General features: G+C 42.6%; 1 protein-coding gene across 2 annotated transcripts; it reads left to right on the top strand.

Moving 5' to 3' along the window:
- The first annotated feature begins 35,257 nt into the window (after positions 1-35,257).
- On the top strand, positions 35,258-71,534 carry acvr2aa (activin A receptor type 2Aa). Of its 2 annotated transcripts, XM_076264400.1 has the most exons (12): positions 35,258-36,565; positions 47,593-47,803; positions 49,696-49,799; positions 53,750-53,904; positions 57,745-57,768; positions 61,251-61,394; positions 61,809-61,952; positions 63,515-63,660; positions 64,484-64,598; positions 64,875-65,013; positions 67,197-67,327; positions 67,926-71,534. In XM_076264400.1, exons 1-12 carry the CDS (start codon positions 36,511-36,513, stop codon positions 68,118-68,120), a joined length of 1,563 nt encoding a protein of 520 aa, XP_076120515.1. In that variant the 5' UTR covers positions 35,258-36,510; the 3' UTR covers positions 68,121-71,534. The 2 variants fall into 2 exon arrangements, with proteins under 2 accessions (XP_076120515.1, XP_076120516.1); XM_076264401.1 differs by lacking the exon at positions 57,745-57,768.
- Positions 71,535-72,089: the final 555 nt, after the last annotated feature.

Below are 72,089 nucleotides of genomic sequence, written 5' to 3'. Positions count from 1 at the left end.
TTTGATGATCAAATGTTTTAGAGCGCATGTTTAGAGATGTATCCAGGGCAGGGCTGTACCTACACATATTTGTTGCACGTGCTACAAAAATCATTCTTTGCGATGGATGATTTAGTACCAACGTTACACCGGTCCGATACAGTTTTGCCTATGGCTACCGTGAGACTGAGATGCTTTTTGTTTGTTCGAAGTGCGTGTTTAGGGTGTGAGAGGGGAGTCGATGTGCTTTGATTCCAGCTTGGTAGTTGTAGGCTAGTCTATGCGATTAAAAAACACGTGTGTGTGAAGTATCCAAACAATGATAACGCTTTCATTATGGCTGCTTTAGCCACAGACCTTGAGCTACTGTACAGTGGGTTGGGTTCCATTTAGAAGTGTCCACTTCATTCGCGCTTTCCGTGATTAACACAGCTGCGTGAAATGTATTACTACTGATAAGCAAAACTATTAACTTTTCGCCAAGAGGTGGCAGCTTAAGTCCGCTTGATACTGTAAGCCATTGGTTCCCAAAGGAGATTTTATTTGGGTCGCCAACATAGCCTAGTGACCATTTATGTTGTGTAATAGGCCTAGCATGGGCCTACCTTATATAGTTTGTTAACAGTCACGGTTTTGTCATAACTCCTCTATGCATTTTTGCATTTAGAATAGCTCTGAAACCAGGGGGCGAACACTTCGCAGGGGGGGCAATCGCAAAATTAAACAATATTTCTATCAGGTGCCTACCATGGACTATAGGCTGGGTGAACTCAGCCTGATCTGCCGGCTATTTCTTTTTCGATTTCTTAAAAGATTGGTCTTGGTCTGGACCTCATAGTTGCAAAATGCAAGGGAACATGAATCAGCCTATTATTTGCACGAACAATAACGGACGGTAGCTCTTCAACTTGGCCCGTTAAAATGTGTATGAACAGTCTAGCAACGCATTTCATGAAGGCCCTTTTGGACATGTCAGTTATTTGCACCACTGGGTAAAACTACATTTTGTTTTAGACTACTGGTATTTAATTTGTGCATTGACAATTAAGCTGAATATCATATGAACTAGATGACTAAACTTATGCATATGTAGAAGAAGAAACATTCACAAAAATCCATGACATGACCTCTCTTCTTGATAGCTGTTGAAAACTGCATGGAACTGACAGGGATTGTTTTGTTTAATAATAAATAAATAAATAAATACATTATGCTGCTACCTTCTGCTTTTCCCAAATACAATGTAGCCTACAGGTGTACCTTTCATCAGTCCAGTTGCAATGGATGGACTGTGATGAACTGCGCTACTTGTGATTGTTTAGAGATTTTAAAAGTTTTATAACAATGCTACAAATTTTTTGGCAAGTGCTACAAATCTATTCACTTTGCAGCGCCAGTAGGCGACTTTGTGTGCGGCCCGCACACACACATTTCAAACAAGCATACACAAAAGTTTCAAGAGTGGGGGATGGAGTAAAAGATGGAGAGACAAATTCATTAATATGATTTATTTTCGCGGAATGGATGTACAGGACTGAGCGGCGGTCATATTTTGTACCGCTATGCGGTACATCTAGTTTATCATCATTTTCATAAGTACCAACAATTCTGTCCGGGCCATTTAGAATATCAACATAAAATAAACAAAAAAGATTATCTCTTTTAAAATGTCAAAGGCTTTATTTGTATAGGCATTTGTAAAGGCATGCAGCTGTACATGAGTTACAGTAATCACAAAGCTTAATCACTTATGAAGATGAGATGAAGCATTCTTTCAATACTCTGTCGGGGTGCCAACAAAGTCAGCACAAGTGCGTGTGCCCATATCTCTGATTTGTTTTGACAAGAACAACAAAGATAGAGGAGTGAAGAGCACAGACATGTGAATGTGAATTCCGGAGCTGCACTTGGCTCGCCTGCTTTAATGGCTCACCGTGTGTTTAGGAGCTGCTAATTACCTGTGGTTTGTGGATGTGTGTGTGTGTGTGTGTGTGTGTGTGTGTGTGTGTGTGTGTGTGTGTGTGTGTGTGTGTGGATGTGTGTGTGTGTGTGTGTGTGTGTGTGTGTGTGTGTGTGTGTGAGTGTGTGTGAGTGTGTGTGTGTGTGTGTGTGTGATTGAATGTGATGCCAAGGCCCTCGCCATGCCTCTACACTCTCTCCCATATTGGGCCATACAGAGCCACTGGCCCAATGCCGGCCACCGCTGAAATCTTACTGGTCGCAAACACTTCCAGCACAGACACTTTTCAGCAGAGGCCAGTAGATCAGACTGTTTCACTTAAATATTCAGTTGCTCAAGATGCATGTGCAGATTTGGAAGGAAGAAATAATAAAAACAATTTATGGAAAATGCTTAATAATTCACTGCTTTATGATTCACTGAAAGAGAATGTATTTCAAAGTTTTTCTTCCATATTTTGATGTATGCAATTTTTTCTTACATTTCTACTGATATTGAAGTCATAAACAACTGGTACATGTGCCTTTTTTTAGTGTGTGTATGACAGCTCGCAAGACAATCCATATGAACAGACGTTTACAATCACGTACATTATATCAATCCATATGAACAGACGTCTACAATCACGTACATTATATCAATCCATATGAACAGACGTTTACAATCACGTACATTATATCAATCCATATGAACAGACGTTTACAATCACGTACATTATATCAATCCATATGAACAGACGTTTACAATCACGTACATTATATCAATCCATATAAACAGACGTCTACAATCACGTACATTATATCAATCCATATGAACAGACGTCTACAATCACGTACATTATATCAATCCATATGAACAGAAGTTTACAATCACGTACATTATATCAATCCCTGCCATTCTGGAGGGTCACAAGGAGTATTTTGAGGCAAAACAGACAAACAAACAATGGCAGCTGGAGGAGAGAGAAAGGTGCTCCAGTACGTACACAATTACATTGCAGCTCTCTCCACATGCATGGAGCGCTGATTACAGCATCCTCCCACCATCTCCAGAGTGAGCTTTAGAGTTTTATGCCTTGGAGACGTTTTTCATCGCAACCTCCAGGCTGTGCACACACATTGCAAGCACTTCTCGTGCTTAGGCTCTTTGTGCCGTGCAAGCCCCCCCACCCCTCTACCCCTCCCCACACGTTTCCAGTTATTTATAGTCCTAAAAAGTGCCTGTGTTGATGGTAGGTAAACCTGCTCTCTTTCCTTCCACTGCAGTTTCCTTCTTTTAGTGACTCTTGTGCTAACGTGTTCGAAACCTTTGACACACGCACACACACACACACACACACACCACCCCCATACTCTGTCGCCTGCTGTCTCCTCACCAGTCTCTGGTAACCTGAAACATTGCCTGCATGCTGTGCTGGGAACGAAGCCCCATCAATCTCAAAGCAATGCAGTCGTGACCACCTCACCCCATTCGACCTCAGCACACTGCTCCGGGTATATGCTGAGGGAGGAAGCTGCAACTCTGACCCATTTGGTGGGTCTGAAAAGAGAGGGAATTTGGCTCCAGCCCTGGGCTGGAGAGGAGGAGAGGTATCTTACTGTTTGAACCCTCTGATCCATAAACCATGCGCTATCTACTCCCAACCCCGGGGTGGGTTAGGACTAGAGAGATTACAGCAACTGTCAACAGCTACAGGCCTTAACAGGGAAGCTACACCAGGCACGCAACTGAAGCATTCCGTTCGCAACGTGTAAAATCCATTTTAGAAGAATGGTCTATTTTTTTTTTTTCGAACGTGCGCGCCGCTATCACATCTGGTGTAGCTACTTCCACTGATTACAGTAGAAGCTAATTGTTGCAGCAGATGCAACGTGAACGGAGCGCTTCAGTTACGCACCTGGTGTAGCTTCCCACTAAGGATGAAATAAGATGAGACACTTGTTGAAGGTTTGTTGGACAATAGTGGGTACAGAACAGATAATGTTGATTTTTTCCTAATAAAAATAGAAATGTTCTAATAAAACCAATGTGCAAATCAGGTTGATGACTATAAAGTCTATGTATTTACTGCATATGTTATGGATTGTATTTTTACACTGTGTAGACAGGATGCACTCATTTGCCAGTATGGACTCAAATGTTGAGTGTTGTTTTGATTAGTTCAATGGTAATGTATAACATATAAATGTAAAGGTTATACTTTGATGGAATTATATTACTTCTTATTTTTATCAGGTGACTAGCCATCTGTAACCTATGTCCCAACCCTGTGTGCCAACACAGGACTCTCCTTTTGTATCCTATGAAATCCATCCAGCAAGTGAAAACATTTTCCTGTTGTGAAATGACAAAGTGAGAGTCATTTCACAAGCAAAATCTTATTTCCTCTTTTTAATAGCAAACCAAAGTCTCGTCAGCGTTTGATGCAGGAGAGATGATGTGCCTAACTGATAGGGACATCACTGCTGATTTCCATATGGGCCCAGCACATGTGCTGAGGGAGTCTTTAGGACTGGGGGATAAATTCAGCCCCCTTGGACCTGAAGTCTGCAAACTGCTACACTGCAGTATTCTCTTCTTGCAAATTATCAGCTAATCGGCTAATTAAAGTTAATCCATGCATAAATTGCCTTTTAATTACAACCTGCTTACAATGAGAAAGCTCGGGGGGAGGTTCCCCAGTTTGGGGAGGATTGTTTTTGGGTGGGGTGGGGGGTGTAAATTATTTTGTGGAATCAAATTACACACTTTGAGCACACTGAGTCTTTTGGTGGCTATGAGCCTGGTGAACAGTTGGCAGTTAGCAGCAAGGACTTGCCATGTGTGCCTGTGTGTATGTGAGTGTTTATGTGAATATGTGTGTGTGTGTGTGTGTGTGTGTGTGAACAACATTATCGCAAATGCATCGCAACATTAAACACTATATCTCATTGTCAAGCTGTACAAATATGTTTGTGCCTTGGATCAAAAGGCCTGGCGCTGGATGAGAGCTGTATAGAGGTACAGATGATCTCACAATTTCTTTTGGTCTTTCTTCACTGATGATACAGTAGGCTTCATTTATGGCAGGTGTGTTTGGGGCATAACTGAGTGCAGGCCACACATTACAGTAGCAGGTGTGTTTGGGGCATAACTGAGTGCATTACAGTAACAGGTGTGTTTGGGGCATAACTGAGTGCAGTAACAGGTGTGTTTGGGGCATAACTGAGTGCATTACAGTAACAGGTGTGTTTGGGGCATAACTGAGTGCATTACAGTAACAGGTGTGTTTGGGGCATAACTGAGTGCATTACAGTAACAGGTGTGTTTGGGGCATAACTGAGTACAGTAACAGGTGTGTTTGGGGCATAACTGAGTGCAGTAACAGGTGTGTTTGGGGCATAACTGAGTGCATTACAGTAACAGGTGTGTTTGGGGCATAACTGAGTGCAGTAACAGGTGTGTTTAGGGCATAACTGAGTACAGTAGCAGGTGTGTTTGGGGCATAACTGAGCGCATTACAGTAACAGGTGTGTTTGGGGCATAACTGAGCGCATTACAGTAACAGGTGTGTTTGGGGCATAACTGAGCGCATTACAGTAACAGGTGTGTTTGGGGCATAACTGAGTGCATTACAGTAGCAGGTGTGTTTGGGGCATAACTGAGTGCAGTAACAGGTGTGTTTGGGGCATAACTGAGTGCAGTAACAGGTGTGTTTGGGGCATAACTGAGTGCATTACAGTAGCAGGTGTGTTTGGGGCATAACTGAGTGCATTACAGTAGGACTAACATATAGCCTTGGAGTGTTTTTGTCCGTATACTTCCATGAAATTATCGATTTACAGGGATTACCATGACTAACTTATCTCCATTTAGCTAGTACTGTATTTGAATAAGTGGAACAGAATGCAAATAGTTGTAACTGCTTTCAGTGCAGCTGTCTGATTTTCTGATGCAATAAGTACCTTGGTATGGTTGGGTGTAACTGTAGCCTAGGCTATGCAAAACACCAAGAGTGGGAATCTGTCTTATAAATGTCACATGTGGTGTGGCAATGATTACATGATTTTAGAAAGAATGTCTGCTGGTGGTTCATCAGATTCTCCGTCCCTAGACAAACTGTAAGTTGTTTTAATTACCACCGAAACTTAATGAAAAATGAAATTCACAACCAGAACACATTTCTCTGCCCTGGTCGCAGTGAAGTATTTATGCCACTTTGTGTATGTGTGTGTGTGTTTGTGTGTGTGTGTGTTTGTGTGTGTGTAGTAAAGTGGCTCGTGGAGAGCAGAAGAGCACCTGTGCTGAAAGAGAAAGTGAACAGAACAGCTTGTCCTGGAAAGCCCCTCAGGTGTGACCAGAGGAATCCATTTTTATTAACGGCTGCCAGATCGTTACATAATGCGTACAGCGGCTTCACAGGATCCATTTCTGTTCTGACAGCAAAGACAAAGACAACTCCTGGCAGCTTGGCAATTTTGGATTACGACCCAACTTGTTATGTACTCTTGTTCCCATTGCTTAAACAGGACCATTACCGTTTAGTATTTCCATGAGTCCCATGCTGCCTTTAAGTGCTGCACTTGGACTGCTGAAATATACAGCACTGAGGTGGATAATTACCATCATCTCAACAACACATGGAATTTGTTTCTGCGGTGGTTTTGAGCCGATGCCAGTAAACATCATTAACCTGGGAGGCCCCTCGCATCCATCACTTGCAGCTCCGCGGCAGCAGTGATGGGCCAGTGATGTGTCTCTTCTCTCTTGCGTTGGCTGGCGCGCGATCATCCAGCTGCTTTCATCAGCTACTCAGTTATTAGTACTCTTATTTTGCTCCGACAATTGGGCACTCCAGCAAACCATGTGGCTTTAAAGCCAGTATCGTTCATGTAGGTTGTAGGCAGGGATTTTGCCTGTGAAAGTGAAACATCAAAATTGAACATCTTGTTTGCTATCAGGTGTTTCCCTGGAAATATTGGTATTTTCAAGGAGTAATGTTACTTGGCGAGTAACAGCATTTACCATTGGTTTATGACCTTGTCAGTGCAGTGTTTTGAGTGCAGTGATCACGGGTCGTGTTACAGTAATGGGGACTATAAAATACAATGATGCTACTTGTGCACATGCCATGTTGGGTGTTATCAGGAACTCATGTGAGTGCATCTTATTAGATATTCTGACTGTCGTGTGTTTGTGTGTGTGTGTGTGTGTTTGTGTGTGTGTTTGTTTGTTAGTGCGTGCGTACGTTTGCATGTGTGTGTTTGTTTGTGTGCGTGTGTTTGTGTGTGTTTGTTTGTGCGCATGTGTGTATGTGTGCCCGTGCGTGTGTGTGTGTTCACCAACTGAGATTTGAGATGCATGATAATACTCACAAATGTCTCTCCAATGCTCTCCACTTGTCGTCTCATTATCAAGCTGTGGTTTTAGAGGCAGTGGAGTTTCCATAAGCTGACATTTGCTCTACCTTTTGGGCACCCTGCTGAGGCCTCATACTCTGAAACTTTGCTTTACCACATTAAAAAGCGTTTTGAATCTTTTCCCCCTGATTAAGTCATGCATTCCCACAGGTTTGACATAAATCAATACCACGGCTATTGTGGTTTGAATCATGAACCAAGTCTGTTTTTTTTTTTGTACACACTCTTTCCTCTTGACTTTTTACTCGACCTCGAGGGCTAGAAATGATTTCTCAGGTTTACTTTCACAAATTATATTTACAAAGGTGACCCATTTATGCTCAGAGTTTTTCTTTTTACTCTGTACATTTTGCACCTTGAAATTGAACATTGTGTTTCTGCCAAGTCATGGAAGTTGAAGAAGACGTTTTTGCTTCGTTTGTTTTTCCTGTTTGACTGGCTTTGCACTAGAAGTGGATCTCTACATCTGGGAAATTTGAGCTTTTGAACAATGTGCTCATATATCATAAGAACAAATCTGAGAGCTGCATGCTGAAGGAAGCACTTGAAAGGGCCGTAACATCTCAATTATATTCCATGCGGTGCCTCTCCGTCTGTAAAAATATTTTTCTTTCACGAAGACTGGTCAGGTCACTTTACTGACACCACTTATCAGGAATAGGATCACTAACAAGCCACAATGCCAGTCCACAGGGGCCCCATGAGAGAAGCGTCTCCGTTTCTTCAGCCAGTAAGAGCAGAAGGGTAGATCTGAACATGTACTTAATGGTGGGTGAAAAGGGAAAAGGCCTGCTTTTGGGAGATCCTTTTCTCAGCAGGTTAAGCAAAATAAGAATAACATTGCTGTGGTGACACCATTCTGTCCAGTGCAGAGGAAACATGTCTGACTATCTCCAGCATTAGTTGGAAATGCTAAACTAAGTCATATCTACACAACATTGAGAAAAACAACGAACCCATTATTATTCCATGTAAGGGTCCAATTTTCCATGCCGCTGTAGAGTGGATTTATAGACCCTTTAAAGGGAGTTCCATTATCAGCATCATAGTTGGCCCCACAAGGCTTCTGTTTTAACATTCCATATGTTATCTTAATGCAGAGGAAGTAGATTGGGAACCAAATAGAACGTTCAAGCATTGTTTTCATGCCGCTGTAGAGTGGATTTACCTCATGAATATTTTTCATTTCAGTTTTTATGGATTTTAATAATCATACTGTTGGTAGCTTGCTGTCAAAGGCAAAATGTTAAAATGTTGTCCGTTCAGAACATTTTCAGATTCATACTTTAAGCAAAGATGTATACACAATATAACATAACAGACTTGCACCATATCTTTGTTGACTAATCAGTGTCAGCATGAATACATATTTTGTAGTTGTGTGAGGTTGCGTAAACCTTACAACCTCACCCTGAGCAGGTAAAGACTAGTCCATCGATTTATAGGCTTTAGTGACTACACTCTTAAAAAAAATGTGTTGAAGACAACACAACTTGCGTTGTTTTAACACATCTCTGTGTCCAGATAGGGACCACACAAGTTTGTGTTGTTTCCTTTTTAAATTTGTTGCACAAAATGTGTTGAAAATAGCACAACTTGTATTGAATGAACACAACTTGCGTTGTCTTTTTAACACATTCCTTTTAAGAGTGTAGGTTTGTGTGGTCTTTTTTGTAATGTTTTGGAACTTTTTTCCAATCCAAAAGGTGTCTGTGTTTTCTTGGTTTGTGGTCTCTTGATACGGTTTCTCATTATGTGTGAAGGCTAATCCCATACAGGGAGGGAGGGCAGCTCTCCGTAGTGTCTTTGTCTCTTTTGTTCACTGCAACTGGAATTCATTCCAGTCACTGGCAGAGTTGGTTGTTTTGCGTGCATTCTTTTTTTATTATGGATCTATCTCTTGTACATTGTCTGTCAGTGTATGTTATGTGCTTCAGTTTGAAAACTGTTGCCCAAGAGAAGCACTCAGGCAGTTTTATCAGAATTTCTTTATTTGAAAAAAGCTGCAAATTTCATCATCAAAAGACTCAAAATATACCCTAGAAATCCAGAGTTCTCGCGAGAGCACAATGGAATTGTCTCTGCGAGACATTCTGGCAAAGAGCAATGATGCACGTTACTTTTACCCCAACATTCCGGGGAACCAGCTAAACTGATGAAGACAGCGCTGCAACGTTGGAGGACAGTACACATTGGTCGTAGTGTTATCCGATTGCGTCGAAGTCCGAAATCATTCAGAGTAAACATGGTCTAGTGTTATCCAATTGCGTGCAGTGAGATTTTTAAATGCATGCTTGTTGCCGCCCCTCGAGTTGGGCCATTACATTGTTCTTGGCCAGACCCTTAATCTTTCTAGATTATCAGGGTCTGGATTTTACAGGCTACTCAAAATCAGCATTCACATGGTCTTCTTCCTGTTTCTCAGCAAGGCAATATTGAAGTGGTGTGATGAGATATGAGCAGATAACTAAAGTGGGCTTCGATGCACATGATTTACTTAAATGCATGTCAAACATACTGCATACCTGACAGACAGAGAAAGTATCTGGGTGTGTATGCTGATTAGATGTCTCACTTGATCTGTCGACTACACACAGATATTACACCTTTACACTGTCTGTGGGCGGATAAGTCATGTTTAATCTTGTGATAATTTAACTTTTTACCCAGGTATTGACTAACAGAAAACTTGTTTAGAGTTAGTCAGTTTTTACCAGGACGCTAAGAGCTATAACAACATACAGAAGTTATATCTAAAAATGTTTTTACTTAACTATGATTTCTGTGTAAACAAGCAAACCATACCAATTCCCGCCACTCCGTTTCAGATGAGCAACGCTTCCCCTTTCTAATCCCAGTAATAGTGTTAACTCTGTGTGCTTCCCTCAAAGAGGCAACGGTTTGAGACAAAAGCGATGCGAGTGGTTGCCGGAGTGCGTATGAAGCCAAAGGCCCGGGTTAACAGTGGCCGTCTCGCACGCTTATTATCACTGGCCACTAAAAACCGAGTGGGGCCATGGCAGGGCCTCGGCTTAGTGTAAGAGAGAGGCCTTTGGCCCAGCGGACTGAAAGAGGTTCCCAGGGATACAGGACAAAGCATCCTGTCCATCAATGGGGCCCTGGCTGCACCGCCTCAAAGCACCAGGGCAGCTGTAAAATCCTCTCTGTCTCCAAAGACAACATGTTTGAATAGCGTGCAGTCAGGCAGACCGTAGAATCTGAATTTTTGAATATTCAAAGAAGGCTTTAATGGGTGGTTGAAGAATACCTCAGAGTGAAATGCTGTCATAAGGAGGGGGGGATAAGACAGATGAGAGCTAATGCAAATAACTCTAATTTTCTTATTTGAGCATTCATCAGATATTCATAACTTCTGTTTAAAAAATATGATCTTTTTACCTGCAATGCAAAATATTGGCATGTGGTGAAATATGAACTAACTGGAAAAGAGGAATGAATTCTTAGTTCCCCATCGATCGGGTAAAAGTGTTTTTGAATAAATTCACATCTTCCTCTCTGCTGCTCCAGGGAAGCGTATACACACTTGAAATATTCATCTGGTGTAATCGTAACACATGCTCGCTTTTGCTATTTATAAAAAAACAGCCTCACGGCCGTAGGTGGTATAAGAAGCACTGCTTGCATGGATGCTGAGCCTTGGGGTGTCAGAAACCCTGGAACCAGTTTTGAGTTTCACATGTTCATTTACATTTTCTGATGATCTAATCGGCAACAAATTTGCAGACGCCACCCGTCTCCTAAACAGACCCAGTTGATCTGAACCCGATAGGGGCCCTCGTAAAACTGACAGGCATCATGGTGGTGTGGGTGTTTACTCAAGACATGAATAGCTGTTAGTGTGCAGTCCACCATGTCGTTCATTGGAGTGGGGTTCAAACTCCCCTCCACCCCCACCTCTGCAGACCAACTAGCGGGGGCTTTGAGGACTTCATTTTACGTCCTGATATGTGCTGTGTTTCATTGGCGTCTGACTAGTCTGGGCTGATAATGAAGATGACACTCATTGCTGTCAGGATTTTGTCCTTTGTGGAAGGTGTCTGTGCTCCCCATACACGGAGGGCTGGCAAGAGTAGAACGAATATGTTTCACTAGTTCACATTCCGTAATTGGCAAACAGATATAATAGCATAATAGAAAATCATGTTTGGCGAAGTCTCTGGCCAGGGTCCTGAAGTGATTTGCGGGATCGTGCAGGAGTCAACTGCGCAGGCAGGAGTCGTGCAGGATTCCGCAATACACCCCAAAAAATGCGTTAAAGATGAGGGACCCTATAGCCAGGACCACGCGAACAAATTCGACGGGAGAGCGCGAGGTGCGCTAATTCCCTCAGATCAGAGAGACTTGATCTGATATGAGTGATAGGCGTCGGAGGACCACGGGCGAGAGTTTTGAGCGCTTGATCGGACAGGCCGTTATTTGCCGCGTTGGTGGCTGCACCATAAAATATGTAATGGCCTGCTGGGATTCCGATTTGCGTTAGAACAACGTTGAGCTGCGTTTGAAAGCGAGTAACGGAGTGTCCGTAGTCTGGAGGGGGGATCTTTCCATGCGATGGAAAATTAATTAGCCAAATTGTATAGGGCTGCAGGAGAGAGTAGATGTTGAAAATGACAGCCCAAACACGCACGGTTGTGAAGTTCAACATCTAATGCACCCGAATGTTTAGAAGGCTAGTAAGGCCTAAGCACTTAAAATAGGCTGCTGTAGCTAACTGCGGTAGCTATAACGGCAAGCAGGGGCAGTTCTAGGGGCGGGGCCACAGGGGCCTGGGCCTCATCTGAAATCTCATTGGCCCCTGACTGGCCCCTGCACTGTCAATCATCATGCAATTCCATTCCCAAACAACTGGTGGCAGTAATGCACCTATGAAGCTTGAAAGCTAAAGCAAACAGTGAACTGTAAAAGAAACAATACATTTGGGCTAACCAGAAATGTCTCTGCTAATGTGAAGAACCGATACATTTGGCTCACGGAAGTATCAGCTAATGTGAAGAACCGATACATTTGGCTAACGAAAGTATCAGCTAGAATTCTAACATGAAGAACCGATGGCAGCGTTTCATCTTCCACAGAAGTTTCTTGGTGAGTCACAAATCTCTATGTTGGTTATCATCAGTGACAGACTGGGATTAAAAAACGGCCCTGGCATTTTCACCAACCAGCGGCCCACACGGGGACGCGCATGCACGCGCGTGCATGTGCCCGCAACACACAGATATAACTTCACATGCACGGACATAACACGTTTGTAGCCCCATTGGTGATGAACTCTAACTTTAATATGCATAAAGACTGAACCAAGAACATGGATATATCAACGCACAACTCCAAAAAAATGAATGCAATATGAAATATGAAATATGAAAATGAAAAAAGAATAGCCTAGAATACATGCATTTCTATGCAACGTCACGAAAACATGCGTGCGCAAGAGGCAGAAAGCACCATAGAACAGCATAGAGCAGTGCTCTCCATGCAAAGAACAAAACCAATTTGCACCAAGCACCAATTCGAAATCACGATGGTTAGAGAATGTTAAATTTGTTCAATATCCCTAAAGAAATGCATGTCTTCGCCAAAAATGACAAAATACGATGTTAATGCAAATGAACGGCAAACTCTGAAATATAGCCTGAAATGAGATGTTATTATCATTGAGACAACAGGGGACCAGGGGTATATAAAAAATTCCGATTGTAGCTTACAGCAGCCAACTATTTAAGTCAAGTGTATAACGTTGTGGCACCAAGCGTCTTCTGCCCCACGGCTGCGCGCGAATGTAGTTTTGTTGGTAAACGGGAAACCCATCAGAGCAGCCGCTCCACAAACGTGTCTTAATTAACGTCATGCAGGTTATATCTGAAAGCGCTTGCAGTGAAAAAGGTGCGAAGGAGCTTGCTCTTCTTCTCCGCAACCCTGTCTATCACGTCATCAGCATCCAAGTTCATTGTAGGACCTCTTTCTCTGTCGCCATCAGCATAAAGGCCTCCAAATTATCCTGTGACAATCGTGTCCTTAGGCGATTCTTGATTAATTTAAGAGTGGAAAAACTCCGTTTGCATGCCACTTGAGTACATGACAGTGTTAGTAGGAATTCATTTGCTAACCATATATAGTTATAGGCACAGGTAAAGAGGTTTAACTGCTGGAGAAGGAAATAGCAACAGATTGCACAATTCTTGCAGGTAGCACATTTCTTGCTCACCGGGTTTATTTCTGTATCTTCCTATATCTCCGCGGCATCATCAAAGTCCGACGCTTTGACTGTAGGCCTACTCGTTTAGAGGAGACTTTTTCAGGCTGCCCCAGTGCGTGGCGAGATGTGTCAATTCCGACTGTAGATTTTCAACCGTAGCACCTTCACTGAATTTAAGCAGACATTCTCTTATGTTTCGAAGTGCATTTGGGGGCAGTTTATTAGCTTTTATAAGGGGAAAATTCCGAGGATCAAGGCATGCTAGATCGGCAATTCCCCATGCTGAAGGAATAGACGCATTCTGTTTTGAAATTCCCAGAAGTCATTGCTTCATGTAGCCTAACTTTTGTAAACCAATAATAAAATAAAAGATACAGGCAGCATATTTATTGTATTCCAATTTCAAACAATGCACTTTTAAATCATTTGATTGAATAAGGTTACAAAAGAATGTAGACTGATGTAAGTATTGAGGGTCACCATGACTGTAGTGTAGAGACTCATGTCTGGTATAAATACTGATCAGTTTCCTACTATGAAGGAATGAAAGGGAGTTGGAGATAAATGGCGTATTCGAAGCCATGTAACACTATTGATCCTTGATAGTGGGCCGAGAGATATTGTAGAACCGTCTTTACGATAAATGGGCCGCGCTAACCCGACAAGCATGCCGGCCCACGAGGGGCATCTGCCCAAATGCCAGACCGTCCAGTCCGTCACTGGTTATCATCATTATGTGAAAGGGACGTTTATTTGTTGCTGTCACAATATGTTAAGTTTGTCAATTAAATTACGAAGCAGCAGCAAGCTTGCAGTGAACTGTTTACTGACTTTGAATTAAATTAACGTTAGGTTACTTGAGTGGAGGTTTGATTGTTTGTTAGCATGCTGATAGATTTCATGTATGGAAAGGTAATGTATGAAGTGTTTGAAATGGTGCTATATGAAATGCAGAGAAATGGACATCCTGTTTGTTTGGGGTCCGAAATTAATAATATTACATGCGCTAGTGCGCCTTACCAAATGTAAATAACGTTCGATTTTTTTTTGCTTGAGGAAAAAGTTTGGCAGCTGCTAACATGAACATGAGAATACATGCCTAATAGCTAACGCTAAGTTTTTGTAGTTAATATGAGCTATCATTGCAAAGTTATTAACCACTATTCTGAGTTTATTTGATTCATGGGCTTCGCATGAATTCTGTCTGTGTTAGGACAAGGAGAGTTTCATCGAGATAAATTGGTTAAATGTTCCACTCACTCAAGCTTTATATGATTTAAAAAAAGAATAACTGGTTTTACAGTTGCCAGACGACATGCTGAATACAAGCATGGATTTTGTGAAACACGCATTTGTGTTTCACCTACAGACTGGGATGGCGCAGGAGCTGGTGACTTCAACCCACAGTCTTCAGAACCGGTCAGTCACCAAGCATAGCTGCTCCTAATGGTATGATGCTATTTCCTATTGCCACTACAGTGAGCATATTTTGTCATTCATTTTAGAAACGCCAGGTTGACAGTGGGTTATGAAAGTTAAGAACAATTATGTTACTCAAACTTGTTTCATTTTCTTCTCTCCAGACATTTCCCATTCTAGAGCAGATGGTTCTGTGCAACCAGGCTTAAAATAGGCTATACACGTTCCGCATTCTGTGCATGACACCGTTGCCTCTGTATGGGTTGTAGCCTACCATGTGAGGGAGTTCTCCCCTCCCAAGAAGAGTTGGTTGGGGCCATATCGCCCGTCTTTTCCAAAAAGTTTTCTCAGATAGCCTACGGATAGCCGGGCCGGCCCTACAGTAGCCAGCGTCAGGAAGGATGGATGTAGAAAGAGGCCAGGAGGGATATGAAACGGCCAGGTAGAATGCTGCTAAATGTGCCAAGCTTCCAGATTACAGACAAAAGTGGCAACTGGTAAAGAGAGATAGCCTATAGGCAATGATTAGCCTATTGACAATGTAATTATTGGGCTAATATTGTACGTTGTAGCGTTGTCAAGCTATTCGCAAGCAACATATTAAATGACTTAAAAAATTAGCCTTTTGTATCCGATTCATAGACTTTGCAGTATGCAGATATTGATAACAAAACTGAAGCATGATCTGTGTAGGCCTATGTAGGCCTAATAAAAATTGTAGCCTCTGAGCAGCAGATCAACCAGTCGACCACTGAAAATGATGAGCCCGAAATTAGTGATGAGGAGGCCATGACTACAGGGACAAGTAGAGAGGATAATTTATAGTTATTTAATGTAAGAAAGAGCAATTATGCTACATGGTAAAACATATATGCTTTGTTTGCTCAGAAGAGGGTGTAGTAAAGGAGTAGGATAAATCACCAAACAACATTATAGCCTACCTATGCAAAAACATAGCCTAAACATTTCAATATGCCTCTTTGTGGAAGCGTGGGATAGGCTACATTTCAAAGGCTTTCTTTCTTTCTTTCTTTCTTTCTTTCTGTTTTTGTTAACTTGTGGAATAGTGGAATATGTTTTGTTAACTTCTCAGTTGAAGTGAATTATAACCTTTACACATTTGTTGAACCATGGTACTAATAAAAACTACAGGATAGTAAGAGCTGAAATGTTGCTTCATTTATCCAATTTCCACCACTATGGAAAACATGGGCCGGTCTTGGGCCTGAAACTCCCGGGCTGAAAAGTGGCCCCACTCCGGCCCTGTGTGCAACCTCTCCTAAACTGGTATTCCGCAAGATGCAGCACGGAAATAGGAAGAGGCCACTCAATGACTTCTGATACAAAGACTTCAAATGGTAGGAATATTCCATCTTTAGTGTTTGGCTACCCCTTCCGTAATTTTTTCGCTTTCAAATGACCCATCGTCAGTCTTCAAATCAGAATCAGGCTTTTCTAACTGGAAGCAAGACGGTGGCTTCAAAGACCATTCCAAATAAGACCATTGTAAAAATAGTTGTAAAAAAATTTGTGTAAATATGATGTAGTTGTTGCTCACATGCTGTGTGTGTGTGTGTTTGTTTTTATGTACGCAAACTGGCAGTGAAAGTGGTTTCTCTTATCAACAAAAGGAGAAACGGTTAAAGTAAAACTTGTTTAATTGAACGAAAAATGTGTGTATGATGATGTATGATTTCTGTTTAAAATATGAATGTATTTCCACTGAAGTGTCTATTATATTTTAGTTTTATATTGTGTTTTCAATGCACATTATAAATAAATGGGAAAATTGTTAAGAATTGTATTGGCTTTTTTGTTTTTTAGCATTTAGCATTCAAGTATTTGAACAGGGTACTGTAAGACTGGTGAAATATGCACCTTACTGCTGTGGTGTAGTCTAGTTAGCTGTAGTGGGTATACTGTGATCAACCCCAAATATTAATACATATCCTTGTCTGTTTTAAGTGGGTATACTGAGATGGTGATGCTTTTTAAGTGGGTATACCAGAGACTTTCTAATGAGGAGACACAGCACTCAAAAAATCCTCCATAGAAATGCATGGGGCTAGTTTGTATGGCCGTTGTCTACACATATCCCACCCCTTCCTCGGCAAAACGTCAACATGTGAATACATTGAGCTAATCATGTGGTGTGATGTGAATACATTGAGCCAATCATATGGTGTGTTGTGAAGACATCGTGCCAATCATGTGTTGTGAACTCGCCGCTGGAGCAAGATTGGTGTCGTGAAGCCTTGTGCATGCACATTTCTGCCGAATAGGATGCCCGATGAGTGACCAAAAAGCGTTGCAATATGGCCGTCGAGTGGAGGGACTTGCCTAAAAGGACTTTGGGTATACCGCTTATAGTCCTGCATATCACGTAGACAACGTGTCTCTGCCTTACTGAACAAGGGATTTTCTGTGTATGGATGTTGGCCGGTTCTTGGCCCCTCAGTGTATGATGTGGCCCCTTTATGGCCCCTGTCTCAGAAAAATCCTAGAACCGCCACTGACGGCAAGAGAAGTGATGAGCAGCAACACATTATTAGAGAGGATTCCGAGGAACAGGGCAGAGCTACACGCAGGTGTAGGTCTGCTTTCCTTGCGAAACGAGGGCAATCGATCCTACATCCAACTCTGCTCTAATCAAAGATATGGTCCGCGGAGTAGCTCTCCTTGCAAGCGGAGTGACGCCGATGCTGCAACTTCGGCAGATAGAGGCAGACTGCGAATAAATAACCTGTCTGATTGAAGGAGGCGTGGCACATTCCGTCATGCTCCTCCCGAACTTCCGTTTGTTACAAACGGCATATCGTTTTCACAGTATGACTGCAGAGACCAGTTCATTATGATACATGGTTTCTGGAATTAAATGCAATTAAAGGAACACGCCACCATTTTATGAAAATGGGTTATTCACCCTATTTTTTTTTTTTGCACTCTTTTACTCTCGAGATGCTATGTGGATAAATTGGATTCCATTCACTATGCTAAGCTAACCTAGCGGTGGGGCTGCCAGACTAAGACAATGCATGCACTGAGACAAAAATTATTTTGCCCACTTATCTAACTCAAGGAGAGACGCTGAATAACCCAATTTCATAAAATGGTGGCGTGTTCCTTTAAAGCTGGTTTTTCAAATAGCTAAAAACACAACTGATGAACTGTTTATTTTTGTTAAATGAAGAAATAAATCTTATAGGGTCCTCATTGCCTCAGTAGCACAATGTTAAGTCCTGAACCTTGGATGGTGTCTGTTGCTCTAAATTCCTCCTGAATGTGTATCAACCTCACTCACCAGAATACTTATCATTGGTTAAATCACTTCATCTCTTGGGGGGCAGCAGTGGCCTACTGGTTAGCACTCCAACCAGTAGGCACAGCTGAAGTGCCCTTGAGCAAGGCACCTAACCCTTCACTGCTTCCCGAGCACCACTGTTGTTGCAGGCAGCTCACTGCGCCGGGAATAGTGTGTGCTACACCTCACTGTGTGTCAGGATTCTCAAGTTTTGACCTCAGCTTGGAGTGAGATTTGGGGGGGGGGGGCACTCACTCACTAAAATGTTTCACTTGTGTGTAGAATTGAATAAAGTAAGTGCATTATTTACTAAGATGAGTGCATCATTTACTAAAATAAGTGTGAAAAACTTGCGCACTATGTAGCAAAAGGTGTGCACACATGGGCGGATTATCAGATGTGAAATGGGCCCCCCAGGCACAGATGTGCACAGATGTGAAATGGGCCCCCCTGGCACAGATGTGCACAGATGTGAAATGGGCCCCCCAGGCACAGATGTGCACAGATGTGAAATGGGCCCCCCAGGCACAGATGTGCACAGATGTGAAATGGGCCCCCTACTTCAAAAGGTTGGTAACCCAGCTTAGTTAGGTCTGGGTCTAGGGGCATGCTCCCCCAGAAGAATTTTTTTAAAAATAACCCCTTAAATAACAACTTCTGGTGAGATTTTTGGAAAGAAGCATTAACACTTTGAGACCTTGAATTTGTCATTGTATACATCCTATATCTTGTTTTTGTTTATTTTCCAGGACAGTCTGGGATTTGTACCCATCTAGCATAGCTTATGTCTCTAATGTCAGCCTTTATATCAAGGGGAAACCATTTGTGTTTTTATGTCACCAGGAAGCATGTCAGTAGAAAATTACTTTTGATATTTAGGTGGTATAGATTGGAATTTTCAAATATAATAATCTTGACGGTGGGATATTCTATGGCTCACTAATATACGAGATATATGTACTGAGTGAGACAAATATTTTATTTATTAGGCTAATTTTTTTTTTTATTGCCACTGAACCATTGGATCAAGAATGGGCATGCCGAGACCAAATTTTAATTTTTTTATAAGGACAGCAAGTTCATTATTTTGGGTTGCTATTACATTATGGTGGTTGGCAGCTCATTGTCTGCAGCAGTCCTGTATCTTTAGAAAAAAAAAAATATGTGTAGTATACTCGCTCAAATTGATAATAAGCTAATTTCATTCATTGTTAACATGGTCCATGGAGGCTCAGACGGGTGTCCCGGGACCTGATGAACACACCGCTAAAAAGCACAAACGAGTGCGAAAGTTGCAGCTGTGACGACAGGCAGCCACAAGAGTGATAGGTCGTATAAAATGAACGTTGCTGATGTCTGGGTTACACAAAGCTACAACGACACTTCATTATGTTTTCTTAATGTCTGACAGTTTAGTTTAGTTTATAAATAGGAAAATAATTTTGCCATGAAGTAAGCTAGGCCTACAGCGTTACAAGTGTTCGTAGAAAGGCCTGATTTACACACACTGTTAAAGTGCCATAAGTAGGCTGGTTTACCAAAATGACAAACAGTTTCTAAATAAAAATAATTTTGGTGCAGTTTTGACATCTTAAACGTGTAACCCTACACACATAACGTGGTTGCAGGGAGGGGATGTCCTATTTTGGAATTTTACCCAGATACAATGAACACTATTTTTTGATGGATGGTGCGCTAGTTCTGAACCTATACTTATACGTTGCAGAAACCTGTTGGACTGATTTATTACGTTATTTGAACAGTCCTGTTTTGCCATTTGTTAAAGTCTTGGTTTGCGTAGGAGAGATTTTTTGCAGTCTTGTCAGTGAAATGTTCTCTGGTGAGTCATACTCTTGCCAGATGAGGCCATCATGCTAAGTTTTTGTTTGTATCCAGTTTGTTTTTATCCTCAGTGGATATTAAAACTCAAGGTTACACTTTACTTGACAGTATCGTCATAAGAGTGACATTTGGGGCAGCCGTGGCTTACTGGTTAGCACTTTGGACTTGTAACCGGCGGGTTGCCGGTTCGAACCCTGACCAGTAGGCATGGCTGAAGTGCCCTTGAGCAAGGCACCTAACCTCTCACTGCTCCCTGAGCGCTGCTGTTGTTGCAGGCAGCTCACTGCGCCGGGATTAGTGTGTGCTTTACCTCACTGTGTGTTCACTGTGTGCTGAGTGTGTTTCACTAATTCACGGATTGGGATAAACGCAGAGACTAAATTTCCCTCACGGGATCAAAAGAGTGTATATATATATATACTTATACTTATGACACTGTCATGAACGTGTCATAAACAAGTCATAAACTTTATGACATAACGCTTCTGTTATTAAGTGACATTCGTTTTTTGTCATAACAATTTAGGGTTAGGTTTAGGGTTAGGGTTAGAGTTAGAGATTAGGATTATGGTTAGGGTTTGGGTTCATGTGTCATGCAGTGTCATGTCACTCTTATGTCGATACTGTTGTTACCAAATAAGTGTTAATAAGTGATGATACGTATTACCAAACTCAGTTGTCCTGATTTTTTTTAAAAACTTGTTTAATACTAGGCCTACTATAATATATTGCAGTGCCAGCATAACCATTATAGTATATCTGGGAGTAGCCTGGCTAACGTCAGACCTCATCTCATTGAGATGGGGTCTGGGAACTAGACATTAATTTTCTTGTATTTGAAACGTGGTTTACGAATGCCCAGAGCCGTTTATTGGGCGCTACGAATGTCTATCAAATGCGTTTGTAAATAGCTCATAACGGCTTCGGCGTGTCGTCATCGTCTTGCTGCCTTTGCTGCCTGCCCTCCCTCCCTTCGTTGAGGTGAAAACGAAGTCCATAGAATCCAGGCTGCCTTGCGCGCGTAAGGCAGCATGGGAAAACCCAGGCTAATCTGGGAGGCCAAAGTTGGTTAAAGGGACACCAGGCAAGCCTGATGCTTTTTCTCTACGAAACTCGCCCTCGCTCGGTCTGAAGCTCTTTTCCTTTTCTTTGCGTCTTCCGTCAAGGGTTTTCGCTGCTTCTTCGCCGGCTCTGCCATCCATAATATGGTATGACTTTAGAGGATCTTTGGACTGCTTCCAAAGCCAGTCCTTTCTGACGCATGTTTTCACAGAGAGCTTTTTGATATGTGGCATGTGATTTCGATCTAATCAGGTTTCCTGTCATAGCTGCCAAAACAGCTGGAATCCAATCGGCCCAGCAAGGCTTTAGGGAGGACTTGGATAGTGTTGTACAGACACAGCGAGAGGGAGAGAGAAGAAGGGAGAGAGGGAGAGGACTTGAAAAACGATACCTTCATCAACACTGAAGAGGCTGTTGATCAATGGTCCAAGATGAAAGACTTAAGATGGCAGCAATGGTTGAGAAAGATATAATGAATGTGGACGTAGAATGGGTTTCCAATGTGTGTGTGTGTATGTGTGTGTGAGAGAGAGAGAGAGAGAGAGAGACAGTGTGTGTCTTTGTGTGGTTCATGTGTATGTGTGTAGGTGAATATGCGTGCATGTGTATCTGAGTGTGTGTGTGTGTGTGTGTGTAATTTTTTTACTGGCAGATTTGGTATCGGTGGTTCAAATGAGGACACAAGCCCGTGTAAGATTGGGGGATGGGAATTTGCGGCGATGCCCAAGAGAAGAGCAGCAATTTTACTGATTTTGCTTAGATGTGCTTTGGGGGGGACTATTTCAGTGTCAGTTTGGGTGATCTGTTTAATGTTTATTCCTTCCACAGCTAGTGTCAGGTGTCTCTATTTTTTCCTTCCTGCTGAGCCTTTCTTTGTGAGCCAAAATATTTAAGCGTAGAGATTTACTGTGTCACGCAAGACCCTGAACGCTGATGGATGTGCTCTGTCAAACTTAAATAGGGCATGTTTAATCCACAACATGGTTGTACCACCAGGGCGAGTCCCAAATCCCATTTGTGGTACACATAATTGTGAGCCGTACTCTTGTCTGTTGAATTTATTGCAACTATAAATTGGGTGTTTTCAAAGGAGAGGCCCTCATTCGATGGCAGGGTCAAAGTCATGGTGAAGTTTATGCAAAAAACTAATCCCAAGTAAGATCATCCACCCATTTCTAACACAGTGAGAGCAAAAATTAAAACCCCTTGGTAAACCATAGCACAGCAGAAGGAAAGCTATGAGCTAAGCTATATGTCAGCTATGACCACAAAATTCCAGCAGGCATCCATAGTTTGCTGTGTTTCTGTGTGTGTGTGTGTGTGTGTGCTTGTGAACTTTAATGTCTCTCACAGATGATTATTCATTCAAAATCAATACTTTTTTTCACCTAGTGATACAAGTTTCAAATTCTATTCGCCGAATTTTGAAATTGCAAAACATGCATTTTCAGTTACTTGATCCTGAAAGTGTCGTCAGCACATACGTATATAATGTTAAAAAAACTGATGTGAAACTGAAGTCAGCACATTTCCCAACAAATTTCTCAACATAAGAAATCAGTGAAGGGGTTGGGGGGCTCTGTTATAATAACTGCTCCTTTATGGAGAACACACTTCAGACTATAAAATACCAGCAGATTTCCAGTGCTCTAAAGCAATCCTAAAGCAAGCTGTCATCCAGATTTCATTGAAGACCTTTCCCTCCTAAAGCCTGGTGTAAATCTTCATTAATCTGTGTGTCCTGGGGTATTTCAGAATGGGAAGCAGGCGCAGCCTTCTGGGCCAGCACTGCAGGCAGGATTCCTGTAAGGCCAAATTCAACCCCGATATCAGACACTGGGCTAAAACTGGCAGATGCCTGGCAACCACAAACCCCCCCAGATTCCAGCTCCCTTGTTCCATGTTTTGACTGTTAGGGGATATTGATATGCATTTGTGTGGAAATGCAAACACACACAGACATGCTCTGTTTATTAAGCCTTTACCAGCAACACATAGCCAAAGACTGAAAAGACCAGACTTTCTTATAGTGCAAAAAACGTTTTGCTGTTGCTGCAATTGTGCAACAGGAGATTTCATCACATTTAATGTACACATAAACTGATTCTGACCACAGACCAGAGTTGTACTGAATTCATTAGAAATCAATCGTCCCTATTCCTGAAAATGAATCATCATCACTATCATGCATTAAAAGAAAATATTCTGCATTCCCCAGTAGTGGCTCTGGGGTTTTTAATCATATTGTGTGCCCTGTTTGTACAGAAGAGATTTTCTGTCTGATAGTGCATAATGAGATTAAAGAGAGAGAGAAGCCCATGGAATGTGCCCTAATAAGTGCTTCAGTACCCAGGCCATTACTACTGTATGCATGCATCTGTCTGCGTGGGATTATTTGATTGCTATTGAAGTCATACGAAGAACATAATGTGCAGTGTTAGTGAATATTGAACTGCTCATCATGCAGGTTATGTCACGTTCAATGAAAATCTACACTGTTGGTACAGTATGACCCCACCATAATTGGGGGGTACTGCTCCTTCACTTCTTTTATTACCCCACCATAATTGGGGAGTACTGCTCCTTCACTTCTTCTATTACCCCACCATAATTGGGGGGTACTGCTCCTTCACCATCATGGTCCACTACCATATCAATTCCCACCGTGATCGGCAAGTGCAACATGTTTCGTGCAACACACATACAAGGTCTAAACATGCGACAAACTGATAATCAGTAGGCTACAGAATATCTCATTGTTACCATATATCCAAAAAAGAACTGTTTTGATCAACTCCCAAAAGTTAGAAGTTAAGTGCACTGAAATACCATTCTAATTACTATTAAAAGTAATACCTTTACAAAAAGCCTATTGCCTATTTCATGAAATATTGATTTGTTTTATTTTTAGATTTCATAAGACCTAGAGGTAAGACTAAACCCTTTCATATACTGTATAAACCAATGTTCCATTATAGTCTATGGTAGTCAGTGTCAAATCAACACAATTACTTGAAGATATGTGAAACCTGAGCAATCGTTAATGTGATTAAAGAGCACACTATGAAAAACCATAGGCTACTACCACAGAAGAACTATAGAGCAATAACAAGAGTCCAATAACCTATAGCTGGTTATCAACACTACAGTATCCTACAAATGAGTCACATACACATGCACACACAGATAGGCCTACACTTCTTCCAGACATTGTATTTATGTTATATAGCACTGTATTTCTAGACCTGTCCAAATCTGACATAAGTATGTTATGTAGGCCTATGTGTGTACAAGGTGTATATTGTATTGTAGGCCTATACGTATTATGCTTGAAGTGCATTATTGAAAACTGGTCATTCAATGTATGAAGATGTGACATGAGCTATGAAAGAACAAAACATGTTAATAAATGAAGGTTGTAAAATAACACATTTTCAACAAGCAAGACATCTGCCAGCAACTTACATTTACCCATGCACGTCAGCAGCAAACCGAATAGCCTACTGGAGGAATTTACCTAGCGTTTTGTCATTCAACGTTGACACTTGCTTGAGAAGTTGAAGTTGTTCTCTATGTCCGTTGCTTCTAGCGCCACGGTGGTTAAAAATGGTAGGCCCTACGGTCCACAGGAGTGAAAATAGGAGTTGTCTTGTATTGTAACTGTAATGATATTTTTTCACAATATCAGAAAAATGATCTAACCCCCCCAAAACTAATATTTCTGTCTCTTTGGGGGGTACTGGGTCTTCAGTACCCCCTGTAATTCGAACTATGTGTTGGTAAAATGAATGTATTGGCATGACATAAATACCAATACAATTGTACTCAACCCAAGTTACACAACCCAAGATTCCACAAATATGTGCTTTCATTCTGGCCTTCTTATGAAATGCATGTATTTATACAAATCCATGGTGTAAACGGGCAAGCTGCATGCTCCCTTTCCCCATTGACTTCAGTTGCTTCTTTTTCTTTGAGTTTCACTTTTGTCAGAGACGAGATACATGTTCTGTAAGTGTTCCTCGCCAAATACCATTTCCAGGGTAGAATATTTTTAATCAAGTTTACACACTACAATACCTCAGTAGCCTACCTGAGAGCACAGTTTGCTAATTGGCGTATTGGATCCAAAAGGACACTTTAAGGTTCACCTTCCCGGAAGAAAAAAAAAGAAGTCCATTGTGACATGTTATTACATAACTAAAATTAAATTGAATACCGGCAATAACAAGGTCATGTTGTCGATGGAAGATAACCACACTTGTGAAAGGAAACACTAATTGCCTGATTGAATTCTTCCTCCCTTTCTGAAGACTGATTTTTCACCCATGATTATGTCCATGCAAGCCATTACCTCCCCTGTTCAATGGGTGGCCTATGCCCTCAATGTATGATGTGTTTTGTCCTTTGCATCTAATCTCTTCTGGCAAGAGACAACCACATCACTGGCGAATAAATAGACATGTAAAGTGGTATACAGTAATTTCCTGTGTATTACCCGCATTGTGTATAAGCCGCAGGACAGTGTTTTATGCAAGTTAAAAGAAACAAAACCATTTCAATACCATATTAACTGCCCCCGTGTATTAACCTCATAGCTGAAGAAATTTTGCAAAATCAATGTATAAGCCGTAGCTAATAGTTGGGAAATTACAGGTACCGGTATATAACATAGGACAAACAGAATGTCGTTGGGAAGGTTGATAATTAGAAGGTCAACACTATGGATAGGGATGAGAGAGCAGCTAATGTTGGGAAGGTTGATAATTAGAAGGTCAACACTATGGATAGGGATGAGAGAGCAGCTAATGTTGGGAAGGTTGATAATTAGAAGGTCAACACTATGGATAGGGATGAGAGAGCAGCTAATGTTGGGAAGGTTGATAATTAGAAGGTCAACACTATGGATAGGGATGAGAGAGCAGCTAATGTTGGGAAGGTTGATAATTAGAAGGTCAACACTATGGATAGGGATGAGAGAGCAGCTAATGTTGGGAAGGTTGATAATTAGAAGGTCAACACTATGGATAGGGATGAGAGAGCAGCTAATGTTGGGAAGGTTGATAATTAGAAGGTCAACACTATGGATAGGGATGAGAGAGCAGCTAATGTTGGGAAGGTTGATAATTAGAAGGTCAACACTATGGATAGGGATGAGAGAGCAGCTAATGTTGGGAAGGTTGATAATTAGAAGGTCAACACTATGGATAGGGATGAGAGAGCAGCTAATGTTGGGAAGGTTGATAATTATAAGGTCAACACTATGGATAGGGATGAGAGAGCAGCTAATGTTGGGAAGGTTGATAATTATAAGGTCAACACTATGGATAGGGATGAGAGAGCAGCTAATGTTGGGAAGGTTGATAATTAGAAGGTCAACACTATGGATAGGGATGAGAGAGCAGCTAATGTTGGGAAGGTTGATAATTAGAAGGTCAACACTATGGATAGGGATGAGAGAGCAGCTAATGTTGGGAAGGTTGATAATTAAAAGGTCAACACTATGGATAGGGATGAGAGAGCAGCTAATGTTGGGAAGGTTGATAATTATAAGGTCAACACTATGGATAGGGATGAGAGAGCAGCTAATGTTGGGAAGGTTGATAATTAGAAGGTCAACACTATGGATAGGGATGAGAGAGCAGCTAATGTTGGGAAGGTTGATAATTAGAAGGTCAACACTATGGATAGGGATGAGAGAGCAGCTAATGTTGGGAAGGTTGATAATTATAAGGTCAACACTATGGATAGGGATGAGAGAGCAGCTAATGTTGGGAAGGTTGATAATTATAAGGTCAACACTATGGATAGGGATGAGAGAGCAGCTAATGTTGGGAAGGTTGATAATTAGAAGGTCAACACTATGGATAGGGATGAGAGAGCAGCTAATGTTGGGAAGGTTGATAATTAGAAGGTCAACACTATGGATAGGGATGAGAGAGCAGCTAATGTTGGGAAGGTTGATAATTAGAAGGTCAACACTATGGATAGGGATGAGAGAGCAGCTAATGTTGGGAAGGTTGATAATTAGAAGGTCAACACTATGGATAGGGATGAGAGAGCAGCTAATGTTGGGAAGGTTGATAATTAGAAGGTCAACACTATGGATAGGGATGAGAGAGCAGCTAATGTTGGGAAGGTTGATAATTAGAAGGTCAACACTATGGATAGGGATGAGAGAGCAGCTAATGTTGGGAAGGTTGATAATTAGAAGGTCAACACTATGGATAGGGATGAGAGAGCAGCTAAGGAACAAGAGACGATAGGGATATGTGAGGTGAATTATACACAAAGAGGGCAAAGACAAAATTTAGCAACAATTATAAAATCTTTCACTTTTTGTTCAAATAATTCAAATAAATAAGTCTCTCTGTTTTACTCTTTCCATCTCTCTCTTCCTGTGTGGTAATTCACAGAAAGTGTATAATGCCCTGAAAACCCATTTTCTACAAAGCCTCACAAAGCTTATTTTCTTGCGCAATCCTGCTGTGGTCCCTTGTTGTTTGTCCAGACATGAAATTGCTGGCCCAACAGCTTACCAAATACCTTGACCAGCCACAAAATTCTGTCAAAGTGGAGAACATTACATGCACAGCCATCTGTGATGTTGATTCTTGAAGGATCCGTATGCACAACTGTTCCTGGAGACACCCCTGAGTTGTCAGCTAGGTTATTGTCAAAGACAAAAAGGCAGATGATGACCACTACAAAAAACAAACAAATAAAAGAAAAAGATTTTAGTCTTTGGCATATGGGCTTGGGAAGTTAAAATGTAATCATCTAACAAAATTTACATGTCTTACTGCTGAACATGAAAATATACATAATACAAAACTCACAATACCTCCAAGTTTGAAAGTTGGGTCAATGAATCTCAGATTTATAACAAATGACAGGTACCCATGTTTTGATGGCTCTTTTTTGATATTTCACTTGATAAACATAGCGATGACAGTGGGTCGCTGATGAGCCAACACGTCTGAAGAGTTTAATACTGTTGGGTCTGCCAGGGGTCGGGAGGGCCTCAGTGCGAACGGCTGCCCAGCGTGAGCCATGCTGGCCCCCTCAAGACATGGAGAACCAGCAGGTGAAGCATAACACGGACCTGGAGGGCCCAGCCAGCATGGTGTGGTGTGGAGTGACACCACTGCAGGGGGGGACAGGTTACCTTTAAGGGCAAAGTACATCGCACAGGGCTTCCAATGGAGTCTGGCTGTCAGAGCCACTCATCGTGTACACTATGCTGCCTGTGCACGCAGCGGGGGGCCAAGGTGAAGTTTGAAGACAAAGCTCAAGCCAAAATGTCAGAGGGTTCATGGTGAACTTTCTGACTTGATGACCTGTTGATGTAACTGGTGAAAATGAGGATAAGATATTTTAAAGAAGTGACAATCACCTTCCAATTGCCAATGTCCTATTCAATTTGAAATCTAATTGTTTGTTTGCTTTTAACTTAATGTTATGGTGCAGTAAAAGTATTTCAATTATTTCATACCACAGTTGTTTCTCCACATCATAGCAGAGGTGTGAAAACGTAATATACCTTATTTATGTAACAGCAATGTGTGTGTCACTGGAAGTCTTGATAATGATAAAACAGAAACGTCCGTTGGAACATTGTGTCTGGCACAGGAACGGCCCATGGTGTGAAGAATTTATCGCTATATGGCACTAGTGGGCTTTCTCTCTGCCAAGCTTCCAGGCCTTGGCTGCTGCCCCACTTGGCATAGGCCACTGGCTCTTCGTTTCAGCCACGGACAAGGGGCTAAATCAACAGTGCTTTGTAGAACCTTCCATTACCATCATTCTTTTACATCTAAAGGGGTCTCTATTATGGACTCCACTGGACCAGATGAACTTAAATTACAAAACAAATCTGCAAATCATTTCAGACCAAAGCACAGCCATGCAGACATGTGGGGCATTATTGACTTAAAATGATGCAGTTACAGGTATAATACATTTTGGCTTACAACTGGCAGATGAAAAGAAAGCAGTGTCTTTTTAAAGGGTTAGTGAAAAAGCCAATCAACCGCTTGCATGAATCAAAAGCAATAATTAATATATCTGCGTGAGTTGTTTGGATTGTGTGAAAAGAACGGTTTTGACATTTGACCAAAAAGATCGGTCAACATTATTTATTCAGAGAGGCTGTTTTCTGTGTGAATGCTATGTGTTGACAGATTCTTTTGAAACCTATTCTTTCTAATATAATTTATGCAATAAACCTAAACGAATCCCATGATGCAACATATATGAAATCAGGCCATAAAATGCAAGCACAGTAATACCAGCTGCCTGTGCAGGCATGTAAATCCTTGCTAGCAACTGTAATCCCAGCCATGAATTTTTCGGTATGCCAAACATAATTCCCATTTAAAGGATAATTTAGATGGAAACATTAAGATTGTTTTATATTTCTACAGCTATTGTCTTTTTGTCCTATATGTCTTCATTAGCTCCAATAAAAAGTGAAGTGGAAGATCAGTTAAAACACTCTCTCCATAGACATATTTGTAGAGTATACTATATGTGCAAAAAAAAAAAAATACAAAAAACGCGCACATCCAGATCCAAACAGGTGCTGGACCCAAATATTTCAGTAATAAAAAATGACGTTAGTCCGCACACTGAAAACTCCTTATAAAAAATATTTAATCACCACATGTGACGTTTCGGGCTGAATGCCCTTCTTCAGACATCAGACATGTGTATACTATATGTGCACTCATCAGGTCTGAGGAGGTTTTCCATCTCCATGAGGGAGAGTGACATAGCCACATGCAGGGCCTGAAGACATGTAGTCTATGTCACACACACACACACACACACACACAGGGCAGGAGTCAGTAGGGGATATACTCTTGTGTTTGGGAGATTATACAGGAGCAAGTGAGTGTCACTTCTGTCTAGGTCACTCTTATAATCTCCAATCACCTCTTGGCGCAGTGACAATCACGCTCTAAAAGCCTCTGCTACAAAGTCCTATTAACTAATGGACACTGATCATGCTTTATTTTCTTATTAACATCGACTTTATTTTTGAGCTGTATGCAAACTGTGGGACATGTTTCAAAACAAAATGTATTGCCCTATCAGACCAAATGATTTGCAATCTAATGTGGATTGCCCCTTGTTGTGTAGACACTGTAAGTGTGCCATTTTCCACATTTTTCACATGATTTAATGTCATGATTTAATGTTGATATATTTTTTAAATATAGCATTCTGTGTTATACCCTTGAACCACATGAGTGGGTTCTTCAGACTCAGAGTGTCCTTGAAATAGGTGGAGTACACCAAAAACACCTGGGGTTCATATACACCTTCCATCAGGGCATGCACACATGCCCAAGACAGGCAGACTGATCTTTAGATATGCTGGTTTTACATTTCCTCTGGATTCATGCACATTTATAGGTTTCTACCACCCACTCTTCAAAATGTATAGCTCTGTACAAAAAAAAACCCTCCACACTGTCATGCATTTTTAAATGGCAATTGTATATTAACGAGGTAGGGAGAGCATATATGCCTTCAGTGGCTTGTCCCCTGACAATAATTCAAAATTAAATAGCTTTCTGCAAGGCACGAAACAGTCTCTGTTTTATTATATGCATGGTTAGGTTCACTTTACTATGGCAACCTCACGGGGGATCATATACATCTGCCAACCTTAGATTGTGCATTTTAACAAACCGTACTTCAACCGCCTCTTAGGCAACAGCATTCTGGTTACTGTAAGAACAATAAAAATAAAAAATAAAATAGAACAAGAGAGCTGGCTCTCGGTATGGAAGAAAAAGAGAAACCGTATGCTGTGAATTAGCTGTATGGACAGAGTAGAAGGAGGGAAAAAACGACTCAAAAGACAATTCCTTCCTTGGCTTACGGTGAATGAAAAGGGTATGGCTGCCGCGTGCCAAGGCTCAACATTAATGTGATTTAAGGGAACAGGATGTAATGTGATTTACTAGAGCTTAAGCTCAGTGCTTACCCAGAGAGCAGCTGACTCTGAAGCATACGTGGCCCTGATCCGGCCTGGATCCTGCGCTGCTACTGGCTAGCTTTGCTAACTCTGAACAGGAAGGAGAAATGCATGGAGCGGGAAGGTGGATTAGCACTCTCAGGCTACATGGCCATTGCAGGGGTTGTGTTTGCATTGACCTGAACTTGGCAATCATTTGAAATAGGAGACCAGTTGTGAGAGATGTTGTTTACATCGGTTTACGTTTCAATATTGTACCTTTTGTGTTTCCTTTTTTAGGACTTTGGTCGAGATACTGATGCAAGACGGTATCTTGAAAGAGATCAGTCGGGTTAAGAGAGTGAGGATCACAGGAAATGCTCATTAGCCACACAGAAGAGCCACATATTCGCTCAAGGACGATGGACTGTCAAGGATGACACGCCTCAACAGATGCAGCAGCCCTTCTACTGACATCTGCCTGACATCTCACACGCTCACTTTGAAATCCATCGGGATAATCTCCGCCACTTTTAGAACTTTGATTAAAAGTTAATGAGCTCACAGGAAGCAGAATGTCAGGCATCCGTGGAATTCTGACAACCGACCCAGTAACAAAATGTTCCGCATCGTTCGGTAGGGAACAGTAGGTGCAAGGCCTGGTGAAGGGGCTACTGGCTTCTCCTTGACAAAAGACACCATGCCCACCATGTTTATCCATTCACCCTGTCACCTGGCTCTTGCTGTGTACTTAAAATGCCATGAATTTCAAAAGGTTGAGAAAAGGTGACATCTATAGGTCAAGGCCTATTGATTTTCCCATTCCAATTGATTGGTTTTTAAGATTTAAGGTTTGAGATAGTCTTTGTCTCTCATTTGATTTGGGATTTTTGCCCAAAGTTGCCTTTCAGGTTTGTGGATGTATTGTGTGTCAGTCAGATCTGTACTTGTAATTCAGGGAAATTCCAGTGCATTTATAACTTGGAGGTGTCATGGGCCTAATTCAACAAAACACTGATGAAGGAAGGTGCCTGCTTGTTAAGCCCAGTGAAATGCATTCGAAGGCTGCTCTGTTGGTGATGTTTTTTGCCCACAAAGTTTGCTTTGTTGGTCATTTTGTTTTTGATGGAAATAATAAGCTTGGTTGTTGATTGGCGGCTGTGGAAAATCACCTACCTATAGCACTAGGAATTTAACACCCCTTTCCTTATCTGAAAGACATGCATGGGTAAAAAAATCTCTTATAATTATGCACCTATTAAAGCTCATGAACATACCAATAGAAGTTAATCCCTCTTTTAAAAAACAGTGGAACATGTTTATGACAGGATTTCACATACGTTTACATGATCTGTTGCAGTAATTCTGGTAATTTATGTTATTGTTACTCACTCAGTGTGTAAACTTCAACACATATTAAGGGGTCACATGCTACAACAAAGCATTCCAAAATGGTTCAGTAATGCCACCTCCCACATCCTTTAAACAGCAAAATCCAAGGAGATGTCTGAATACAGGGCTTTCATATTTGTGCTGAATGAAATGCTTGGCAGTCAGCATTATTAATCACTACCTCATCCATTTCTCTTGATAGCATTGTGGCTTTGACAACCATTTTGAGCCACTTCTCCTTTGATCATTCTTCCCCTACTCCAGCAGCTGCTATTCCTCTTTTATATGACCAATATACAAACCCTGCAGCACAACAGCAGCTGTGCAGTTGCAACAGGGCAAATCAGATATTTTACACATACTGAAGAATCAATTAGTGTTAATGAATAGGGTTCTATTAATGCATGAAACTAAATCTGGAAGGGTTCTTTTTTTTAGTCATATTAATCAGAATAGTATTCAAAACAATAACTATGTTTTTTTTTTCATGAACAGGGAAATATTATATAATAAATGTTTTGGACTTGGAAATTGTTTAAAATGTAGTCCATTGTATTGATATTGATTCATCTGAGTTATAAGGCATCATTAAAGACCCCCTAGCCACAGACTGTTCTCCCCACTACCCTCCGGGAGGCGTTACAGGTCTCTCCGCACCCAAACCAGCAGGTTCAGAGGAAGCTTCTTTCCTGCGGCTGTCATCTTACTGAACTCTGCATCCCGGTGACAACCAAACAACTAAGCCCCCAACTCCCGCCCCGCCCGATGCCTCCTTGCCTGTGCCTGTTGAGGTGTCCACATCATGGCAACCTTGAGGGACAACAAGGAATGATGACAACAGCAAATAGCTGCTGGTTCTCTGATGCTTTTTCTCTACGAAACTCCCCCTCGCTCGGTCTGAAGCTGTTTTCCTTTTCTTTGAATCTTCCGTCAAGGGTTTTCGCCGCTTCTTCGCCGGCTCTGCCATTATACACACGTTTGCAACAATCGCTAGTGTGTGGGGCAGCCGTGGCCTACTGGTTAGCACTTCGGACCTGTAACCGGAGGGTTGCCGGTTCGAACCCCGACCAGTAGGCACGGCTGAAGTGCCATTGAGCAAGGCACCTAACCCCTCTCTGCTCCCCGAGCGCCGCTGTTGATGCAGGCAGCTCACTGCGCCGGGATTAGTGTGTGCTGTACACTGTGTGCTGTGTGTGTTTCACTATTTCACGGATTGGGATAAATGCAGAGACCAAATTTCCCTCACGGGATCAAAAGAGTGTATATATATATACATAATATATATACTTATACTTATGACACTGTCATAAACGTGTCATAAACTTTATGACATAACGCCTCACGGGATCAAAAGAGTAGGCCTATATATACTTAGCGTTTCGTTAGCCTGCCTCTGTGCTGTGGTTGCAGGATGTAAACTGATCCTGCTTCGGTCGGCGGGTACGATACACTGAACTTGCAAGCGGTATATTCTTCCTAGGCCTACAGGCAGTAGGGGCGGGCGAGAGAGCCTTCATTCGCCCTGTAATGAGTAATTTAACCATATACCGACTTGATGAGATGAGTAATTAACACGAAAACGTTGCCTGGTGTCCCTTTAAGTCATAGCCTAGGCTAGTGTTCTAAAATTGTCAAAATACAGTGATGGCCAAATTCCCATAGAGACAGGCAGATTTTTATTTTTAAAGGCCAGTTATTTCATGGATCCAGAATACTGTGCATCCTGATAAAGTTACCTTGGCCTTTGGAATTTAAATAGCCCGACATCATCACATACCCTTCACCATACCTAGAGATTGGCATGGGTGTTATTTCAGTTAGCCTATTAGCTGGTTTGATGCTCATTGAGCTCAATGCAAATCAAACCAGCTAATAGGCTAACTGAAATAACACCCATGCCAATCTGCCTTTCTCTATGGGAATTTAACATAGGGGTTTCAATACTTATGACCCCTGTATTTTAAGGAAGAACATTTATTTATTTATGATACATTATTCATTCACTAAGAAAATTGGTGTCCTTAAAGGTTATATATTTCCTCATTTTTCACTTAAGGCATTAAGATCAATTTCCAAAAGATGATTTTATATTTCTCTTTTCAGTCAACTTTAGCATGGGTGCCAACACTTTTGGCCATCACTAGTCTATTTTTTCATGCTACATGAGGTGAAGTTTAAATGGTCATACCATGAGAGAGCCTTCTATCTATCTATCTATGAAGTTTTTTTTCCTTGTCTCGTGTCTCACAAATGACTAAATGTCTATCATCATCCATTGAGTAAAGCGACTCGAAATGCAAAATGTAGTCTGTATTTTAGCTCAGGACATTTCATATATCGTGTAGGCGTCCATCTGTTAATTCAAGATTTTGAAATTATGATTCCAACCCCTCGTAGCCCGCGGACTGTGATACTGTTTTATATGCAAACGTTAATATTTAACAGTAGGCGTTGGTGATGGGCGTCCTCATTTTCCGTACACTCTTTTTCCCTTCCCTCCATCTTGGGGGAGGGTCTTTCCATAAAGATTTCTATTGTAGCCATAGACAGACATAGATGCAAAACTTATAGGCGTATACCTACCTTTCCTTTAATTTGATACGTCTGCGTTTAATGCCAATCAACCACATGGGCTAGGGAATCATGCAAAGTGGGAGGGCCAAAATAGAGGGCAGAGAAAAAAAACAAAAACATTCTTACCAGCTGCCATCTTGAATACTGTACTCACGTCGAGTGGGAGTCGGACTGTTTAGTCTTTAGTGGGCTACGGGGAAATATTCGGTGCTCCATGAGACGAACGACTTAGACGGCAGGCCAGCACGCTCCGTTGAAATACGTAGAAGGCTTTAACGCAGTACAGCTTCTACATTATTCTAGAATCCCCATGCTCTACCACATGTTTATTGGTAGGAGTCCTAGTGAAGTTATTTCTGAATCTTACTAGCATTAGCTTGCTGCTGATAGCTAGCTCGTGCTCAGCTAGCTCACTCCCCGGATCAGCGCCAAATCGACGATTTTGTCCAGCTTTTACGGTCTTCAAGTTCACGTGGACTGTATATGCAAGATACAAAACTGAGTGCTTTGGATTATTTTAGAATACACTCTTGTGTATTCTTTTTGGAAAGATGTATATTTTGAAAGTAGACTGGAATCGATGATAATTTTGTCCGTGGGGCAGCTACCTAGCTGCAGTTGGATAAGTAGGGTTTGTGTTTTCACTATCAACTTTCCACTGGATTGACCGCGCGTGATTCGGGAAAGGTGGATTATTGATGACATTAAATCCTTCGCATTTGTGCACTACCACTCATTTTTATAGATTTTCCCCTTTTTTGTTCCAAGTGACAGTCTTCTTTACAGTTTGCAAACAACCTATGCAGTACCTGAGAGCTGACTATGTAGCTATCCAAAAAGGATTGCATCTTTAGTTTAATGTTGCTTCCATAACAAGTTAGCTTGATAACGTTACATGTCAAGTGTCAAGACTGTTATAGCTAAGTATTTAAGTTTGCTGTGGAATTAAATAATCGGTAGTTTCCCAAAGGAATCTCAGTATGGAGGAAACCTCCCGTCAGTCAACCAATTCTGTTTATTTGGGATAGCATGTTTGTGGGGGAACTTCGCCCGAGCAATACTTAGCCTACTATACTTGTTGTTGTTGATGGTTCACCAACATCCGAAATACCTGGACGCTTCAAACCACAAGTAGCTACCATGTGCAAATATGTCTCATGAGAGTTCTTGTCATTTACGAGTAATTAGGAACTGGACAATCGAGTTTACCCTGGACACTACAGAATGTTCATTGGAATATTGGCCTTTTCTCTATCATTAAGAGTGATTATATCGGTGACTGCTAAATTATAAAAAGGGGTGACAAAAGACACTCTTTGTCTTAGAATTTCGGAAGTCGTCGGTGTAACCTGGGACTAATCTGAAAAAAGAAAGGAATTGCGGCTACCCAGTGCGAAAATGGGACCAGCAACAAAACTGGCGTTTGGTGTATTTCTCATCTCTTGCTCCTCAGGTTGGTATTGTAGAATTCTCATTTAAATACCTGTTTCTGGTGAATGCATGGCAAAATGTATCATTTATTACCTGTCATAAATGTTTGCAAGCATGCCTGTTTGTGCAGGCTATTGCGTGACATAATATTGTATATTAATTCCCGGGGGGTAGTTACTCGTGCTAGGCGGGAACACGATCGAATATATTGGTTTCTTCAACAACAACAAAATCTAGAACCCTGATGGGTTTCACCTTTTTACTACCAACAAAACATCTTATGCTGTTGAAAGTTAGTTTTTTTGTTTTAGCAGGATATTTAATAGCAAAGCCAAATGTGTGCCAGTGGTACAGTCAACGTGTGGCATCTGTAATGTTTCTGGTTGGTGATATCTGTTCATCCCTGCGTGGTGTATCAGAGTCATACGCACCATGGGCCAAAATCATCCCAGGTGCCTTGTTTTTCTAAAACACTAGGCACTCTGGCATATCTTCATTAAACAAATCATTGTTGTACAGTAGTGTACTGTCCGCTTGGACAGTCTGATGCCATCAGATGCCGGCTCTCAACAGAAGTGCCTCCCATCCGATAAAACTGGAACTACAAAGCCGAGGGATTTGCATAACAGAAGACGGATAAAGTAATCATCATATCTGCATTCAGACCTGTCCTCTTTTCCCCCAAACAGATATTTTATTGTTGTTAGCAACAGTATTCGGATCTTTCCATTTTATCATGTGTGCCTACATGCAAAACCATTAAATGAAATAGCCTGTAGTGCCACCGCAGTACAGCGGAATACAACTGACGCTCTGCTGGACCTATTTTTAGCTATGTCTTACTCTTGCTTTGTTAAACGCACGTCTAACCCAGAGCATGCATTTAATTGCATTATACAGTTAATGTTGCACTATGATGCAGCATTATTTAAAAATAAAAAAAAACTGATAATTTATCAGCATTAACTGAGCACTCACCAGTGTGTGTGGCTTAGGCTGTGTCAAAGGTGTGCTCAAATTGTCATCCTAGCCAGCACCTCAATACTTGCAGCAGTGCAATAATATATTTGAGTGCATATAGAGCGCAGAGGTTTATTTTAAGGATGAAGATCAATTTGCCCAAGTAATGTTGATGCTTTATGATTCAATAATGTTTTTTTCAATTCACTGAATCCAGATGGAGGCCTGAATCTTAGCTCTGACTTTGTTTTAATTCATGTACTATGATGTTAGGTCATGTGGCATGATGATGCTGAAATCAACTGTAGAAGATACTGTAGATTCCCTTCAGTTGGCGACAAATCCAGAGGGAATGTAACAAACATGTAACTGTGACACTAAACCACATATCCGTTGTCTCTTTGCCCTCAAGTTTGACTTGGCCACGACATAATCCTCTATGCTTTTATTTTGACAAGGCTTTTAATGCCATTTTTCTGTGGCCTAGCGTGAAATAACAGCACACACGACAAACAGGACACAGACACAAGATAGCCAGTCATTAATAACCCAGATATGCCCTAAAGCTGTGCCTGGGCCTGTCAATGTTGAAATGGTTCAATGGATTGTTGTTCGCCTGGTTTAGAATGAAGCACTGCTATTTGCATGCAGCATTTCAGAGTATGCTTAATCCCTTTGAGAGTGAATAAATCTCATCAGATCGTTGTGAAGCTAGTGCTGAAAAAACAGTGCAAATGTTTTCAAATGTTAGGCCACATCTGTTAAGTCACACTTATAGTCTACCTTCATCCACACAGTCCTAACGAATATAGTACACTTGTTCTTTGGCACGAGGTAGTTTGCTTGTTCAATTCAATGTTCCATACTCTTGAATCAAACAGAAGTGGTTTTTTTTTAGTACATTAGCTAGGAATTCTCATGATTTGCACCTCTCATACTCATAGCCTACCTGCTTATCATATGCACTGTCCTTTGGATGGACAGTGTTGACTGTAGGGTGAGGAATTGTGTCTAAATTCTGAGGTATTTTGTAATATTCAATTACACACAGTGAGTGTGTTGTGAGAATGTATGGCAAGTCATCTAAAGGCGTTTGAGGTCATTACAAGCAGGGGCGTCGGACTAGGGGTAAAACCACTACTGATTATAGGGGCCCAAGGGGGGAGAGGGCCCTTGAAAAGTCTGGAATATATTTTATTTTACCTGGGTTAAGGAACATGGGGGCCCATCAGGACTGCCTATGAAGGGGCCCAGGATCATGTGCTACGCCCCTGATTACAAGTAACTGTTAGAAACACTGAGAATAAGTAAAACACTGGATGGAGTTTCCCCATTGACTTATTAGTGCAGTTAATTTCAGTCATGATGTCCAGTTGGCCATTTGTGTGCTAACACTGCTCAAATAAGCTACACAAATGATGCAAGTCTAAGGCCTATGACTCAAAGTTATTGTAGCTGCATGGATTATGGAGTGCTGATTTTAATATTGATTTGCCTGGCTATCGTTTTCATTTTTAGTGTATAAATACTGGAAGTTATCGTTATAACCACCATGAGACTCCTGTGTACTAACATCAGTGGAGGTATCACTTTACCACATTTATAGGCCTACATTAAGATAAAATCATGGCAGATACCTGTGTATGTGGAATATAAGATAACTACGTGCATGTTTGTTAGAATAGTCTGTCCAATACACTGAAACAAGAAGTTACCACCCCAGAAATAGGACAACCCTGTATCTAGTTTCTCCACCAGGCTGGCCCATGGTTCAAGTGATGGTGCTGGGGGCAGGTGGGGGAGTACAGAATTGTCCCACAGCATACACAAATCCAGACAGATTAGCAGGGCACCATTAGAGAGCGACACCACTTCTGTGGCAAATCCCCAAAACAAAGATTTTTATGTTGGGGATAATACACATTTACCCCCCAAATCCCCTCTTACACAATCGCACTGCACACATTCTGATGGGCAATTTGGTAAGCCTTATGCATTTGTATACCCTTTCACTGCAAAAGGATTACGAAGGTTCTCATCTCCTGGAGAGTGCGTTGAAGGCTGTCAGAAATACTTTAAACTCAATAAAGTAGCTTTTTATGGTGTAACTTGTAACGTGTAGAACTGACCGCCTTAACACTCAGATGCCATTGACCTGATGCAATGCATAATTGATAAAAGAAACCACCGCTTGGGGTGTTTTTTTTAGCAGAACATGTCTAACTAGTCCTACTGTTATGAAGCGTTGTGACCTACACTGATCTGTTTTGATGTTACTGTCAAGCGGCAGTCACATCTTGCATTTGCTAGTTTGTTTTCCTGTAAGTTTCAGGGTCTTCTATAAACTGTGCCACCGTTTGTAATCTACACATTTCACGCTTATCTCTCTGAGGGACCCCCAGTTTTTTCTGCTACAGTGACAATAAAAATGTGATCATTCTACAATTAATAATTGTGATGAGAGTGGGAAAAATATAAAAAAAAACATGGGTTTGGCAGCCGATGGCCCAATTCCAAGTAGAGATCATTGAATAAAGTGCTGTGTGCATAAATAGAAAATAGCCTCTACCCTGCACACTGAATGCTCTGGAACTGTGAGGAGCATTAGCCTATAACCTACCCTTAGAGGAGTGTGATGCTTTTCTGCCGTACAAAACATGCAGTTTCACCTCAGTTCAGCTTGAAAAGCTGGTTCAAGATGATTTTATGTGAGTGTTGTACTTTTTTTTCTTAACTTGTTGTTTTTCTCATGGTGTTCCTTTACTCATGGTGTTCCTTTACTCAGATGCAATCAGCATGACTAGCGACATGATTCTTTAATGGCATTCTGACTGATGTCTCTCCACTGTTGTATCAGATGTCTAACTGGCCCTCAGTTTGAAGGTTACACTCTGTGTTATTCAACATTTTGTTTTGTTATCTACGCCAGGGAATTCTTTACATAGAAAAACTGTCCTTCTTGACCAGCCACTGATGGTGACTAATTTGTAAACACCCAATGACTCTTATTCCCCAGTCTGTAAACGGCAAAGACTGGACATAAAGGCTTACATGAAATTTTGGGCCAGGACCAGGATCCATGTTATGACCTTGCAGCATCAACAGCTATGCACCACTGTCAGTGAGTGTAATGGGAGAGAACAGTCAGTTTGTTTGTTGGATTTAGGGGAAAAAAGAATTATGTGGTCAGTTTCCTCTTGTACCTGAACCAGTTAACCCAGCCAAGTCTATGTTCCTATTGTAGAATCTGAAGTCTTCCACAGACATTGGTAGGCCTACCCTCCTCTACCCTTTCAGACACAAAGACCAGTCTCATTTTGTAGGCTTTTGAACAAGTAGACGCAGAAGCAAAGTCTGAGCCTTTAAGTCCAGACAGGGATTTTGTCCCCCTCTGTTTTCTCAATGAGGGAAATCAACAGAGCATAGGGCTACCCCTAAGAAAAATAGTGACCACAGCTTGTGTCCCGACCCCTCACTCTCTCTCTGTCTTATTCCATTGAGAATCTATCTACATCACTCTCTAAAAGTGAATTGGTTGCAGGGCATGAGGATGGGGCATTGGGGAGGTGGAGAGGAAGGTTTCAAATCAGCTTGTAAAGGATTTGGATCGTAGTGCGTCAAAAGTGCTTCAACTCTATCTTGCACTCCAAACCACATTCATGTTCGCTTTGGTTTGCGTGGTTTTGCATTCCAGTGTGTCTTCCCCTGAGCGAAAAGATTTTTGTTACTCAATGAATATAATAGTACTGTTGTTCCAAATTAATAGACTTTGTAAGGTTGTTTTATTTGTACAAACAGATTAGATGAAATACTCCAAGCAATCGTGTCAGAGCCATGTTAAGATGAGGTCTGTTTGTGTCCGTTGAGAATTTAGAACATGGCTACAGCTGGAAGTGGAGTTTTAATCTGGAATCAAATTGGGCTCTGCCTGCCCAGTCTGTCTCCAGTTTATAGCCAGGACTGTTGTGACCGTCTGTAATATCAGGATGACACTGCCCACCGGATTTTTGCTATGTTGCTTTTCTGTTATGAATGCTATGTTTAATAGTTCTAATACAAACAATAAGGATTTAAATATAAATAGTAATTTATCACCTTTTGTCTGCAAGGAGCTATGGAAACATCTGCATGAAATTTCATAACATACGAGATTCCCATAAATGAAATCCTATTCAAGATGTATTACGCTATGTTAGTGGAAATCACCTCGTTCAATGATCCCTTGGCCAAGCATGAGTGCCACAATGGCCTTTATTTTATTTCTGCATGACATTTGTGTTGCTGAAAGAGGAGAACTGATGAATTTCCTACTGCTGTGGCTAGTTGCCTTCGTGGGTTAATTGGCCATATTGTTTTCAATTGATTTACGTCAAAAGGGATTTTGTGATCTAAAAAGAAAACAGTCCTCTCAGGACCTATGTAGCTAAGACATTGTAATCAAGCGAGCCAGCGTTTTTTTTTTTTTACTTTCTTCAGGATCTTTCCCTTTCTCTCTCCCTGCACTACCTAATCAGTTACCTGTGTTGTGTTTGAGTGACATCCTGGAAACTCAAACCTGTTCCTGGGTTCGTCTGCGTTTTCTGATTGGTTAATGACTGAGGCGCACTTGAATATCTCTTCATCGCTGCCCAATAACCCAGACCTCTAAGTTTGTTTTATGCTTTTGTGTACAAACAAACAAAGACAAAAAAACATGCCACACAAACGTATCTCTGCGTGTGTATTGACTGTGCAGCAGTTGGGATATGATTTGGCTTATCAGCCAGGGGAATAAGACAGACAGCTGTCCATTTGAGCAGTTTATCATCAGACGTTTGGCAACATGCATGATGTTTGCTGCCATGCCATTAGGCTAAGTCAATATCAGAGGCTCATCTCAGTGAGGAATGCCAGACATTTGCCTCATCACTTCAGGGCTTCTGACCTATGAATCACACCTCAGGGTTTTCCTCCCCTTACGATGAAGATATGATCTGCGGTATGTTGGGCTATTAGTGATAAACCCCAGTTTGCATTGCCCATTGTTCAGTGGGTCAGCCTCAAGGTGGTTTGTGTGTATAAGCGTGGCATACCCTGAATTTCAGAGAGGAGAAAAATGACATTCTATCCTGGTAGGGATCACTGGAGGTGATCTAAACAAAAGTGCCTGTAAATGTTGTGCTAGTACAATATGAAATGTAGCCTATTTTATTTTTATACTGCCCCCCCCCCCCCCCCCTCCACTTGCAGACTTCAGACTTTCTTGATGGGTGGTGTTCTGAGGGTTGTTTTTGCTATGATTTATTAAGCATCGTTCATGAAGCTTTGTATGCATTGAAATGTTCAACTCAGTCCCAAAACAACCAGTAGTTCTGAGTAAAGGCATACTGGCAAAAACAGACAGCCCACCCCCTTGACTATGACTAAGTGGCCCAATTGGAGATGCTCTGTTGCAGAGTATATTATGACAGCTTCACAAGTCATCCCTTTGAAAGGCTGTGCCTTATTTATACATGAGCTTTAGCATTCGCACAAAGATCTCTTCGTGAAAGGATAAGTGGTGGCCACAAAAATGTAACATGAGCAGTGCCTCTCATATAGGGATTGCAGCGAAGCTTTTCTCACTCTTTTGTGTGTGTTTGTCCGTATTGCTTGATTAATTAATCTTGATCGCTTACAATATGTTGCCACCAGCCATGTGTGACAGCAGACTTGATTACCACAAATTCTGTGTGACTGAAAAAAGATTTTGTAACCGTCTCATTTCTTCGATGACAGACCTATTGTAGTATGCTAGGAAAAGGTTTAAATATTAACCTTGATTGCTCCCATTACTAATCGGGACTTTGTTGGTGACTTCACTTGTATAAAATATGCAGGCCTAGGTCCTACTCTGCTTGCCTCATTCACATTGGAAAAGGCTAAATAGAGGGTTTCAAATGAGTCCATCTGAAATCATATCACACCATTATTAAGAAAACATAATTTGGTAAATAAATGAACACGTTGTTTCCTTTATTAATTAGAGGGCATGAAAATGCGTTTAATTCAGCTTCAACCGTTTGACGTAGAAACTTCGTTCAAACTGTGTTGCGTAGGTCTTACTTAGGTGACTTCAGCTATGTATTTTTCAACTTTGTAACATTTAAACTTTTTGAACTCTTAATTAAAAACTACTAAACATTTCCCCATAGACTTAACATTGGCGATTATGACATCACAGTAGGGCACTTAGAATCCTATGCCAAGTGTTCCGGCCACCTCCAGCAACTGTCTGTCTCAGGCTTTAAGAATACAATCTGGCTCTATTAAGACTACAGATCCTGTTTAACTGCTTCCTCTGCCCACAACTGTTTCAAAATAAAAGTCTCCACTACAATAATTCCCTATTAAATAATTTGACCATTTAAACTATCCAACTATTTAACTTTTCAACTATTCCAACTGTCAGTTATCATCAACTATGCCTCTAGCCTACTATATTAAACCACCACCTACCTAGCAACCAATTTAGCAACCATTGAAATTAAGCATCTATGTCAGTTTCCATAGCAACCAACATGATTATACTAGCAAACCACTGTAGTAACTTCTTTATTTCTGATAGTAGCTACCATGGACACCCTAGCAACAACCTAGAAACGACTTCAAGTACCCTAGCAACAGCCTAGCAACCACATTCCAGTTAAAACCTAGCAACCAACATTAACTTAGCAACCAGCATAGCAACCACCATAACTACTCTAGCAACAGTCAGTTGTCATCAACTTTGACTCCCGTCAACTGTTTCCTCTGCCCACAACTGTTTCAAAGTAAAACTCCTCACTACAATAATTCCATTTTAAATAATTTAACCATTTTAACTATCCAACTATTTAACTGTTCAGCCTTTCAAACTGTCAGTTGTCATCAACTATGACTCCCGCCAACTGTTTCCTCTGCCCACAACTTCAACTTCAAAATAAGTCCTCAATACAATAATTTGCTATAAAATAATTTAACTATTTAAACTATTTAACTGTTCGGCCATTCCAACTGTAAGCTGTCATCAATTATGGCTCCCCGCCAGCTTTTTTCTCTATCTGACCTCCATCTTTTTACTTAGATTATATTTTAGACAATATTCAACAATATTTCATTCAGCAGCCATTTTTGCATTTTCATGCACTCGTAATTCCCTGGAATTACATTTTCTAGTTAATCAGTTAATAAACTGTGATGTCTGTCTGTAATTGGGAACATCAAGGACATAGCTGTAGGTTAGTGGCTGTAGCTGCTGAGTTCTTTACTGTGTTTGTCGGGGACTAGGACCACATCTTAGCCTGTGGTACCTAATGTGACCTTGCCACCTCCACCAGGCTCAGTGGTTGCTCCTTAAGCAGCCCTTGCGCTTGGAATAGCGACTCTCTCCCCTCCTTGCGTAGACCTTGGGTTAAGATTCACTTAGCCCTGCCCTTGCCAGCATGGCAGCCTCATTGCTAGTCTGCATAGATTGCCTTCAGCGCTGCAGGCTGAAGGTCTCTCTGGGTTCAGGGTTCGACCCCGAGCAACACATGAGTGACAGCTCGGAAGGAGAGGGATAGTTATTTCACGTAAAATGCGGGAGGAGGAGGGGGGAAGTGGGGGGTGGGGTGTTTGTTTGATCTCAGCTGTTGGCCCAGTTTCGGAGGCGTACTGTAGAGAGAGTAGCGAGAGCGCACATCTTCGGGAGCCACTCCACTCCTTGGTGCGGTTGTGACAGTAATTCCAGCAGATTCCCTGTAATCCTAATAATGGCGACTTGTGTCTCTGCAGATAATCCCTCTGGATTTATTCCTACCAAGGGGCAATTAGCAAATTAATTCTTCCCAAAATAATTGACATAGTACACAATCCCATTGACTTGATTGCACCTATTTGGTTTTTAATGAGCCATTTTGCCATCATTTTTTATGAGTGCGCCATTCAGTGGTGTTTGATTGAAGTGGCCACTTCGAACTGCCCTTGACCGTATTTCTCATCAGGGAAAGATTAGGTAACAACCACAATAGGTTAACAAAATGCAGAAATAAAAACAAAGCTTTCACTGTTTAGTGCCCACAGCAAGTCCCTGATTTGGGCTTTGTTCTGTTTCCTCTGCTGTGCGCTTGTAGTTTGATATGGGTAAAAGGCCTAATGCTATATTAGGCAATCATTTTAAATAAGGCACAATAGAATATATTATATTATATGATATTGAATATGAAATTACCTACCCTCGGTATTAATTTGCTGTTGGTAATTTCGTCAAGCACATCCTAATAATAGTATGAGCAACCAATATGATTGCTAATAGATGGATGGAAGGAAAAGGCTTGGTATTAAAGGTATTTTTTATATTCTAGCAAAACAGGGTGAGTAGAATACTCACAAAACAATTACATGGATTTGATCCGAAATGTGTTCTGCATCCCCACCTTTATCTGTGGAAGAGTCCGTGTAGTGCAAATTACAAGGCCTTCTCTAGATATCTTCCAAGCAAACAGCTTATCTTGTGCAGGTCTCTTAGGCGAAGTTGCAGCCCCCTCCACCCACCACTCGACCTGTGTGACCAGTTTCCAGATCACAGCCTTAGGACTTTCTGTCTATTGCCACTGAAGGACCAGATCATTCATGTTGTTATTCATATTACGAGCGGTTGTGTACTTTTCTTCAGGTTGTCAAGAATGAAAGAATGGGCTTTATCTGGAATGTTTCAAATGATGAGGTGTGCTTTTCTCAGTGTGCTTTATTGGTCTTGGTCATTAATATAAATGATGCCTCATCTAAAGTGTGCAATAAGCACACTAAAGCACAGAGGAAAATACTTGACTAACAATGATATCTTTCAAACAATGTACCGCAAGGTACTTAACATTCTTTCCACCGCTGTTGTTTGCTTGTGGTAAGCACAGTAGGTGATTGTCTAAACTATTGTCCACCCACGTCATCGGTTTTTATTATATGCTTGGGTGCTAACCACAGTTTTTGACCAAATATGCTGAAATTTGATGTTTTTCCTTTCTCTTATCTTTCCTGGAAAATAAACATGTGGTTATGTCACACAACTATGATAACCCCCTAATTTCAAGATAACAAGAATAGGCAAAAATGTCATCTCAGAATTGTTGTACTTTACAGAAGGGTGAAGTGGTGCTGGTAGAAGCATATTTGTTTCGCAGCCTGAGCTGCACTTTGTTCATAGCCCATTGAGCTTTATGTAACCACAGAACAAGCAACTACCAAGGCTTGACCAGAGAGGGCCCCAAAAACGTGCACAAATGCAGTCGATAGGTTGTTAGGAACACACACACAGACAGGTCTTGAGCCTGTTGCTCTTGCAGACCAAAGGCACAGTGTGATTGTCCATCTTCGTGACTTGTGGCACAATGGTGGGGCCATTTGTATCTGTGTTCTTATCTGTATGTTTTAGCATAAGGTAAAGAGGAAGTCGTGTGCATGAGGTCACTTATCTCTCTCTGATGGCTTCCTTAACCTCTTTGATGTTTTCATTTAACAGGATGTCCTGCTCGCAGCTAAAGCGATAATGCTGCTTGCTTTAAACATACCTCTGTTACCACAGGAGCCAGCTAAAAAGCTCACCTCATGAGCGGCATTCTGATGCCACCAGATTTGATTTGGCTAATCAAGAGATTGAATTTCTATCCTGCAGAAGGAGGCCCGTGCTGAGTCCACAGGGAGTGGCCTCGCTCCCCACAAGCGCTGCTTGGTTTTATGCTAATGTAAAGTAACATGAGCTTAGCCAGTGGTCACATCACCAGCTGGCAGAGGGTTTTGACACGGAGTGCTGTAGCGTGACGGAATCTAATATTGGGGCCAGAGATGTGAGAACGGTAGCAGATTACTCAAAACACGCTAGCAGGTGTCATGTGTGTGTGATCAGAGTCCGAGGCCTGTGGTGTGTTACTTGTTAAATACGATCTTTACATCCAATGGCTTTCATGTAAAATATTCGCTCGCCTCAAAGTCCTTGCTGGTCTGTTCCACGAAGGCTTTGCACGCCACAGGCATCCAATGTCCTTCATCTCCTTCTGTATAAAGATGACTCATGGAGTCCCTCTCCCTTTCCATTATGCCCCCTTTCAACTCTAGGTGCCATCCTTGGACGTTCGGAGACGCAGGAATGTATGCATTACAGCTACCATCCCAATGCCGAGAGCCGCAGTAACAGGACGGTGGTGAAGCAGTGTGTGGGGGAGAAGGACAAGCGCGTGCACTGCTACGCTACCTGGAAGAACATCTCGGGCACAGTGGAGCTCTACAAACAAGGCTGCTGGCTGGATGACATTAGCTGCTACGACAGGTAATCCTCAGTACATTATAGTCTCCATCTCTGAAAGCTATAGCAAGAACGTGGGCGTTTTTGCACCTTTTGAAGGCAGGAGGAAATAAAATGGGAAAACAGAAAGGCATTGCTGAAAATATACTGAAAAGCTATGACAAGACTATGATAATCTATTATTAACACCGGTAATAAAAGACCTCATGTTGTGTTACATGATGTAATGATTAAGCCATAGGCTACTAAGTGGTCTGCTGTACAGTGGGTTGCCATAGTGAAATTCAGAGGAGATATATTCACCAGTGTTTGCACTGCACACAAATACATCACCTCGCACACACACTGATGTGAATCCTAGAGGCTATAGGCAGATAAGTGCCCATGTACTGTAATAAACCACATGATGAGGTTGGCTCAGTTTATATGTTCACTTGTGTGTGTGTATTTATTCTTTAAGCTGTTTCCCACACTGAAGCTAAACACTGGGTAACCTTTTCCTCAAAAGGTTGTTATCTATGAAAGGGTCCATTATATGTGAGATCTGTGCTTGTGTACACGCATCGTCACCTTCCCTGGCAGTCCTGCTGAATCACGTTGCCTGTTTGATTTAAGAAAGTATGTGAGTAAACAAACACACACCCTGTTTGTGTCAATGAGTGCAGCCTGTTTGGTATGGTAAACATTTACAAAGGGGAGTTTGTGTGATTTGTACATAACTTTTATAGATGTAACTCCATTACATCTATAAAAGTGGGGCAGAGCAAAAATTAGATGTCATGCTGTAACCTTTGCTGTTGAAGAGCCCAAAAAACTTGCTAAGTATGTTTGCATATTTGCAGTGCATTGTTGAATTAGTAATGACCACAGTTAATAGAAAAAGACTCAGAGTGGCCTATAACCTTTCAGCTGTTTTGCTCTGTCCTTGGTATGAAAGTCAGCATACTTTTGTGTTACACATTGCAGTTTAGCAGTTTTTTTTTTGTATATTTTTATACATGGGAGCATGTTGCTCTTTGCATTGACCCCTGCTGTAGGCTAGTGATCCATCTCTGTTTATCAACTCATCTGAGTTGCCCATCACACTGTCAGAGAGGCAGTTCTTGCTCACAGGGACAAGAGCCTTGTTCTCTCCGAGTACACATGGCGTGCAAGGCGCCCGTTGCTCAAAGAGCAACAACACGCTGTAGCTCAGAGCACTTGTTCCAGCACGCCGTTGAACCCGTTTACCTGCCGCCTGTCGTAACCGGATCGATTTGTTTTTTTGGAACATGGCCGACGCGCTGCCTTGTCGTGGCTCCAGGTAGCTTGGCGAGCAGCATGTGGGTTTTCAAGCACACGACACAGCAGCTCACCTTTCTTCTCACTTCCTCAAAGTACACACATGCTCATAACGTTTGCACTCCTGTGTGTGTCTGAGTGTATTAATACTGAGTCATGTGTCATCTCTTTGGACAGAAAACGTCACGTCTCTCATTCCCCTCCCCCTCCCTTTATTTCTTTTATTTCTTCTTTATTTGAATGCTTTATGGCTCTTTTATGAAAATGCCAAAGTCTTGTAAACAGCTCTGCAAACTGCAAGATGGCAGCTTGATAGCAGGCGTCATGTTCTGACAAGGAGCCCAAACAGCCACAATAAAGGGCCTGCAGGGTGCAGATGTGTGAGTTAAACAGGCTGTGTGGATGAACAGACGTACAATGTCGTTTTTCAGCAGATGCCTTTATCCAGAGGGAACATACATGGCAGTGAGAGTGTATGGTTTATGTGTTATGTATATGTGTATGTATGCAGTCAATTCATAACATGAACATGTCTGAAGGCTTTACAGCCCTGATGCCCCCCCCCCCCTTAGTCCCTTCCTCATGTTCCTTCCTTATGTTCCTTCCTTATGTTCCATGTTGCTTTTTTACCGCAGCACGGAGTGTGTGGAGAGGCGAGAGGTGAAGGACATCTTCTTCTGCTGCTGTGAGGGGAACCTGTGCAATGAAAAGGTCTACTATAACCCTGATACGGTTCCACGTAAGAAACAACGTCTTTTTTTCTCACATCCTCTCCAATTTGTTTTACGTGGTCATACGCATGCACAGTGCACACACAATTTGTGTACTTTCCCCCGGCACTTTTTCACAGTTTCAATCCGTTTACCGAAAAACAGACAGTCTCTGAGATCATCCTGGACTCTAAAACTTACCACAAAAGTGTCAACACTTTGACATGCTTGAATCATTGAGTGCTTAGAGATGGACAAAATGCACAATGAATGGAGCAGGTGGGCTCCTAGGTGGTTAAGTCTGATAGACAATAGCCAGAAAGGCTAGCATCGTTCAAAACCACTTTAAGATCAGGGCTAGCCTTTAGGTCAGGATTGGGGTTTGTAGGTGTCAGTCTGAGCACAGAAATAGACCAGCTGCTGATCAGGTAGCAACTCTTCCATTACAAGAATTGTAACATCAAGAAATACGAAGCTGAATACAGCAGAATGATGAGCGTGCTTCTTGTAGTAGACATTTTTGTGCTTTTCATACTGTATACTCTTTGACACAGCCATTTCTCTGCATCTGTGCTGGTTTACTAGCCATGCATAAGCCCATTTCTCACTTTCAAAGAGAATTTTGCCATTTCTACCAGGATGCTCACTCTCTTTCTAGCCCAATTGCATAACGCTGTATAGTTGTAGGTATGTTTGACTTCTTAATAATACACTATGAGGGAACTACAGATAGAAGGCATTGTCATTGGGCCTTGAGGACGCACTATTTGATGTTTTCCCATTCCATGATATTTTTTTACGCTTGTGTGTGAATACGATAAGTTGTGCGTGAAGCCAAATGAAAAAGAAGAAGCCATCCTGTTGTTTTGCCGTTAAATCCGGAACAATGATGTCAGCGGATTGGAATGCTTTCTACACACTATACTGTGTCACTTCACTCTTCTCCTGGCTGACAGTAAGCACCCTTTTAAGTGGGGATGATGGATGAAAGGCCGACTGCTGTCACTCAGCGCTCTCTTTGCCGAGCCCGTGCCACTCCCCTCTGTGCATGCCGATGCGCTGCACCTCAGCGCGCCCGGCACTATGCAAGCCTTTTCTCTGAGCTTTCCCTCGGGGGGAAGATATCTCCGCTGCGCACAAATCCACTGTAGAAGCCCCAACACAACAGCAGCTGCAGCAGCGCTAGCGGCATTGGCTAGAGGAGAGGGAGATGGCGAGGGGTGAGCAAAACTGCCATGGTTTGGCTTGGCTTTTGAAGGGAAGTGTGACTGCGGTTATTGTGGTGGTGGCATCAACCATCAACCATGTTGTTTCCCTTTCCATCCAGGTGGTTGTGCAATGCTGCTCAACCAAATTGTGGTCATGGAAGCAGCCTGCTGGGATCACCCCCCCCCCCCCCACCCCCACCTCTTCTAACTCCTCCATCTGAAAACACCAGAGGACACATTTATTATGCTCAGATAATTTTAATTTTATGCACGCTGCACCGGTCATATGCAGTTTAAACACAACGCCATTTTCCCCACAGTCTTCTTATACACTTGGCCAGGAATGGAATGTAACAACGCGTTAGCTGACAGCACGGTATCGGGCGATAGCTGGTGAGAGATAGCGACTGGGGCCAGTGTGGGCTGCCATGCTCCTTTGCCACGCTAGGCTCGCGTGCCCCCATGGCATGCCTTGTGCCCAGAGCAGCAGAGACTGCCGTGTCTTTCAGATTACCAGAGTGGATCTGCAGCTTTATCTCTGCTGAGCTAACCAGCCACACTGTTAAACATCCTCTTAGTGAAATGAGGGCTGGAGGAGGTGTTCGTGAGTTTTGACTCGTGTTGACATTGGTCAGTCGTCCATAGCAATATGCGCGTCCTCTTTAGAGGCTAGTGGACAGGGGAATGAAGTGATTCTTTTTTTCATCCTAGATTTTTTTTTTACCCGTTTTGTTGTGTGTAGTTTTTGGTTATTTTTAGATCTCCCTCTTACTACCAACCTCCCAGAAAAAGGGGGTAGATGAGGACTGCACACTCCAATTCTTTCATCATTGAAAGTGCCAACCACGGGCAAATGTTTTCATTTCTGCAAGCCTGAGAGGCAGGGGGTTGAGGATTTTGTCGTCGGTGGTGGGGGGTCTGACTTATGCAATGGAAGCCCTATTTCCAGCGTTGAGTCACTGTGTTCGGAATGCCCTCAATGTAAAAGCGTCACCCCCACCCCCAAAGAGCTGTGAGACACAGCCCTCACACAACCCTCTTCTTTTTTACCTAGCAACAAACCGTGTGTGTGAGTGTACACACACGTGTGTGTGTGTGTGTGAGTGAGAGAGCGGGGGGAGGAGCCTGCATGACCTTGTGACCGTGGAAGTTTCATGCTTGAGTGCGGTGTGTGTGGGTGTGTGTGTGTGTGTGTGCATGCGTGTGCATGCGTGTGTGTGTGCGTGTATTCCTGTGTACAGTGTGGCAATCCTAATGCCCCGGAGAGAGAGAGCGTGGGGGAGGGGCAGAGAGGTTTTGGTTGAGTGCAAGGGGAGAGGGAGAGATGGAGGAGGGGTTGGATGGTTGTATTTTTCAGCTCACATGGGCTAATCCGGGGTCCTTAACCCACATCCAGCTTAAATGGAACGCTGGCAAGAGAGAAACAAGAGAGAGAGAGAAAGAGAGAGAAGGAGAAAGGGAGAGGTTGCAGTTGCATTATGACCAGGGCTTTAAAGATGGGGGATGTCGAAAAGGAAACAGAAATCAACCTTAACCACGCCATGTACTACAGTACCCAGGGTCAGATGAGGCGAGCAGCGCACCTCCTAGCATAGGGAGGGAGAGAGAGAGAGGGAGGAGCGATGGAGAGAGGAGAAAGAGAGGAGTGGGGGAAGTACGGCGTGGTGGCACGAGCGCCGGCGAGATTAGAGTGCTGAGGCCACGTGGGAACAGTCAAATCTTATCTCTGGCACGGAGTGCCCGCTCACGACGTGCAACTAGGGGGGAGGGGGGGGGGGTTTGTATGATGCAAAGAGAAGAGGTGAATGGGGGGGGGGGGGGGGTGACAGAGACCGACACATTGAATGAAATAAAGATTAACATATAGCATGAAATAACAATAATAATAATAATAACAATAATATAACTAAAGATAAACATATGGCATGAAATAGGGAGTGGGGGAGCAGATAGAGAGGTAAAATGAAGGACATGAGTTGGGGGAACAAGATGGAGGACGAGAGTGAGGGAAGCGGGATAAAGATGAAGAGAGAGAGAGAAAGCGAGAGAGAGAGCGAAAGAGTGAGAGAGAAATGGAGCCTCAAACTCATTGAACAGGACGCTGTCTCCTCTTGCAAACAGCTTTAGCTGAATGGATTTGCTGGGCTGGGGGAGCAGTGCTGGGCTGGGGGAGCAGTGCTGGGCTGGGGGAGCAGTGCTGGGCTGTGTGTGCGTGCGGGAACCTCCTCTGTTCCTCTGGCACCTCTCACGCTGGGGCAGAAATACCCCCCTCCCCATGTAATCAAAATAACAAGCTCTCTCAAATTTAAGCTGGCTCAGGCAAACAGTGGATTTTGTTTTCAAAATATATGCTCTCTCTATCTCTTTTTTTTATGACTTGGCAATGGAATCAACATGTCTGAAAAGTTTAGAAAAAAAGAAAACTTTCAAAATCAAGTTACTCCATGTTTGCTATGGTATGCCCAGGCTCAGTTTCATATTTGAAAAACAACAACCACACAACAATTTGCCTTTTTTTTGTTATTCCAATGCATAGCAGTAGCTTTTGGGCTCTCCTTGCAGGAGGGTGTCAATGATAAAAATCAGTGTCTGGTATCAGGCTCTGCCTTGTGTTTGTACTGTGCATCTTTTCACATTTTTTTTTTTTTTTTCAATTTTTATCAAGATCTGGCCTGAAATGACCTGTTTTGACATTCCTCTCCACCTTTCTTTTCTCCACCTCCATTACCCCCTCCCTTTTTCCACTCCTCATCTTTTCTTTCTTCCAACAGCCACGTTCAACCCCTTCTCTCCGAAGCCTCCACTCTTAAGCACGCTGCTCTACTCCCTGGTGCCCATAATGGGCATTGCTGCCATCATCCTGTTCTCCTTCTGGATGTACCGGCATCACAAGCTGGCTTACCCACCAGCACTGGTGCCTACTCAGGTAAGAGACCGCACACCTTCACACCTGGGGCACTTTTCTGGGGCTCACTACTTGCTATTTGAAATGGACAAAAGTCTATGATAATGACACTGTATTGACTTTCCGAGTGGTGTTTGTTATAATGGACTCCTGTCTTTCATGACCTCATTTAAGATAAGAGTTCTAGCCCTCGAAGGCTACATTCTTAACCCTGACAGGTGCCAAAAATGCACCCAGGTTGTCCATGTAATGATCTCCTTTAATATGTAGCTCTGGGTGTACAACTGGTGTGTGCGTGTGTGTGTGTGTGTGCCATTGCATGTCTTAGAGACAGCTGCCCCATGTGAGTGGCAGCTCCTATTGACATGAGCGACAGTAATTTGTTGATCTAATGTGCCCAGTGTTACACTCTTCTCCCGCTGTAGCGCGCACACATGTCCATCAGTTGCATAAGCACTGAGTCCACACAGAACAGGCCAGTAGGGATGCTCTTTCTGAGCTTCCTCCTTCTGTTATACCTGTAGTAGCAGTGCAGCACTGCTCCTGGACATATGGATGAATGGATGAGAGCTCTTGCCTCACTGTCTCCATCCTCGGCCCGTGCTCAACGTGTGTCTTTAATCCCTAATGTGTGTGTTTCTCTTGAGCTCGTTCTCATGTTTTATTTTTGTGCTCTTGCTTTCTTGGCTTTCTTAAATGCTTCTTCCTGTGAATGGTGGTGTTTTTAGCATCAGCTGTGCGCCGCGCTCTCCCGTGAACGCAGAGGACACGGAGCGGTGCAGAGTGCCCTGCCCTTCGCCTTCCTGTGCCTCCTGGCCTCTCCTCTCTGCTATTTATTGCTGGCGTGATTATGAGTGGGGGTTCTGCACATGCCCTGTTTTCCAAGGGATTTGTCATGGCAATGCAGGCGTCTCGAGTTGCTACAGATTTATCCCCCCACCCCCCACCCCCCCCAACGCCATCTACCGCTCCACTGCCCCCGGAGGTTGGAGGTTAGGGCGACCCTACGATGAGCCGTGCTTCCAAAGAGGCTCTCGAAGCTTAGCTCCTCCACCTCTCGACTCGGCGATGGGCATCACAGGAAAGCCTTCATCAGAGGGAAGTTTGCGTCCTTCTCGTGCCCCTGGCTGAAACGTTTTTCCACTTCAAATAGTGATGTGAAACGACTGGACTGGGCCAGTGAAACCAACATGTTCGCGATGTGGCATAATTTTTTTTTAGCTGTCTATCTGAATCAGTGAGGGATATAGACTGTAGTAGTAGTAAAATGGGGAAATGCTCTTTTTCAGACACCTTGCCTATTTGCTCTGTGAGTGCTTGCCTCTTAATCAAAATAAGTACAGGGCTAGATAATACAACTGTAAATCACCAAGAGTGAAGTGGGGCTTGGTTTAGGACCCCTATTTTAAATGACTGTCAGCTGTCTGGCAGGGTCCTTGACTTGCTTTATCACTGTTGACACAAGAAGAAGAACTTTTTTTTTTACCTTTGTGAGAAACAAATGGGCTTCAGCATTACCTCACCTACCCCATTAAGTGTCTATCATTCTTCTTGTCTTCTTCTTTTTCCCCGAAATTAAGTGTCTATCATTGTGTTGTGGTTGTGGTGGCATTATTGCGGCAAGGAGACCTAGGGGTCTGCTGTGCTGCTTGAACTCACATTTCACACTGTCTTTCTCTGGAGGGATGTGTCCCTACACTCATTAAAGGCATTATAGAGAGGCATAGCCACAGAACACAGCTTTGCCACTGTATAGTATGATGGCAAATTAAAATATATCAACTGTAATATAACATGTAAAATGAAACAATGCGATGTTAGTAAAATACCCTAGTGCATTTCTATCGTGCTGTATATTCAAAAATATTATTTAAGACATTAATATTATATTGAAGACATGAAGGGGCTCTGCTATCATGAGTGAGATAGGCATGGTCACAGAACACCACTTTGCCACTGTACAGTATGATAGCAAATTGCTACTTGGCTAAATGCACTATAAATAGTAGTATAGCATGTACTAGAGCAATGTAATGTTCGTAAAATGCCCCAGTGCATTTATATTGTGTTCCAGCCCTCATGCGCCCGTTCAGTCAAATCAGTCAAGAAGAACTTACCGCTGTATATTCATAAATAACCTCTGAGTGTCAGGATGACTAAGAACCAGAGAGTGGGAGTGAGAAGTGTTAACGTTAGTAAAAAGCAGATTATTTTTGTGGGATCTTTGTGTGGAGAGGCATAGTAGAGACCTTTACATTATGAAGAGAGAAGAGAAACAAGTGCCTAGCCCAGCCCAACCTTTTAACCCTATTTAATGTTTCACTCCACACTGAGGACTTGGCCATTTGTTTTCAACTCTTTGCCCTTTTAAAACCCTTTAAGTGAAAAAGCCTGGTCAGGCAGATCCTCAGAGCTGCGCGAACCACTGAGTGCGCCTAATGTAACCCAGGCTCTTTAAGGTCTCAAGGTCAGCGCTGGTAGAAAGAACGCAGAGTTTCTCTCATTGCTTAGTCTGCAATCTTGATGGTCACTGTTTCTGCAAGGCTTGAAATCTCCCACCTCCTCCTTTGTAGACCACCTCTTCCCTAGACTTGGTTGCCTGTGACTGTCCTACAGTGTAATGGACTGTGGAGGACAGGACTAGTCATGTTTTCAAGGGGATGGTGCAATCATGAACCTTTGTAGATAAAATGTCCTCTACTGTGCACAAATGATATAGATTCTGCAATTGTCTATATACAGCCACATACACCAGAGACTTTTCTCAGCTTAGCTATAGGATGGTAAAACTCTGTGTAAGCATTAGGAGTTACGATGTCTATATACAGCCACATACACCAGAGACTTTTCTCAGCTTAGCTATAGGATGGTAGCCTCGTGAGACCATCCTGATCTCGCGAGCTTCAGGGTTTCACTCGCAGATCAGTCTGGATACTTTCCGTTAAAGAAAATTTGGAGCAGTTCACCAAACGAACGTCCAATCAGCGTTGGCTTTGAGGCGGGTTGAGGTGTGACGCAACGAACAACATGACGGCATCCACAGAGATGAGCATAGCTATCGCGCAAGTTTTATTCAAATTAGAAAGTATTCCTGGGTAAACTGTGAAGCTATGAGTCTCAGCCATGCAGCTGGGAGGAATGAACAACACAGACATCCTCCAAGGCTAATTCCAGTTCATAATGGAGGAATATACTATCTTCAGAAGTGTAGGGCCTACCGTGAAAACTTGATGGGAATTGTCGTTGATTAGGTTCATAAATGGTAAGTTAAAACATCTTAACGTTTGTCACGTTACCTAACTTAATTGTATGTTAAACCGCATTAGAAGAATACTTTTTTTATCTAATTGGTTGATTTGGCCCTTCGATAACCAACAAAGGTGGTGATAAACAGATGGTTTATCCAATCAGCTAACCAGTATGTCCGCCCTTCCCAAAAGTTCTTCAATGAAAAGTTCCCAGATGGATATGCGGAGCAAATCCATCTGGCGGAGTCAGGTTAATAGGATGGTAAAACTCTGTGTAAGCATTAGGAGTTACGATGAATCACTATCTGCTGAAGCATCACGGGTAGAGGGGAAATGCGTGATGTCATAAAGGCCATCACCAAGGGCTCTGGTTAGCACACTCGCTGAACCTACAAGAGGCACAGTGGCACAGTGTGAACGGTTGACGCTGGGCTCCCAACAGCCGTGAGAAATGATCATGAAGCACGCGCACACACACACACACACACACACACACACACACACACACACACACACACACACACACACCTGCTGTCCCAGTGACACCTTTTGATTATTCACCTCGAATGAAAAACAGTAATGTCTTTGTTTCTGACTTTCTCTCCTGGATTAGCACGCCTTTCATATCATGATAGAGGTAAGACTGCTTGTACCCATCAGTTATTTATGCACATACATTTTTTTCTTCTTTGCAAGTCTTTCATTTTCTTTCGTCACCCTTTTTTCTTTTTTCTCATCACAAGCCTTTAAAGCCAGAGGCAAAGTAATTAAAAAAAAAGAAGCCATCACCCCACACATTGATTTCTCACTTTTTGTGATGGTTTGGATACAGAGGATGTTTTTTTTATTATTATTTGCACGGATAAATGTAAGATCCTTTGTTCTTATTGGGGTGGTTAGGCCCAGAGGCCAGGATTGAAGTGCATGTTCTCGTGAGGGAAGGATTCAGTGCACGTCCCTGAGCATGTGGTGAATGCAATGCAAAGATGGCTGCCTCACCCTTACTGAATGTGAAGAACATTACAAGTGGAATGATTGCTGCGGTCTTGCAGTATAAGATGTGTTAGCACTGCTTTTAAGCAACAATGTCACCTTCTGAATGATGTCAAATTTAGGACTACATTCCACAGCAAACTGATCTGTCTGTTTGTGTGTGTGTGAGAGAGAGATTTGTAAGTCCGCTTAACCTGATTGACTGGTTTAATTTATATTTGTCATGGAATGTTTAGTGGGCAGAGTTCAAAGAGTTCAAAGTGTCAGAGTGAAAGAGAGTGGAGAAAATGGAGATGCACTTTGGCAAAGACGATTGAGAGAGCATGTTTGAATGTACTGGCAGCAGCAGCGCTTGGTGTTTTACTTTTTTTCAAACAGTAAATGGCATAAAATTCAGGTGCAGGTCAGTTTTTAAGGAATCGGAGAGTGAAGACTTCTGGGAAGGCCAAATGCCTTATCTCACAACATTAACAAAAGTGAAAATTCATGGATCTGCCCATAAGTCAGATCTTCTCCAAAATGTAATGAGCTCTTCCTTCCATACCCCTACACATTTCCAGTGGTGAAGGTGTTTCAAATGTATCAATCCACCAAATACTGAAGAGTCTGTAAATGACCTACATACGATATACACAAGTAGAGATTCATACTACTAGATTCTCCCTATTCAAACCACTGAAATTCCCTCAGTCATTTAGGGTTAAATAAGGCCAATATTAATTTTGTTAGTCACATGTGTCAATATACCTAAATATTGTGTCAGCATCACACAGACATTCTTACTGAAATATGCGAGTGAAATAGTCACACTGTTAAGCGCTGAGCAGAATCTATAAGTCAGAATGCAGTTGGTAATAGCACCAAAGCTTGGTGTCATACACATGCAGTATAATCATATAACCCCCTCTTCCTTCCTCTCTTCTCTCTCTCTCTCTCTCTCTCTCTCTCTCTCTCTCTCTCTCTCTCTCTCTCTCTCTCTCTCTCTCTCTCTCTCTCTCTCTCTCTCTCTCTCTCTCTCTCTCTCTCTCCCTCTCTCTCTCTCCCTCTCTCCCTCGCACACAGACACGCACATCCGCACATACACGCACACATTCCCTGAAAGAATTATCTGTGTGCACATCAGTTTTTCAGACCATATTGCTCTACCGACTCTGACTCTGGCCCTGAAGCAGAAGTAAAACCCTGTTAAGTTACCTGTTAGTAGGTTTAGTATCCCCCATTTACACCAAAAGCAAAACGTCTCATAAACCTGACTCCATCCATCAGCAGCCCAAAAGGATGGCTTCCCCATAAAAAACTATTGTTGTCAAATTTTACAACTACCTAATGACTGCTACTCAGGCAAATGGAAACCCAAACATAGCCCAGAATAGTGATGGTTATGTGTGTATGTGTGTGTGTGTGTGTGAGATTGAGTGAGAGAGTGAGTGAGTGAGTGGACAAGCGAGTGTGTGTGTGATTGAGTGAGTAAGTGTGTGTGTGTGTGTGGGATAGCAAGAACGATGGATAGTGGGTGTGGGTTGGTATTTCTGTGCCTCTGCCTCAGGCTCTGCAGCCAACCTCTCTCTTGCGCTCTCGCTCTTTCACTCTCTTTTTTCTCACTCTCTCGCGCTCCCTCTCCTCCCATGATACAGTCCTGAGGGTAGCTGCTGTGCAACTGCATGGTGCAATTTCACAAATATTCCCCCATTGTGCTCTCCTAGGTGGGCGTTCCACCATAGCATGATGGATGTTTTGCCCTCATGCACTTCTGTACCTCTCCTTTCTCTCACGCTTTCTCTCTCTCTCTGTTTCTCTCTCCCTCTACCTCTCTTTCCCTCTCCTCGTTTTACTCTCTCGCTGTTGTTCTCTCCCTCTACCTCTCTTTCCCTCTCCTCGTTTTACTCTCTCGCTGTTGTTCTCTCCCTCTACCTCTCTTTCCTTCTCCTCGTTTTACTCTCTCGCTGTTGTTCTCTCCCTCTACCTCTCTTTCCCTCTCCTCGTTTTACTCTCTCGCTGTTGTTCTCTCCCTCTACCTCTCTTTCCCTCTCCTCGTTTTACTCTCTCGCTCCTTTTTCTCTGTATTTCTTCTCTCATTCCTTTCGAGCCGTCACTCAAACATTTACACACACACACACACACACACACACACACACACACACACACACACACACACACATACAAGCAGAGCTTGGTCTTGGGTGGTAGCCATTAACGACCACGTCCATGGTAGCACGCTTGCCTAATGAACGTGCTCAAATAGCCCCTCTCCATCCTCACTACTGGAAGTCCTCCTACCTAATAGAGTCCATGATGTATACTGACCCCTTCTTTTTAAAAATCTGTGCATATGGTACACGGAGTGATATCTGAAGCCTGCCAGCACTGCGAGTCCCGCTTGCTGCAGAGCTCTGAAGCAGGGATTTTGCTTTGGTTTGATAAGGGAGCGAAACGGCCCCAGTGGGCTTAGGAAGCACCTCCCATAGTTATTTTGCTGACGGGAAAGGAATAGCTAGGGAAAGGTCAGAGTAGGTGTGTTCGGGTCGCATTCACACGCTGCGGCCAGCGAGCAGGGACTCCGAGGCACAATGGCCGCCCTAACAAGGCGGACGCTCGTAAAGGTCATCCTTGTGTTCGGTGCCAGCGCAACGTACCGTGGTCAGCAGCACGCTATTGTTGCACTCTTCCCCCAGTGATCCCAGTGCTGTAAAAGCCCCCTTTCAACCCCCCACCCCCCCTCCCCCCGTGCCTCCCTCTCGCAGCCAGCCAGCTCATGCCTGTAAACTAGGTCAGCCTCTATCCACCCAGTAGTCCACAGGCAGTAGTTATGGATTATATTTAACAAGCTCAGGACTTCAACTCCCATAAGCCCCTTCTGTCAGAGCTTTATGAAGCTCAGCACAAGTGAAAATACCCCGCCCCCTCTGTCGCAGCTCCACATCTCTGCTTTTCTCTGTCTCTTGTCTCTCGGTTTAAAGGAAGGCCCTCACCACCACCACACTGCACCAGTGATGGCAGCTTCAGCCACATCTCTCTCAGTGCAGATTGTGCACGGAGATGACCACAGACCCAGCATCACTGAGTACCACCCCTTCATTTCTCTCTTCCTCTCTCCCTCTTCTCCATCTCTCTCTCTCGCTCATCCAGGATCCGGGACCCATGCCCCCCTCCCCCATCCTGGGGCAGAAGCCACTGCAGTTGATCGAAATTAAAGCCAGGGGGCGCTTCGGCTGTGTGTGGAAGGCCCAGCTGCTCAGCGATTATGTCGCCGTCAAGATCTTTCCCATTCAGGTACGGGAGGCCCATCCTCACTCCTCGCAGGTCACAGGCTCCAAAGCCGCGCAGCTAAGCCTGCCAGGCTAATCCGCCAGCACAATTACTGGGCTAATTACTCAGCCTCTTTGCAGCCTCCATATGAATTGGCACAAATTCTAAATGAGCTTACATTTGTGTTCTTATGCACCTTGGCCATAATCTACTATAATATTTTCACATCTTGGTGAATGTTAACCTATTTTGCCCTGTGTTAGATAACAAGCTTGGAGCATTCATTGTGCGGTAGCCTAGTAATCATCATGACTTTCTATTCATATTAATTTCATATACTAAATTTAAAAGATGGTGTGTGTCTACATTGTCTTGGCTTGGCGTTACATGTGGTAATTTCCATGTTCTGTTCCGTGTTCTGTATTTTTCATCCTCCAGGACAAGCAGTCGTGGCAGAATGAGTTTGAGATCTACACCATGCCTGGCATGAGGCATGACAACCTGCTGCACTTCATCGGGGCTGAGAAGAGAGGAAGCAACCTGGACATCGAGCTGTGGCTGATCACCGCCTACCACGAGAAGGTGAGATTCTCTTTCTCTTTCGTCCCCTAAAAGCACCCCCTCCTCTTTTCCATGACTTCTCCCTCTCCCTTTCCTTGTCTTAGAGCTGTGGAGGGGCGATAAGCAAAGCCTTTTGACCTTCCCTGTGGCTCGACTCCCATCTTGCCCTGTTGGTTTTACTCATTCAATTACTTTGAGTGAGGCTCATTTCAGCCTAATTGAATCAGGCCGTTGTTTCACAAGGCTGCACTGGGAGGCTTCCTGGTCACTCTGCGATCGGCCCAACTCGTATCACCTGACCGATGGAAGTCATAAGGCCCGTGGAGAATGCAATTACGGCCATTATCAAGTGACACAAGGCATAATACACAAATCTAAGTAACTTATAGGAGGGGAACCTAAGCAATTTAAGCGTAGGTTAAAACAAGCATGAGTAATCCTGCTGTGTAATTTTCCTGTGGCTTTAACAGGTTTTGGGCCTGTATGCTTGTCTGTAGTGGAACATTTGTCTGCTGGTCAATTATGACCCTCCCAGTTTCACTTCCTGTTGAACTTTGATCCTTCCGGCCCCTGCAGACATTTATGGGTTTAGGAATGTTTTAACAGGTCATTTAATATGCGTTAGACTGGAGTCACTCACAAAACGAAAGAAAAAATGTACAGAACAATGGGCCCAACAGTGACTTTCATGACATTGTTATTTCAGTGGCCATTTCATAAAGCTTCTCTTAAAGAAGCCCTATGCAGGTCTGGTTATTCCTTCGCTGTTTCTGGGTTTTCGCCGGATTTGGGCTCGCATTTTTCACGACATAGCTCCCCCTGCAGCTTCGGTAGCCAATGACTGCTACACTAAACCCCCACTAGCTAGCGAGCTAGCCATCAAGAAACCAAGCTAAACACATACAGGGCTCACAATAAAACGGTCGAGCAAACACAATTGTTCAAGAGACTATCAAACCAAATTACAAAAACGAAGTTCACCCAAGGGTAGGCTACTTACAATTTCAACAGCAACAAAGCCAAGTCGGCGTCTGTTTCCGCTGAGTCACATCCGGATTTACCCGGTCCGGGTTCAGAAAGTTGCATATTCGTTTTTTCCGCAGAGAAGCAATAGAGGGAGACGAATCACCCACCAAACAACCCAGAAAGTGTTGTAGAACCATCAGAACGACTCTCAACCTGCATAATTAAGGTCATTTTTGCTAAAATTGTTGCATAGAGCTTCTTTAAACTGCTAACTGTCCTAACTGGGATTTAGCTTCAGACCTAGCCTAACTAGGTCATATTATCACTGCACTGGATCTGTTCAGTGTGCATCGAGAACAGAGATTTTTACCTTGCCCAAGCTTAGTGCCCACAACAGCAACAACAAGGCCTCAAACAACCTGGGCCAGAGTTCTCTTTCCTGCCCCCTAGTGGTGAATCAAGATTAACCTCCAACCACAGTTACTGTACAGACCTCCCAGCTATACGGTCAGTTGTGTAATGATATGCATTTAGCTAAAAAAAAAGCTAACATTTGTCTGTGGCTCCTTGTTACAGTGCGACTTGTACTAATCTGCATTCACCATCCTGTTTCTCAGGGCTCTCTGACTGACTATCTGAAGGCCAATGTGGTGTCCTGGAACGAGTTGTGCCAAATTGCCCAGACCATGGTCCGTGGACTGGCCTACCTGCATGCTGACGTTTCAGGCCTGAGAGACGGGCACAAGCCTACCATCGCTCACCGGTCAGTCCCTCAGTAATTCAATTCAAAGAACTTTACGTTTCCATGAGGAGCTTCACATGTTCTAATCATCAGTGCCTGTCAAGTTCACCTACATACACACCTATCATACGACACCCACACAGCACACAACATTCCACAACACCCACACAAAGCACACACCGCGTGGAGGGCACGCGTGACCTCTGCATTGCCGGACATGGATATTGACGTTGACTAAACATAATGTTGTTTATTATAAAGGATTTATAGAGAGGAGGAACATATAAAACAATTTGAATTATTAGCAATATTAACTATTACCAATATTGCATCTAGGAGTATTTGAATTTGGAAAAATCCAGTAACAACCTGCTGCGGTGCAGTGTATGATATTACAAAACTTCAGTTAAAGACCTCCTTTTCTTCTTACCTTTTCTTGCGTAAGCCCCAAAATGATCTTTTGAATCACTTCTCTCTGTAAATGTCATGGTAGCATTAGAAATTAGATTTAGTTTTAATATGCAGGAGCCAGCACAGAACACTTAAAGAAATGGAGTGTTATAGCACTGCACCTTGGTCGACCACTTTGTGTGGCAGCGGGGTATTTTCTGAGCAATTTCCAGACAAATTGGTTTTAGTGCCAAGACCTGGCATTCAAGTAGCGCTCACACTGTTTGTGCTATTCGCCTCATCAGTGCTCGCACTTACATCGCTCTGCCTTAAGAGGTCGGCTCAAATGGCAGACAACTCACATGCTTAAATGGACTTTTGTTGTGCTGTTGCAGTCTACTCATGTTCCCCCCCACCCCCCACCCACCCCCCCCCCACCCCAATACACACACAGAGACATCAAGAGCAAGAACGTGCTGATCAAATCCAACCTGACTGCCTGCATCGCAGACTTTGGCCTGGCCCTTAAGTTTGAGGCCGGCAAGTCAGCTGGAGACACACATGGACAGGTGAGAACTCCAAAGAACTTTGTCCCAGAGAGTTGCTTAAGGTTGAAAGACCTGAGAAGTGCAGAGGTTGTGCTTGTCTCATTCTTACACACAGTAGTGGCCAATACTGTATGTGGGGTGAGTGCTACATATATGTAGCACATGCTGCAAAAAAATCAATCTGTGCTGTGGATGATTGGGTGGATAGCACCAGTTTGAGAGCGAAACATTTGAAGGCTTTTTAAGAAGCCAGAACCTGTGATCCTAAATGTGAGCTCTGATCTGTCTGGTCTGAAGGTGGGAACGCGGCGGTACATGGCTCCAGAGGCACTGGAGGGCGCCATCAGCTTCCAGCGCGATGCCTTCCTGAGGATAGACATGTACGCTGTGGGCCTGGTGCTGTGGGAACTCGCTGCCCGCTGCACAGCTGCTGACGGTAAGAAAACACACACACCCTGGAGCAACTTGGGGTTAAGTGCCTTGCTCAAGGGCACAACGGTGGAAGCCGGGAATTGAACCGACAACTTTCAGGCTACTGGACGCTAGCCCAGCTCCTTAACCACTACACTACCACGGTACATCACACACATACACACACATATATACATCACACACATACACACACATCTAGTGACAAATATCATCAGGGTCACTAAGAAAAAGAAATGGATCCTATTTATGTTTTACGGCAGATATTATCTAAGACTTGATGTATGATGTTGATATTGCAAGTTGAGTTAAAGTTCAACATGGTATAATAAGTATTCAAATATTCAAAACCAAATTGTCTGTTGTCTCTTATTTTTAATTAATAAGCCCAAAAAAGAAGAAGGTTTGAATAAGAAAGAACAGATGTGAATCAGACGAGTGATGATGAGATCAATGATGCGTACTCTGTCAAAAGGCTGTATCAGCGTAGTCTGTCACATAGTGTATCAACAAAGGGTGGAAACACATCAGATGTGTTCCACCACCTCAAACAAATATTCTGATCAAATTACGGGGAAAGCCAATTGTTTGAGAAGAAAGCAGCAACAAGTAGCATGAAGCAAAGTCCTTTTTGCATTGCAAATCAAACTCTGATTAAAAAAAGTAAACACTAGAACAAACTGATGAGGGCAGTGGCATTTTGCTCAGCCGAAGACACAATGCCATTCCAAACTGTTGACAAGGAGGCATTCAGTCTAATGGTCCCAAATCCAAATGGACTGTAGACAATCAACTCATCACATTGCAGTCACATGCAGTGTGACTGCAGCTGTCATAATAGATATTTATTATAGGAAAATGGTCCTTGAATGACCCGACGTTGTATACTGTAGAGGACACTACATAAAAGCCATGCTTAACCATCTGTTTGGGGCACAAAGTGTCCGATTTGTACATGCTCCCTTTCCCACTAATGTGAGGTCATACACGTGACCTCTCTCGGGTCATGGGCGTGAAATACCCTGAACTGACCTCCGACCTGCTACTGGGCCTGCCGTCTCCACAGGCCCACCACCCATGACTTTGCCCTGGGTCTCTCTGCCATCGATTATTACTGTCTGGAATTGATGGAACTGCTCTATGGCTGACCTTCAGGGGATAGGGGCTGTTGTGTCGGGGGTCCTCATGTGTGACGACCTTCTTTGATCTCCCATTGATGGGTCACTTGTTTTTGTTCCCAAGGGCAGCTTCTGAGCACAACCACTGACGTTGTGCTTGCTCAGTGTGTGACGTTACTGGTAGTTCTGTTGAATGATGTTATTTTCATTGAGTGCAGAAAACATGAGTTTGGCGCCCCCTAGAGTTCATGCTGATCTCCAAACAATAAAGGACAACCTTTCTATGGATTCAAAACAGAATTACCTAGTATTTTCCTAGCTTTCCTAGGAAGGTTGTGTTCCTAGTGGTATCAGTCCCACTCACACATCTATTACTGTGTGCTATTACAGTGATATTATTGACCGAGTTCCCACGGGTCATGGAATTTCTGGAATATCATGGAATTTTGGAAAGTCTATTCCAGACATGGAAAGTCAGGGAATTATCATTTTTGGGGCAAAGTCATGGAATATCAGGGAATTTTGTTGTAGCAGTTTATAATGTACTTTAAAAAAAAATAAAAAAAAAAAATATATATATATTATATATATATATTAATACAAATATATTAGGTTATATTTTGATTATTAGGTTTACTGCTTGAGTAGTTGTGTTTAGCCCAACTTTGTTTATTCAATGCCTATTTAGTCATCTCCCACTCTAAAAAAGTCAAAGAGTCTTGAACGCTACGTGGGGTCGGTATATTGTACCCTTCATTATATAGAAGTTCATGGAAATTCAGGTTTTTGATCAGGGAAAAGTGGAATTTTACATTTGACTTACAGTGGGAACTCTGTATTGATAATTTCATTCCAGTTTGGCTGTGTATGTTAGTATTGGTCTTTGGCACCCTTCTAGCCCTCTGAAGTGTGTGTGTGTGTGTGTGTGTGTGTGTGTGTGTGTGTGTGTGTGTGTGTGTGTGTGTGTGTGTGTGTGTGTGTGTGTGTGTGTGTGTGTGTGTGTGTGTGTGTGTGTGTGTGTGTGTGTGTGTGTGTGTGTGTGTGTGTGTGTGTGTGTGTGTGTGTCCAACAGGCCCAGTGGATGAGTACATGCTGCCGTTTGAGGAGGAGATAGGCCAGCACCCCACGCTGGAGGACATGCAGGAGGTGGTGGTGCACAAGAAGCTGCGGCCCACCCTCAGGGAGTGCTGGAAGAAACATGCGGTGAGTTCCAGGCCCTGGATACACACACACACTCAAACACACACGCACTACACACGACACCGTAGGCATTCAGGGGAATGAAGGGCTCGCCTTTACCATAATGTAAGATTAAAGTTTGTCTAGATGAGACTATTTGATAAGACTGAAATATACAGTTGGCTTGCCACAGCTTGCTCCTCATTACAATTATTAAAGGTCACATATTTTACCCCTTGATGGTTTCTGGAAACACCACTAAACCATTTTCAACCCTGTCTGAAGAGCCCATTCAACATTTTGGTAACAGGTCTCGAGCTTGTGGGATAACTTTCTTTCTTCAGTTGAGTGTAGACTTTTTTTGGATCTATTGATTATTTTTTTATGAGGTTATCACATTATTAGGTATAACCTTATTTTTAAAGAGCAATTATTTGAGATGTCAGTGTTTTCTTGCTATTTGGGTCTGTGAAGTGCAAGTTGTCAGTTGAGGGCTGACACACTTTTCTTTCCACTTTGTGTCTTCCCCCACTGTCTCTTATCCGTCTCTCCACTGCACTCCTCTCTTCATTTCACATGTTGATCATCTGTTGTTTCTCTCTCTCTCTCTCTGCCTCTCCAGGGTCTCGCCATGTTGTGTGAGACCATCGAGGAGTGCTGGGACCACGAGGCAGAAGCGCGGCTCTCTGCGGGTTGCGTGGAGGAGCGTGTGGTCCAGATGCAGCGGCAGACCAACGTCACCGCGCCCGAGGAGATCGTCACCGTGGTCACCATGGTCACCAATGTGGACTACCCGCCCAAGGAGTCCAGCCTCTGACTAGCCGGAGGCGCTGCCTGAGAAACAACCAACACGGACACAAAAAAGATTATGAATAAATTAAAAGAAAGTGATAAATAGAGACAACACTCCAAACTCCGTAACGCACTGGTGGCGTCTGCCCCCTTCCTCCCTACCCTCTCCCCCAGTTGTACATAGAGGCAGGAGGACAGTTATATGGTTAAGTCACTGGAAGGACACGGGCCTACTGCAGGTCTTACTGCATAGCATACCTACATGTGTGCCTGGCGACTCGCTTTTGGGTCTTTCGGACGCAGTTGGGGGAAGTCCACAGAGCTGAACTCTTTATAAGAGGAGCCCTCACTGCATGGACACACACATGTTCACTACTTGATAACTGGACGGCTATATTTAAAGAAAAAAAAAAATCAAGTCAAACTTCTGCTGATGTCCCTCGTGGAAAAGAACACGGACGTCCTCTGTAGAGGAAGAGAAGAGGACGACGAGCCTCAGCTCACTGTTCATTTCATTTCAGTATGAATTTTAAGAAAAAAAAGGGTAATGTTGGTTTTTAAAATGCATCAGTTGATCTTGTGTTCTCACGAATGACTATTGCAATGCCAATAAGAAACAGCTTCTGAATGTCTAGTGTGTTGCTGCTGTACATAAACTATATCAGAGAGAGTGAGATGTCACAGAAATCAAAAGTTTTTTTTGAAATTTGCTTTTTTTCCGGAGCATTTCTTAACGGAAAAAAATACCAACCTCTTTCTACAAGGTATACCTCAGTCTCTCATCAAATCGATAAAACTTTTATTCTCAACACTAAAACAGCAAAACACTACAGAGCATTTAGATGACCTATGTTAGGCAGTGAAGACTTTCTTTTTCCAACAAATCTGAGTATGCCAAGATGAAAAGGCCATTCATAAACCAGTATTTCTGCCTTTATAAGATCTTTGTGTTTCCGCTTTTTTCCCCCCTGCTGTTGATAATGTGACCACCCCTCTGCTTTTTTAATCATTGTGGTGATTGTTATTTTATGTTCGATTGATTTTTAGAGAGATTGAGAAGAAAAAAAAAATATCCCTGAAAATATGAATTTAGTGAAAAAGACATGAAAGCACTTAACCCGTTTGTAGATTTGCAGTGTCCACAAGATTATTGACATATGTGCATGCCTTTTGTGTTTGTTTTGTTTCTTTTTTGTCTCTTTATATGTGGGGCTGATGGGTGGGGAAAGTATGACACTGGTATATGTTATGGAAACATTTTGATGTTTTATGTTTTTTTTTTTTAATGCTGATTTTAATCTCCTGTCCGGGCGTTGCGTTGCTTGTGTTTTTTTGTACTTTTGTCTGCATTGGTGGAGAAGTTCTCCTTTCCCTCGTGTCTGCTGTGATCACTGTACTTCAGTACGTCTCAGGAAGCTCTCTGGCCCCCTCTTCCCTCCCTCCCTCCCTCCTTCAGCTGCTCTCATTCTGGTGCCACAGATGTACTCACCCTTGTTTTTGTTTTTGTTTGTATTTGTTTTTTTTGTTTGTTTTTTTTATCTGAGGGGTGTACCTATATACTTACACACATTCATGCACACTCATGCAGGACTTTCAGGCTATTGCTTAAGGACAGCTTGATGGTTACTTGCTCAGAGCACCACCATCTCCCCACCACCACCACCACCCTTGAAAGGACGTAATGGATGTTTGTATGCTATGATATGCCATACTGACATGTGCCCCATTCAAACCCATGTTGCAATGACGGGTTACCATGCTTTTGTTGCTGCTCTCTGACTAGTCTGGATTATGGCTCCAAGACCCCTCTCTATTCTCCCTGATAATCTCAGCGTATTAAGAAATATTCAGGGACATTCGACGACAGATTCTGATCTGCCTTTATGCAGTTCACCGGAGAAGGGGTGCAGGAGCTGGCCAACCACCACCAAAGCCTAGACTAGACTAGACTGACACAGGTAGCGCCTAGTGTAGCGTCTGCTTCTCAAGTCTACAGAGCGTGGAAATGTTACAATCTATGTACAATCTATGAGGTGCTGTGCCAATGCTGGGCTGGAATACGAGTAGTGGCTTCTGGAGATAGTAAGGGTTGCAGTATTTTGGCATAGGCTCTGTAAAAGCATTTGCCTGTTGCCTACGTTGGAATGGCATGCGTTGCGGGGAGCAGTGACCGTTTGCTTGGACGTTCTCTCAGGACATCAGTGAGTTTGGGTTGTGTGTGTGTGTGAGTGTGTGTGTGGGGGGAGGTGCTGCTAGGAAGAGACAGCGAGCCATGCAAGCAAGGCAAGGGAGGCAAGGCAAGGCAATGCAAGGGAGGGAAGGGGAGGCGTATATGCAATCTCAGATTCGTCAGTATGCATCTATGTAGCCATCTTCTCAAAGCTCTTTGGCTGAGAGGGTTTCCAGTATTATTTTTGAATGTTGATTTAATTTCCTTCCCCTCCTGTTATGAAACACTAAAGTTTTTTTATTATTTGTGGGCTTCGCATGACAGGACTGATTGCTGTTCGGTGGTTGGTTGTGGTTTCCAGGTGCTTCGCTGCCACATACAGTACATGCATCTCCGCCAGTGAAATGTCTTTCTGTTTCTCACATGACAACATTTTTATTTAAGTCAGTCAAACAGGAGCATGAATCCTATAATTTTATGTCAAAGAAAGCCAAACCTCCCCAACATTATCATCAGATGACTGGATTGCAAATGCACACTTATGTATATATGAATGTTGTTTTAGATTGTGAATCTAGCATGAGGTTTTTTATGGTCTCAAGGCAAAAAAAGAAAAGAAAAAATCCTTTATAATATTATTAAAGAAAAAAGATTTTATCTGTGTTTATTTTGTATATTGTTTTTTTTATTATTATTATTAATTTATGTCATGGCCCAAAGTTATCTTTCTAGTCAGAAGAAAGGTTTCTGGTCAATGAGCCAGAAACACCCTGGATCAGTATGTCCTTTACCTCAGATCTCCCGGTCGGCAGTTTGCGTCATCGTGTAACAAATGCTGTAGCAAGCGTCTTGCAGTGCAATGCTTAAAGAACAATAACTGGAATTTGACCAGCAGATTATTATTTTTTCTTGTTCTTCTCTCACAACAGCAAATGCACTTTGTGATATTAAAGTGACACATTTACCTCACATGCGCTGTGAAGCAGCTGTCACCATCACTCAAAGTTAGCCATCCTGGGTGCAAGCAAACTACAGTGCTGTCAAAGTTAGCCATCCTGGGTGCAAGCAAGCTACAGTGCTGTCAAAGTTAGCCATCCTGCTGTCAAAGCCGACTTGCCGTGTTTCTCTTATCTTTTTTTTTCTCTTTTTTTTTTTGTTTAACTGATATTTAACAAATTCAGGGCCTGGTCAGAAGTGATTGTGAAATATTGTACAAATGAAATTGTATGCTTCTCCTCCCCTTAAGTAAAGTATAGTGACTGCTCTGAACTATGCTCTCTCAGTGTGTTTTTGATATAAGTAAATTTAATTTTGTCTGCAGATTCTTTTGTACAACACAGCTGAGGCACATAATGTATGTGCATACACATTCAAACATACAGTCTAGTGACCCTAATTTAAATAACAGGCAAAGTGCAAAGTCAGTCAATGAGCAAAGAGTTCTGTGCATGAACTTAAGCTGTTGTGGCATGCGGGAGTGTTGCACTGATCCATTGATGTTTATGCTTGTGCTCATGGTATTAAATCAGCAAATAGATTTGGCCTCCTATTCAATTAACTAGTTAGACTGTAGACTTTGTACTTTGCCTGTCATTTAAGGTGATTACACAGCACCACAGTGTCTTTCCACAGTGCACCAATGGGAGGCAGTAGAATCTCATATATTATGAGATACCCTTGACAGTCAGCTCAAAAATTGCATTAAAGTAGCACTAAGGAGTTTGGGTATAAAACTAGCGAGCTAAATGTAAAATTTTGCAAACGCCACCCTTATTAGCACTGTTAGAAGCTTGCCAACAAGCTAACTGGTGTCTTTTGCCGATA

The sequence above is a fragment of the Alosa pseudoharengus genome, unplaced genomic scaffold, assembly GCF_046254945.1.
Source record: "Alosa pseudoharengus isolate Yale_2024_CS ecotype anadromous, Long Island Sound unplaced genomic scaffold, YU_APseudo_1.1 YU_APseudo_1.1_scf_3, whole genome shotgun sequence".
NCBI lineage: Eukaryota > Metazoa > Chordata > Actinopteri > Clupeiformes > Clupeidae > Alosa > Alosa pseudoharengus.
The sequence above is the reverse complement of the archived record's forward strand: the minus strand, read 5'-3'. Positions and strand labels throughout refer to the sequence as shown.

Excerpts from the sequence above, each read along its gene's own strand:
- acvr2aa (XM_076264400.1), top strand. The coding sequence starts at position 36,511 with ATGGGACCAGCAACAAAACTGGCGTTTGGTGTATTTCTCATCTCTTGC. Across the intron at positions 47,804-49,695 it reads GACATTAGCTGCTACGACAG|CACGGAGTGTGTGGAGAGGC; the intron begins GTAATCCTCAGT and ends TTTTTACCGCAG. Across the intron at positions 57,769-61,250 it reads CCTTTCATATCATGATAGAG|GATCCGGGACCCATGCCCCC; the intron begins GTAAGACTGCTT and ends TCGCTCATCCAG.